General features: G+C 58.8%; 1 protein-coding gene and 2 long non-coding RNA genes across 4 annotated transcripts in view; 2 read left to right on the top strand and 1 right to left on the bottom strand.

Moving 5' to 3' along the window:
- Positions 1-8,904: 8,904 nt before the first annotated feature.
- On the bottom strand, positions 8,905-10,714 carry LOC122703457. The gene is made up of 2 exons (XR_006343492.1): positions 10,656-10,714; positions 8,905-10,512 (listed from the first exon to the last, which is right to left on the bottom strand). It is a non-coding gene; the product is annotated as an uncharacterized LOC122703457 (long non-coding RNA).
- A 5,816-nt stretch (positions 10,715-16,530) lies between these two features.
- Positions 16,531-54,443, top strand: OLFM1 (olfactomedin 1). Of its 2 annotated transcripts, none has more exons than XM_043916482.1 (6): positions 16,531-16,966; positions 30,647-30,796; positions 35,495-35,650; positions 38,041-38,260; positions 45,141-45,247; positions 52,734-54,443. In XM_043916482.1, exons 1-6 carry the CDS (start codon positions 16,901-16,903, stop codon positions 53,406-53,408), a joined length of 1,374 nt encoding a protein of 457 aa, XP_043772417.1. In that variant the 5' UTR covers positions 16,531-16,900; the 3' UTR covers positions 53,409-54,443. The 2 variants fall into 2 exon arrangements, with proteins under 2 accessions (XP_043772417.1, XP_043772416.1); XM_043916481.1 differs by lacking the exon at positions 16,531-16,966 and adding an exon at positions 28,483-28,783.
- A 10,779-nt stretch (positions 54,444-65,222) lies between these two features.
- LOC122703727 overlaps positions 65,223-68,944 on the top strand; it is a 14,923-nt gene continuing 11,201 nt past the window's right edge. Inside the window, exons 1-2 of the long non-coding RNA XR_006343580.1 lie at positions 65,223-65,233; positions 66,456-66,458. This is a non-coding gene — a long non-coding RNA (uncharacterized LOC122703727). The remainder of the gene's footprint in view (positions 65,234-66,455; positions 66,459-68,944) is intronic.

The following is a 68,944-nucleotide window of genomic DNA, read 5'->3' as shown; positions in this document are numbered from 1 at the left end:
GGGGGCTCCCCGGGTGACTCAGACACAGAGAACCTGCCTGCAATGCAGGAGACCCAGGTTCCACCCCTGGGTTGGGAAGATTCCCCGGAGGAGGGAATGGCTACCCCCTCCAGTATTCTTGCCTGGAGAATCCCATGGACGGAGGAGCCTGGTGGGCTACAGTCCATGGGGTCACGAGGGTCAGACACAACTGATCGACTTCACGTTCACTTTCGGGTGGGCGAGGGCACTCTGGGCAGAGGAAGCAGCGCAGCAAAGCCTGGGGCAGCCCAGCGCCTCTGAGTAGGGCGGGGAGGACGAAGGGCCACGTAGCCCCTGCGGGAATCCGGAGCTTTCCCTCAGCGACGGGAGGAGCAGGGGACGGGCTGGGCAGACAGGACCACTCTGACGCTGCACGCGGCCTGGATGGGACAGGGCCAGGAAGCAGCAGGCGCTGAATGAGTTAAGAGGGAAGCGGTCATATCTCTGCAGGCACGCGGGTGCACCTACCTGGCTTGAAAGACCCAGGGCCAGTGAAAATGCAGGCAGGGACCCTCAAAAGTCATGCAGGACCCCCAAACTGCAAGAACAGAACAGCAAGCCGAGTGCAAGGCCCCGGAGGCTACATGGGCCCCAACACCCGCCTCCCCCCGGCCCCTCGCGGAGCCATCCATCCACACGGCCACGTGGGCCGTGGAGCCACAGAGCCGTGGATCTCAACACTTCATGATGGCAGAGCCGCTGGATGTGCTGCCAGGCTGGATGCAGGAAGAGACACAGCGAGAACAAGGCGACGGTTTGACCCTGAACAGCTGGGGATGGAGCACTGCCCGCTGAGAGGGGCCAGGCCAGGAGGTGGAGCTGGACGGGCCATCCAGGGAGACAAGCCCGGGAGCGGTGACCGCGACCTCGTGGTGTTGAAGGCCTGGAGACGAGGCAAAGACACGGAGACATGCTCGGGCAGAGGGCAGGACGGGCGGGAAAGAGAAACAGAAGAGGCAGGGAGAACCCATCTGGAGAGTCCCGGGAGGCGGAGAAGGCGGGGCGTTCAGAGGGGCCAGCAGTTCAGTTCAGAGCAGTCGCTCAGTCGTGTCCGACTCTTTGCAGTCCCGTGGACTGCAGCACGCCAGGCCTCCCTGTCTGTCACCCACTCCCGGAGTTTACTCAAACCTACGTCCATTGAGTCAGTGATGCCATCCAACCATCTCATCATCTGTCGTCCCCTTCTCCTCCCACCCTCAATCTTTCCCAGCATCAGGGTCTTTTCCAATGAGTCAGTTCGTCTCATCAGGTGGCCTTGGGCAGTTCTAAATGCTGCCATGGGGGTGGGCCTGCTGGGTGCAGGGCGTGGGAGGCAGGGAGGGCGCTGGGGTTGGGCACTGTTTGGAATTGGTTGGGGGTAAAGGGGGCAGAGAAATGGAGTGGGGTCAGCAGGGCCCGGGGACTAGACAGTGTCCACTTTGGTTTCTCATGGTTGGAGCACGTGTGCACGGCAGAGACAGGCACGGCCGTGTGTGGTGGGGAGGGGGCGGCACCAGGATCAGGCCCGCAGGCACGGAGGCTGCCCAGGCGCCGGGCCGCGGGGAGGGCGGGCGAGAGGAGACGAAGGGCCTGGGGCTGTATGCTTCTGGCTGCCGCCTGCCCGCTGAGCTGAGAGCCAAGGATACAGGAGCCATTCAGCATCTGTCAGCTGTCATCCAGGGCAGCCACAACGAGCTGAATGCCCTGCGCTGTGTAAACACAGAGCTGCTTTTCGGACACTGTGTCCCTGGGCTTTCCCAGAGCTTCTGCTGGGCAGGGCTTTCGCCACCAGCATCCCAGGGTCAAGGTCGCCTGGACCCCGGGTGATGGGGTGGTGCGAGGGACCCACCCACCTGTGCTCTGGGCGGACCAAAGGACAAGCCGGAGTGGGAGGCAGGGGTGCGCCCTGCCCCCGAGAGCTGCCCCTGCCCCTGGCTTCAGAGGACGCCTCAGGGTCAGGGCAGAGGGAGAGGGCCCTGAGCTTCTCTGCCCCGAGTGGGTCCCTGGGCTCCCTGGCCAGGCGGGCTCCTCCACAGCCCTGGAGGCCAGCTCCCCTCGAAGCCTGCCTGCCCCCACTCCAGGCCCCCACGTGACCCAAAAGTTCCATGAAAGGCACAGCAGGGTCTGCCTGGGCCAGGAGCGCCTCTGGGCCCCGAGGGAGGTCACTCCGTCCTGCTGTCTGGACCCCTGGTCCCAGATCCCAGAGGCAGATCCACCCTGAGAGACAGACGCCAATGAGCCAGCCTGGGCCTGCTTCTCCGCCTTCGTGCTCCTCCCGAGGAACGGCCGTCTCATGTCTCCACGGCCCTGGACCCCGTGCTGAGCCCTGAGAAAAAGTTTCACCGGGAACTGGACTAAGTATGGAATGTTCTTGTTTCGCCTCTTGTCACATTACCCAATTTGCCTGGACGGGTAATTAATGGGGCCTGTTTTCTTCTGCTGCTTGCAGGGCTGGAGGCTGCCGGAGGAGAACAGTGCCCTGGGAAAGGTTGGGGAGAAAAGCCCGCTGACCTCGAGACGCAGGACGCCCATGTCTCCTCCAGCAGCCCCTGGCTGGTGGGGAGGGCCCCGTGCAGAGCGCCGTCTGTTTAAAGAACAAATCCTCCCTGTTCAGCAAATGCGGACTGATGGATCAGCCCCTGCTGAGAGAATCGAGCAGTTCCATCGATCGTTTTCCTCTGCGACAGAACAGTGTGTTACACAAACCCACCACCCGCCCTGAATAAGGCCTTGGACCCTGCGTGCTGGGGAGGCGTGCGTCTGAACTCCAGCAGCACCGTCTGCAGACGGGAGATCTGTGCCTCCCGCCCCCATCCCCACCTCTGTCTCCACCTCCATCTTAGCTCAGCTCGCCCTCCCCTTGTAAGGGTCCATGGGGGGATGCTGTGCTCATTCATTCATTTCCAAGAACAACATCAGTTCTGTCTCCGCATGTTGTCCATGACAGCCCAGAGGGAGGAAGACTCCTCTCCGGGCCCCGTGGTCCGTGGCGGGCACTGCCAGCCTGGAGGCGCGCCCCCACGCTGCCCCACCATCCACAACTTTATTGCTGGTGTGTGGGCCAGGGTCAGAGAACCGAGTGAATGCTGCCTGTGACCAGGGAGCCGGAAACCCTCCCCGGGGTGCAGCGGCCACGGAGCTGGGCAGGACACAGGCGAGATCTGCCGGGTGGGGGGGGCCCAGGCCCCAGAGGCCAGTGGCTTGTAGAGGATGGGGCCACCTTCCGTTTGTTCCAAGGCGGGAGACTCAGGGGCCGGGGGCTGGACATAAGGCTGACCCTTGACTCACAGAGGATGTGCAAAGAGCCAGGCTCTGTCGTCCGGAACCACAGCAGAGTCCAGAGCTGGAGGGACTCACCGGACTGTCAGCCAGGTGACCGCCCAGGGCCCTGGCTCCGCTGCCCACTGACCCCTGCTCAGCCTGTCCCGTGCCCCTCGCCTCGGGCCCTAAGCTTCACACGGTCCTGGCCCCCTGACACCTCTTCCCCAGCACCAGCTCCCGCTGTAACGCTGGACCGGTCAGTTATGCTGAGTCTGTCATCCCCAGGGTCCGCAGATCACCCAGGGGTGCAGTCATCAGGGCGGTGAGGAGGGAGGACCTGGGGGGCCAGACCACGATGGGAGAAACGAGCCTCCCGGCCCACGCGGTTCTCTCTCATCGGGGCACCATCTTCAGACTTCATCCTGGGAAGTGTGCTTGTCTTTGTTAGATACGAGTGGCAGATGGGAGACTAGATGGATTAATGTCTATAAAGCCCTAGAGAGGGCCTGGCACGTGATCATCAATATGTAAACCCTGCTTTATATCATAACAACGGCTATTATCGTTACTTAAGGACCGGGAACCTTAAACGGTTCCCAACACAATGAAGCCAACAGAATAGATGTTTACAAGATTAATGGTTTCAGCCATTCAGAGCCCTTAAAAGCAGAAGACAGGACAGTCTTTCATTAATAAGTATTTACATTCACTCTTCACCAGACACTCCCCGTGGCAGGCCGCATTTTCCCAGACGCAGCCGGTCCTCTGCATCGTCCCCCACGCTCTCTCCACACCGTGATGGCGGCCCTCCTCTCATCTCGCAGCCAAGCTCGAGTCTCCGCTCCCTGAACCTGGGCCGAGTTCATGCCGCCTCCACCAACAGAGGAAGTGACGCCCGGCCACAGAGTGGCCACGCACTTCCTCCCACACTGTCCTCACGCACGGCCTCCCTCGGCCCCAGCCGCCGTATTGGGAGGGAGCCGGACAGCCCCTGGACCGGCCACGTGCAGCGTCTCCGGCCAGCAGCCCCAGCTGTGGCCCCAGCTGACAGCCAGTGACAGGGCTGCCAGTGAGTCCAGCCCCCAGCACTCGCGTCATCTCCAGCCTCCAAGCCACCGAAGCTGCTGCCGTCCAGAGCAGAAGAGAGCTGTCCCTTCTGAGCCCTGTGCAAAGGGCAGACGTGCGGGCACAGTAAGTAGCTGGCACTGCTTACGCACTAGGTCTGGAGGGTTATGAAGCATGACAGGCAGTGAAGTGGTGGAGCAGAGTCTGGGCGGGGGGGGACTGCCACGACCAAACCCGAGGACAGACGCCGCTGGCTCAGACACCAGGTGGCAAGAAGCCAGGAAAGCTTGGAGACTTTTGGTCAAGATGAAAGGTACGTGGTGGCATGAGCAGACATCCAAAGGACCAGGAGGAGGCCGACAGCGAGAGTTTCAGGAAAGTCAGTGACTGCCCTCGGGGCTTCGAGCCTTGTTATGCTGGACAGAAAGCTTGGCACCTCTGCTGCCCGTGGTTTCGTGGAAAATCAGAATTAAACTTACTGAACTCAGCGAGTTACCTGAGGCGTCTCCAGACAGCATATTCAAAGCACTACCTGGCCCTTCTGGAGTCCTGCAATAAAATGCCAGAGGAGAAAGAGAAGACAAAGGCTGATCTGGTAGCTGTAAAGGGGACGGCTGCATCTGAACATAAAACAGCCTCTTCCCTTGGTTCCCAGGTTGGGAAATGATTCTAAAAGTAAGAACTGGCTTCCAGGGTTTCATTTCCAGGAGAGAGGCGCTCCTAATAAACCAGTCCTCTAGCAAAAAGCAACTAAAATGGTGGACAAAATGCAAAACAATTCTCTGAAAACTCTGAGGAAAGGACGTAAGCAGCCGGATACAGGTCGGGGGTGGGAATAAGAGCCGGGAGGCAGCGAGCGTGGCGGGTGGGTCCTAGGTCCCCGCAGCTGTGACCGCAGGGCTGGCCAAGCAGCTGGCACCCTGATGGGAAACTCTACTGTCCTCCTGGCAGGAGCCTCAGGAAGGAGCCCAGGCAAGAGAGACTGACCCGGAAAAGGAGACCCAAGAAAGGGGGCCCATATCCGAGACAAAGGCTCAACCTGGGACCCTGACTGGACTCTGGAACACACACCCACGGAGCAGACGAAGAGCGGGTGAACTGGAATTTAGGCTTAGTCATCCACAGGCATGACAGAGTTCACAGTTTGGGTCTAACCAAGTAAATTGCCTTAAAAATACCACCCCTTCAGAGCCACACAACAGAATCCAAAGTCTTAGAACAAAGCAATAATAATTTCCAAAGGCATTCAGTGATGAAAAATCAGGAAAATTTGATATATTTACAAGGAAAAGATCCAGAGACGGACCAAATGTGGCATCAGTGGGCAAGGGCAATCATTTTTAACTATGTCCGTGGGGGAAGGGAAATGCCATCACAGTAAACAGAGAGAAAACCGGGCAGAATACAGAAAATGTAAACAAATCCAAGTGGAAATTTTAGAACTGAAAAATAAAGCATCATACATTAAAAATTTTTCCAGATGGGCTTAATTAACAGCTTGGAGGTAGCAGATGAAAGAATCAGCAAATCTGAATATGGAATGATAGAAATCACCCAACACAAAGAGGAGAGAGAAAAACCACTAAGAAAATAAATGGCATCTTAGAAGGCATCCTTAAAGAAAACCTGCTCAGCCAAGATGTTTACATCTGATCAGAGTGGCTTCAACAGTGAAGAATAAAGATATGGTTTGTTACAAGACAATGAAGAGCACCCTTTTCCAGATGCTAAACTGCAAGGAATCCTGAAGGCAGTTCCCCAGGCAGATCGCAATGATACCATGTGGAAGTGTGAAGCTTTGGGGATGGATGCCACCCACCAGAAGTGGCAAGCATCAGGTCAGTCAGTGGAAAGCGACTGTTGCTGGCAGTCCCCCGGTGCTGTACGACCCTTTGAGATGCCATGGACTGCAGCACGCCAGGCCTCCCTGTCCCTCTCCATCTCCTGGGGCTTGCCCAAGTTCATGTCCACTGCATTGGTGATGCCGTCCAGCCATCTCATCCTCCGATGCCCTCTTCCCCTTCTGCCCTCAATCTTTCCCAGCATCAGAGACTTTTCCAATTAGTTGGCTGTTCACATCAGATGACCAAAATACTGGAGCTTCAGCATCAGTCCTTCCAAAGAGTATTAAGGGTTGATTTCCTTTAAGATTGACTGGTTTGATCTCCTTACTGTCTGAGGCGCTCTCAAGAGTCTTCTCCAACACAATTTGAAGGCATCAGTTCTTTAGTGCTCTGCCTTCTTTATGGTCCAACTCTCACAAGTGACTATTTTCCCCTTAATTTCTTTAAAATATATGTGACTGGTTAAAGGAAAAATAGACACTGTCTTTGGGGGTTATAGAGCATGTGAAGTAATACATTTTACATTTTACAACAACACCACAAAGGATGAGAGTGTGGATGAATCTGTAGTGTTGTAAAGTGGCACAGCGTTAGCCCACATAGACAGCGAAAAATTAGGGAGTTTATACCATAATCCCTAAACAATCACTAGAATAACAATGCAAAGAAGTACAGCTCAAAAGCCCAAAGGTTAATTGTAATGGAATTATTTTTAAAATAATCAAATAATCCAAAAGAAAGAAAGAAACAACAATAACAAACAAAGAAGAGGAAAAACAGAAAAATATAAAACAATACACATGAATATTAATAGAATAAGTACACTAAATAAAAGTATCATAGACCCACCCAACTCTATATTGTTGGTAAGAGAAGCACTTTAAAAAAGACAAAAACAAGTTGAAAGTAAATGGATGAAAACATATATCCCATGCATAGACTACAAGTAAGTTGCGGTAGCTTTATTAATATCAGGTAAAAATAGACACCAAGACAAGGAATGTTGGCACAAGGGAGAGATGGATATCTTTATCACAAAGATAAAAGGGCCAATTCATCAGGAAGATTCATCCACAGCAATCACGAATGTGTGTCCAGCTAATAATAACAGTGTCGAAATACATGAAACGAACACCTATAGAGCTGAAGGAAAAGTATAATTCCATGACTGTAGTAAAATGTTTTAATGCTCCTCTGCCAAAAACTGATAGAAGAGCTGGAGGGAAAAAAATCAATAAAAACTTGGAAGACCTGAACAACACTATCTATCACCACGACATAGCTGACAGGTATCAAACACTCTGCCCAACAAAGAAAAATGCATGTTTTTTCCCTAAGTGCACACGGTCTGCTTACCAAGACAGACAATATTCTGAGCCCCACAGCGAGTGAACGAAATGTCAAAGAATTGATGTCAGTCAGAGCATGTTTCCCCACCACTGTTGCCGTTTAGCTGCTAAGTCATGTCTGACCCTTCTGCGACCCCATGGACTGTATCCACCAGGCTCCTCTGTCCATGGGATTTCCCCGGCAAGAATACTGGAGTGGGTTTCCATTTCCTTCTCCAGGGAGTCTTTCCGACCCAGGGATCAAACCCACGTCTCCTGCATTGGCAGGCAGACTCTTTACCACTTCGTCACCGGGGAATCCCTTCCTGATCATTGTTGAATGGAATTAGAAATCAAGAAATAGTAAGATATCTAGGAAACTCCCAAGGATATGGATATCAACAACATCCAAGTAATCCATGCTCAGAGAAGAAATACAATGAGAAGTGGAAAATACTTCACACTGAACGATGATGAAAAGACAGCTTGTGACAGTTTACGGGCTACAGTTAAAGCAGTGCTTTGAGGAAAATGTATACCTTTAAAGGGCTTGTAACAGACGTGAATAAAGACTGCAGTCAGTGACCTAAGGGTCTACCTCAAACCAAAAGAAGAGCAAAATCAACCCAGATAAACAAAAGGGAGAAAAGGCAAAGACAAGGAAAGAAATCAAGGAAACAAGAAACCAACAAAAAATAGGGGCAGTTAATAACCAAAAGCTGATTCTCCAAGAAGATCAAACAACTGACAAAACTCTAGTAAGGCTAACCCCTTAAAATGAGAAAAAAAACACAGATCATCAATATCAGGGTTAAAAGAATAGGTGCTATTTCAGATCTTAAAAAGATAAGAAGAAGACAGTATGAGTAACTTTATGCTAATAAATTAAATAACATTAAAAATTAATGAAAGAATATCATGGGACTTCCCTGGTGGTCCACTGGCTAGCACTCCACACCCCCGGTTCTGGGGGCCCAGGTTTGATCCCTGTTGGGGAACTAGACCCCACGTGCCCCAGCTAAGAGTTCACACGCTTCGGTGGTACAACGGAGACCCACGTGCTGCCAGTGAGGCCAGGTGCAGCCAAATAAACAAATAGAATGAATGAATATTGCAAAACAAGGAATGTCATGAGGAAATTTATGCTGACAAATCCAACAACTTTGGTTAAAGGTCAAATTCCTCCAGAAATACTGCTTACCCAGATTTATACTAGATCAAGGGGAAAATTTGAATATTTCTATAGTTATGTTTTAAAATTAGTTTTTTTAAAATAAAAACAAACAAACCTTCCCACCAGGAAAATTCCAGGCCCTGAAGGTTTCACTGGTGAATTCTATCAAACTTTCAAAAAGATGTAACATCAAATTTACACTAATCCTTTCAGATAACACAAGAAGAGGGAAAACTTTTCAACTTGCTTTATGAGGCCAGCATAATTCTGAAATAAAAACAGACAACCGCATTGAAAAAAAAAAAAACAAAACTGTGAACCAATATTTCTCATGATTGTGGACAAGAAAGTCCTTAATAAAATATAAGCAACTCAGGAAATCTAGCAACATTTAACAAGGACAATGCATTACAATTAAGCAAGGTTTATCTCAAAATACAAGGATGGTTTAGCACTCAAAAATCAATCAACGTAATTTACCATATTAACAGAATAAAGAACAACACTCACAGGATCATTGTAATAGATACAGGAAAAAAGCATTTGACAAAATTAAAGATCCAATCATAACAACTCTCAGGGACCTCAGATAGAGCAACACAGGGTGAGTATGTGAAATCTAAGCTAATGTCATGCTCAATGGTGGGAAACGTCATCCCCGTAAGACTGGGAATGAGGCGAGGATTCCTGCTCTCACGGCCCCTCTGCACCACTTCCTGAGGGTCTAGTCATTGCAGATGGAAACAGAAGTCAGCGCGTGCAGACCTGAAAGGAAGCGTCCAGTCTCTCCTTGGGGGTGGGATAGTCGCTTGCGCTATCCGCACAGGAGCACGGACCAGCGGCCCTCACCCTGGGGCTCAGGGTCTGCGGCCCGTCCCCCACGCCTCCAAGCCCGTGCCCTCCGGGCAAGCCCCAAGAGGAAAGGTGATGCTGGTGCCGTGGATCTGTCACTCAGGAGACAGACGGCCCCTGGAAGCCCCTGATGGGCCCTTCGCTGGGGCCAGCACCTCGCAAGCCCCGAAAGCACCGCGGTTGTGTCTCAGTTCCCACCAGGGCTTCTGGCAGCCCTGCTTTCTTACGAGAAACAAAGGCTTTTGGGAGCGGTCCCAGAGGTCAAGCAGTTAGTTACCCGCTTGGTCTCCACGCATGGCCATGGCCCAGAGGTTCCCTTGGGGAGATCTTCCCTGAACGGCAGGTCGGGGACTGACTTTCAGACTGTCTCGTTTGCTTGTCGTTGCTGACAAAACGCTAACGGGAGCCCACGGAAGCGGATGTGCCTTATTTCATTTTGCCTTTTCTCTAAACTACGAGCTTCGCTGGCGTGTTTGCTTCCTTTGCCATCTTTGTTCTCGAATTGCACCCAGGGGAGCCAGACAATCAGGTGGAGCTGCAGATTTGAGAGTGTGTCTGAGTGTGTCTCTACAGACGTGGACGCGGGGCTGAGTGTGGCCCCACGTGGAGGGGGGAGCCGCCGGGGGGGGCCAACTCTGGATCCTGGGGTCCCGGGTTTGAGGCAGTGACCCCCCGTTTCCTGCCTCAGTCTCCCCACATGTGAAATGAGGCCACAGCAGGAGGCAGAACACAGCGTGTCGCCCCATCTGGCCCGCGCTCACTGCTGGGCGAGTGGGAGCTCTCGGGCCCCCTTGTGTCTCTGAAGGCTCCTGGACGCAAGGGTGGAGTTGGGAAGGAGGTCGCCGTGCTCAGAGGGGGTGCAGGGCGGTGCTGACCCGATCCCAGCAGAGCAGCATGGGGGACGAGAGGGTCGGGGGCTGAGCCGCGCAGGGCAGCTCTGCGGGCACCTGGGGCTGCGCCGGGCGTCTGCGGACTCGGTTTCCTCCCTCTGAAAAGGCGGAAGGAGCGCGGCTTAAACATCAGTTCAGCTCAGGTCAGTCGCTCAGTCGTGTCTGACTCTGTCACCCCATGGACTGCAGCACGCCAGGCCTCCCTGTCCATCACCAACTCCCAGAGTTTACCCAAACTCACATCCATCGAGTCAGTGATGCCATCCACCATCTCATCCTCTGTCGTCCCCTTCTCCTCCTGCCTTCAATGTTTCCCAGCATCAGGGCCTTTTCCAATGAGTCACTTCTTCACATCAGATGGCCAAAGTATTGGAGTTTCAGCTTCAGCATCAGTCCTTCCAATGAGCACCCAGGACTGATAAAGATACAGTGAAAACACACTTCAATGCACGCGGCCCCAGTGCGGTGAAGCACAGCGGCTTTAACAACGGCACCATCCCCCCCTTCTCTGACCAGGAGGAAAGCTGGGCGCGGGGTGGGCTATCAGGGTGGAAACTCCTCCACAGGAGCCAGCCAGGCCCCGGGCTGGGGAGCTGGGCAGGATGGTCAGGTGAGAAGCAGGGGCAACCCCACAGCGGCAGTGAGCGGCGCGCCCTGGCCTCGGGGAGGCGACCGCCCACATGGCTTCACACCGGCTCCCTCTGCCTGTCCTGGCAGCCCGGTCCCCTCTGATCCCTCTGCTCATAGAGCCCAGCAGACCCTGGGCAGCACCCCCAGCCTCCGACTCAGCGTGCCCGCGCCCCACACCCAGCATCTCCTCCCAGGCCTCTCACCCAGAGCCCCTGACTGCCCTACCCACTCTCTCCACATCTCCCCTGCCGGGAAAGCCCAGTTCCCACCCAGAGCCCCAAGCCAGCTTCCTAACCATGCTTGACTCCCCAGCCCCACACCCAGCGGTCAGCAGGTCCCGTCCATCCATGCCTCCATCCACGCCTTACGCGCCCCCTTCAGCCAAGCCCAGTGAGCGCGCGCGCGATCCTTCAGCCAGCCCAGGGCAAGTCCCACTTTGACCCCGACCCGCCTCCATTCTCCATAGGGAGGCAGAGCTCTCCAAATGCACCCAGACCCGGTCACCTCCCTTCCCCAAGCCTGGCCGCCCCGTCACGAGAACAGATTCTAAAAGCGCCACCGCGGCGGGCACGGTCCTGCCAGCTCCCGCCCCTGCGGTCCATCTCCAGTCCCCGCTCCCTCTGCCCAGGCCCAACGTCTCTCCCCTCCCCCAAAGTCACCACGGGATGCTGCCTCCCGCCCCACGGGCTCCTCAGGGGGCTTGCCTGGCCGCCTCCCTCCCAAAGGCCCTCCCCAGAGCCTCCTGGCCCTTACTTACCCCCACAGCACCCACCACAGGCAATATTTACCCAGCTTTCTATTTCCTTGTTTTCTGTCCCTGCCCTAGGCTGAACAATGACAGTCTAAAAGACATCCACGCCCTAACCATCCCTGCCAACGTTCCCTCATACGGAAAAGGTGTCTTTGGAACTGGGATCAAGGTAAGGATGTCGCTGTGGGGAGACCATTCTGGATTATCCAGGTGGCCCTCGATGCAACCTCAAGTGTCCCTGAAGGAGGGAGCCAGGAGAGATTCACAGCCACAGTGGGGAAGGGGAGGTGAAGGCGGAGCAGAGAGTTTGAGGACGTGGGCCTCGGAGATGACGCGGCTACAAGCCAAGGAGCTCAGTTGCCAGACCACCAGCAACTGGAAGCCAGGAAGGACCCTGAAGCCTCCGGAGGGAGGCCGGCATCACTCCCGGTGAGTTAGAATGAGCGGCAGGAAAGGGGGGCGGCTGCTGCTCCTGGGAACGGGCGACTCTGGGCTGGGATGCTCGGGGCCACGGAGCTGTGTCAGGGCCACTAAGAATAAGCCGCCGGGGAGCTGTCGGCCTGGGAGCCGGCTCCCAGTCCGGGGTTCAGGGAAGAGTCTGCGGGGTCACAGACGTGTGGTCACTGCCGTGGCCTGGAGGAAGCACCGGCAGAGACCCTCGGGAGGCAGGAAGACGGGGAGGACCGTGGGGAGTGGGCTGCGGGTCCGGAGGGAGGGCGGGCTCCAGGGAGGGGGCATCACCGCACTGGAGTGCCGCTGACGTCTCCACGTGAGATGAAGGCCCTCCTTCAGCAGCTGGGTTTGGCGGCCTGAGCTGGGGGCCAGAGAGACCAGGAGGAGAGCCGTGGACACGGGGAGCAAAGAGCCTGTTTCTGTGCGGGGGACCGGGAGGTGGGGCGATGCGGGAGGGAAGAAAGGGAAAGGGCACGCTTAATAAGCGGGAGCAGACAGCCACCCTTCCGGCCGTGGGAATGGCGGGGGGCAGGGCGGGGCTGGGGGCAGACCGACACCTCCAGGTGGGAGCCCCATGCTGCGCAGGCCGTGTGAGGAGGGGACCACGCCGGTGACGGCAGCTGGGAGGGTCCGAGCTGGGGAGGGGCTGAGGCAGGACCCCTGGGAGCGCCAGGCGTCCTTGGGGGGAGGCCATGAATTCACGGGAACCATCCGAGCGTCCCGGGAGCCGTTTGGGAGCAGGCAGGATGGGAACGGCTGGGGGCTGAGAACCGAGAGTGGCGCCAAGGATGGTTCCGGAAGCCCAGCTGGGCAGAGGGGAGGGGAGGTGGGAGTGGGGGGCGTAGCCGGGGCTGCAGCCCTCGGCTCCTGGATGGTCAGCGGCAGCGTGACCGTCGCCTCCCACAGGCCTGGGGCTTCCTGAGAGAAGCTGTATCAGCCCTCGGCACAGCTGGGTGCACCGCAGGGATGAGGACGGGGTCATCTGCGTGCTCCCCACTTCCACCCTGACACTTCCCCGCATCCAGGACCGGCCAACTCCCCTGCCCAGATGACTTCCCAAGATTAGAAGCCAGCCGCCCGGTCCGTGGCTGAGCCCATGACCGGTGAGTGCCTGCTAGTGCCTGCAGCCGGAGACCAGCTCCGTCTGGCCAGGCCTGTCACGCAGTGGGTCCCGGTCAATACCTGCCATCCGTGAGGGTCAGTTCAACAAGGACAGTGGGTACCCAGGGAGGCTGAGAAGGGAGGGTGAAGGTCTGGGGAGGGGGGGACTGGGTGCTGTGCCTGGAAGAAGGGGCAGCGGGCAGCCCACAGCTCTGAGCACGGAGGCTGGACAGCTCGCGTGGGCTGGGCCCCACTTGCTAGGAAATTTGCATGGAGGAGCGGGGAGAGGCAGTGCTGTCGCCTAGGCAACCGCTCTGTCACCTTCTAAGGAGCCTGGCGGAGGGAGCAGGAGGCCTGTCTTAAAGGAGCGCGAGGCCCATCGATTGATTTGGCGGCGTCCTGAGGAGTCTCGGCAGGAAGTCGGTTCCTCCCGAGCTCAGGCCCGAGTTCCATCAGGACGGACGGCAGGAGAGGGGGTGACCGGGACCCGCTGCACCAGCTGAAGGGGCTCAGGGCTGGCACAAAGGGGCAAGAGGCTGCTCCGGCTGCCGGACACACAGACGGAGCCCCAGCCTGATTCCACCTGGAGCCGCTGCTCTGGGGGCTTCGCGGTCTGCCGGGCGGAAAGTCGCTGGGTGAGAAGACTGGAATCTACACTGGTCAGCAGAGAGGTGTGGCCACGCCCCGGGCCGTGGCCACCTTGCACCCCAGCTTTGGCCAACCCCAAAGCAGTGGTCGGGAGCAGAGAACTGAGGAGGGGCTGCTGGGGGCACCGGGATGGGCGCTGACCAGAACAAGGCCCGACTATTAGGGGACTTGGTTGGCAGGAGTGAATAAGAACATGATAATCCCTGGTGACGCAAACTGAGCCCTGAGATGCAGAGACGCCTCCTTCCTCCAATCACAGGGTTCTTCCAGAGATCGCAGCTCATGCCGTGAAGACAAACGAGCTTTTAGTTAGCGACATTTGAGTTTGACTTCGTCTTCCCAGCCTCTGTCGGGTTCAAGGACAAGCTAGGATTTCCAGGTTGCAAAGCGCGTGGGGGTGACATCAGCTCTGCTCATCTGTCCTCGGCCTCCAGCCTGTGTGCCTGGCACTTCCTGGCCATTTCCTGCGGCTGCAGCTCCCTCACTGTTCGCAGCTGGCAGGCAGGGACCACCTCATTGATGCCCCCGAAGAACAGGTGGGCACGGAAGGGTGACCCCCACGGCCAGAAGTCAGATTTGGTTTTAGGGGACAAGACCCAACACTTCTTCCCGGGTCTTCCTCTGCACGCCCAGGAAACCATCTCCATCACCCCCACCTGGCCCCAACACCGCCTGTTGTGGGCAGCGGGCTTTTGTCTCTCCTGCTAGTTCTTCTTTGTATGTTAACTTCACAAGCAATAAAAATAATGAGTCTGTGTAACTTTTTAAAACAACTTTCTTAAGATAAAATTCACAAACCATACAATTCACCCACTTAGAGTATACAATCCAATGGTTTTGGTATATCACATTATCATTTTAACTGTAAAGATTGAATATAGTAAAATATATATTTCCACTCCAGTATTCTTGCTTAGAGAATTCCATGGACAGAGGAACCTGGTGGGCTACAGTCCATGGAGTCACAAAGAGTCAGACATAAGTGAAGCAACGTGGCACGCACGCATGCCTTGATTTGCAACATGACCTTGCAGACAAAGGTCCATGTAGTCAAAGCTGTGGTTTTTCCAGGAGTCAGATACGGATGTGAGAGTGGGACCATAGAGAGGGCTGAGCACTAAGGAGTGGATACTTTCAAACTGTGGTGCTGGAGAAGACTCTTAAAGAGTCCTGTGGACTGCAAGATCAAACCAGTCCATCCTAAAGGAGATCAACTCTGAATACTCATTGGAAGGACTGATGCTGAAGCTGAAGCTCCAATACTTTGGCCACCTGACGTGAAGAGTCAACTCATTGGAGAAGACCCTGATGCTGGGAAAGACTGAAGGCAGGAGGAGAAGGGGACGATGGAGGATGAGATGTGAGATAGCATCGCTGACTCAGTGGACGTGAGTCTGAGCCAACTCAAGAGAGAGTGAAGGACAGGGGAGCCTAGCGTGTTGCAGTGTGTGGGGTCGCAAAAAGATGGACACGACGGAGTGGCTGAAAGACATCAGCAGCCTTGCTCTGGGGCCTCCTGCTCTGGAGATCCCATGTGGGTTACGCCCCCCGGCTCCAGCTTCCCCACCTGTGATGGAAGAGGCCTGGACCACCCCACCCCTTACGCCTGCATTGTGATTATCAGCTGTTAGATGTTTCCTTCACAGAGTTTACTTTCCGAAGACTAAACACTGAGAAACAGATAAGAGGGAGGTTTCTTAACACCTATTACCAGCGTAGCTGCTCAGAAAACAGTGGTGCCTAAGGACTTCTCCCCTCAAATGGGGCATATAATGGAGACTGTGGGGTCTAAGGCTTGGATCTGGGCTGGGAATGCCCGCGAAAGGAGAGTGTGGGGCTCACACAGGGAGGGGCAAGGAGGAAAGCGCATCGCCTCACAGCTGGAGGGGCAAGTCCAGGCCTCTGGGTAAGACAGCGGGCCGGGCTCGGGGTCTGCCGGCCCACCGAACTCTCCTAGGCGCCTGGTTCAGCGAAGGCATCCCGGGTAGGCAGAGTTGGGTCTGTTTCCATCTGAACACACGTGCACACACCCAGTGCAGACGCACACGCCCATGTATGCACACGAACCAGGAACACAAGCACAGACCCTCACCCAAGAGGCCCACCTGGGGCAGAAGCCCCTGCAGGCGACATCTGCTCCCTCTCGGCTCTCTTGCTAGGCACCCCAGAGGACAGAAGGAGACCCGCCAGGAGCACCGGTGACCTGCCTTCCAGCTCTGGGTCCATCCCCCTCAGCTCTCCCCCATCACCCCTCCCGGCTCGCAGCCTCAGTTTATCTCACCCAAGCGTGGCCTCCAAGGACACCTCCGGGAGATGGCCAGCCTTTCCATCCTCGGTCTGCGCCCCTCCCTGCTCTGCGTTCACTCTTTGAGGGCAGGGGGGCCCGGATCCCAGAGGCCAGGGGCCTGGAGCCACGCCGCCCGGCCAGCCAGGATGGAGTTTTCCCTCCCAGTTAAATTTCCCCCGCCTGCTTGATGTCACATCCTGTCCCGGCTTCCCCGCCGCCGCCCTCCCCACCACCGCGCGTGAGCGTGGCGCGCGGGTCCCCCCTGCGCCTCCCCGCCCCCGCCCCTTCCCCGCAAACTTTTGGCACCCGGGCCGCCCAGCCGCGCGCCCGAGCTCTGCGGGCGCGGGGCCGTCAGGAGGAGGGGCCGAGGAGGGGCGGAGGGGCGGCCCGCCCCGCCCGGCGACCGCGGAGCCGCTCGACGCGCCGGAGATGCAGAGCGGAGGCTCCGCGCAGCAGACCCCGCGCGCCGCCTGCTCCGGGTGCTGAAGGCGCGGGGACACGGCCGGGCGCCGCCGCGGAGCCCGCAGACCGGGAGCGCGTCCGCGTCCACGCAGCCGCCGGCCGCCAAGCACCCAGGGCTCCCCGCACGCCAGGACGTCGGAGGCGGCCGCGAGACATGCAACCGGCCCGGAAGCTCCTCAGCCTCCTGTTCCTCATCCTGATGGGCACCGAACTCACCCAAGTACGTGCATCCAACGCCATTTTCCTCCCTGCGTGCGAGGCGCCCTCCCGGCCCGGGGCCGGGCAAAGTCGGGGAGCCGCTCCGCACAGCCCGGCGCCCCCCGGCCCGGGCGCGCGGCCGCGGGGTTGGGGAGGGGACCAGCTGCACCTGGGATGCAGGAAGGGGTGCAGGCTGACCCCAGACTGCTGCTCTGTCCCCCAGGACCGTCAGCCCCGAGCCCTTCCTCCTGGACGCCCTGGCTGCCCACTCCCTACTGAGAAGTTCAAAGGGCGGCGGAGGGGGCCGTTTGGCGCCCATTGTCATCCCGGAGGAAGACCGAGCAGGCGGTCGGAGCCGCCGGCGCGCTCGGAGGTGGATGTGACCCAACTCCCGCCCCTGCATCCCTGCCCCTGGCTACAGTTGCTGCCCTTGGGGCTCCGAGCTGGCGGTGGGCATGGTGCGGGGGAGACCAGACCCGGGAGGGGGCAGGCCGCGTGTCTGAGGCTGGGGTGCCTTGTGGTTTCCATGTGGAGGTTTGGGGGGGAGGCTGTGGCCACATGCGCGGCATGAAGCGAGTGGCGAGCGTGTGTGGGGACCGCTGGGCATTTTAAGTGGACTTGCCGCCCCTGAACAATGTATCAGTAGCGAGCCTGTCTCCGGCTGGTATTCTCCATTTTAAAATGCATTTGAGAGCCGGCGGGGCTGGCGCGCCGGGCTGGGGTGTCGCTTTGGCACCAGGGTGTTGGCAAGAGGCTGCCAGCTTCGGGAGCCAGGCCGCTCAGAGTGACATTAAAATGCCCTCTCCACGGCGCCTCTGTGCCACGGTCTGAGCCGGGAGATGCCCTCTGCAGCTGCGAGTCCGGGAGGTGGGGGGGGGGTGCTCCCAGGAGCTTGGCCCCAGGCGCCAGCTGCCCCCAGCCCTCCTCTCTTCCCCACTCCCTCTGCACCTCCCTCCCTCCCAGAATAAAAGGAAACAAAAGAGAGGAGAGAGGGTGAGAGGTGGATCACAGGAGAGAAGGCTCTGGAATAAGCGTCCCTTGTGTTCGCCGGGAAGCGCTTGCCGGCTGCCTGGCTCTGCGGGAAGTGCGTGCGGCCCCAGCCCCAGCCCAGGAGGGTCTGTCGTCCCACTGTGCTGGGAGACCCTGCTGGTGCCACGCAGGCAATCAGCCGGGCACCCTGGAGAGGGCCCACCCGTCTCCGGGAGAGTTTTCTTGGCTGCGGGGAAGGCCTGGCCGAGGGGCAGACTCGGGCTGTGTGAGTGGACACTGTATGAATGCACGTGCCCACGCTCACACACGCTCCCACTCCGCACACACGGGCACACACGGTAAAAAGGAGCCAGGAGGCATGGGCCTGATTCAGACATCTCGGGGAGGAGACGGCGGGTCTGGGTGCCCTGGACGTGACCACCCTCGGGCCCTCCAAGCCCTACTGACCTCCTCACCTCCAGGCTCCCTGAGTCTCCATTCCCAGCCCTCCTCCAGAGGTTCACTTCTCTGTCTTTTTAAAGATCCCCTGTTCTTGGAAGAAACTTTTGGTCTAGCTTGGGTTGGAAGCTTTGTCTGGGTGGTGCGAGCCCTCGCCCGTTCACGCTGTCGGCGCTGGACGTCCGAGTGTGGCCAGCCCCTGCACTCACAGCGGCAGCCACACCATCCCTTCAGGACCCTGGTCAGCTCCCCGAGGCCCCCTGGGCCGGGAATGGAAATGATGTTGTTTTCTTTGAAAGGTTCCTGTTCGCAAAGGGAACTGTAGGATCCCTCAAGGGAACGCCTCCCTCTACACAGCCGAGAGGCAGGGCCCTACCCTCCCGGCCTGCCTGAGTCTGTGCTCTGAGAATCTTCCATCGGAAGCCTAGTATCCCTAATGGTAGTGGGATTTTAGAGTCGAGCCAACTGGCAGAGATCGCTCTAACTGGTCCACGTCTGTGAAGCAGTCAGAGGGTGGCTGGCTTAGCCACCGGCTCCAGAGATCCCGGCTGCCCTGGTCCCACCCAGGGGGCTTCTCTGGGGTCAGGCCAGGCGCCTCTCCTTTGTCAGACCTCTAAGGCGGGGCCTGGGTTTGGGGGGTTACAGGTACAGGGCTGCTGTGAATCTGAGAGCTCCTGGGGCCACCCCTACCCAAGACCCTTGCTTTCTTGATCCCAAAGGGATCCGACTCTGGGAAGCCACACCACCTGGAGTGATGGTCCCTCCACGTGTGATGAGTGAATCACCTCTGGGCTTCGGGACAAGGAGGGCAGGGCAGGGGTGACAGGCCTGGGTGGGCTCCATCTCCCCCCACCCTCTTCCTCTCCCGCTTCAAGTAAGCTGACTCCACAGCCCCACCCTCTTCCTCTCCCGCTTCAAGTAAGCTGACTCCACAGCCCCACCCTCTGTCTCAGGGCCCTTCCAAAGAACGTGGACACAAGGTTCCAGGGCCGCTGTGTTTGTGGATTAGGGCCTGTCCGAATGGGAACAAGTCAGAACCGTGAGGGTGTCACCTGCGCTTCACGGGCGCCGCTTGAAGGATTCAGGCAGACGGGCGGGGGGCGGGGGGAGCGCACATGGCCGGGCCATCTGTTCTCCCAACAGCGGGCTTACGATGAGCCACTCAAACGCCAGCGAGTGATCGATGGCCTACTACGCGCCAGGCTCGTGGGCCCAGATGAACTGTCCCCAGACGGAAAGACGCTTGACTGGGTCCCATGCTGTAGTTTTTAGGAAGAGGCTGGCGTCTCCAGCTCCTGGAGAAGCACCATCAGAGCTTCCCAGCAGAAAGCAGAACTGGACCTGCGTCTCGGAGGAGGCGCCCTGCCCACCCCAGCCCAGCTCACCTTCCCTTGCAAGAAGCACGTGGCCCCCTGTGTGAGATGGCCCGAAAGGGGATGGCAGCTCTTGACAGTGACCCTGGGCCCAGCTGCCCCTCCGCTCCTGGCCCCACCAGGCACCCTGGTGACCTTGAGAAGGGCTCTGAGCTTCAGCCTGAGTGTGCACCCTTTTAAAAGGAAAAGCATGAAGCCTGGTCCCCCCTGCCAACCCCACTCCGGCCCTGCCCTCCTTTCCTGCCAACGCAGCTCTCAGATACCAGCTGGTCAGGCTCAACTCCAGCACACCTGGGTTGGCGATGCTGAGTCCAGGCCTGGCCGTCTGGCACGCAGGCCACGGTGCTTAGTGGGGGGACTGAGACGCTGCCGCGCCGGCTTGTTCGAGAGGCCCGAGGACTCTGGGATCGGAGTGGAGGGAGCCGAGGGTGCTTTGGGGAAGGGGCGCCATTTGCACCTGCCGAGCCGGGGCAGGAAGATGGGGAGGAACAGGTGGGCAGGCGGGGGCTGCACACGCAGGCCACAGCACGCAGGAGGGCCCAGAACCTCGGTGCTCAGCAAAGGGGCTTCGAGGGATTAGCTTTATCTCAGGGGTGAAGTGGACCCCTTTTCATTCGTCCCCAGGCCGGGCGTGGCCTTTTGGAATGACAGACCCCGACCCCAGCCCCTTGGGGTGGGGCTTCCAGCTGTGAGGGAGCACAGGGCCCCCGGGCCCTCGGGGCCCCAGGCTTTAGGGAGTGACTGGTGATGCTTGTCCGGAGCCTGGGGAGCTGCGTACAGATCTCAGCGTCCGAGAAGAGGTGTGAGTGGTCCCTGGGGGTGGGGTGGGGGATGGGTCCGTGAGCCGACAGGCAGGTGTCACAGCGGGGCCGGCCTGGAGCCGACCCCTCAGCACCCTCTCTCTTCAAACCTGTTCTCGTCCCCTCAGATTCAGCCAGAGCGGAGACCCCAACCCACCGCCCTGAACAAACCAAATAAGAATAAAGCGTCCATTCAGACAGAAGCATGGATTCTGTCACCTGCTTGAATCGGAGCGGGGGCTCGGTGATCCCACTGACGTCCTGTCCGTCCGCCCCGGGCCCTCGCCTCCGCCGGCTCTTTGGTCCACTGGTGCTGGGGTGTTAGTGGTCCAGGGAGTGGACCAGGGTGCTTTCCTCTCTGAAAGCAACGTGCCCCTCGTCCCACCGCCTCTAGCCTCCCCGGTTGAAAGAAAGGTGCTGTTCTGCCTTGGGTTGTATTTACTACCAGAGTTATCGGGCCCTGTAATCAGTATTAACACCTGGTGTAAAGTCATACAAAACTAATTACTGGCTAAACTGAATTAGATGCACGTGACTGCAGGCGGGGCAGTGGGGACAGGGGCTGGTCTCGGCTCTGGGGGCGCCCCTCAGACACTCTTCACCCCCAGAGCAGCAGCCTGAGGCCCCTCCCACGGCGGCTCGGGTAACGGGGGAGAAACTGCACCAGGAGGTGCAGGTCTTCACGTTCTCAGATGACTGCACATCAGAAACTTGGCCAGGCGCTTAGGCACTACGGAGGAAACCAACCATGAGGGTTAGTATTTCTGTGTGTCCCCGAGTGTCGGCCCCTCCCCACCACGGGAGCCTAATCTGGGTCAGATAGAAGCCACCCCAGCACCCTGGGCTCCTGTCCTCAGTCTCCAGACGAGGAGGCCGAGGCCAGGTGGTGGGTGGTAAGTCACCTGCCCAGTGGCCCAGCACGGAAGTGACAGACCCTGGATGCAGCCCAGGCCTGCCTGACACCCAAGTTCGTGTTCTTGTTGAGAGAGAAACACAAAGATAGCATCGCTGAGAGCCAGGAAGGAAGGGGCCGCCGGGGGCCGTCACGCCAGCTCGCGTGGCCTTTGGAAGAGGGTTTGGCTGGGGCTCTGACTGTGTGGCCCAGTGCTCAGCCCGCTCTGGACCTGGAGCTTTGTGAAGGGGGGCCCCTGGGGGTCAGCTGCTTCCTGCCCCTGATCTGGAGAGAGCCGGCAAGCCCTTCATCCCGGGACGGGGAGGGCGCCTTCGAGGGAGCACTGGTCATCACCTCGGCTCTCTCCTGCCCAGGGGGAGGCTTCACGCAGGCAGCTCTGCACCGCCCGAGTCTGCGAGCATCTGCCCAGGGACTGAGCTCCCGGAAGCAAGAAGTAGGACACAGCCCTTCTAGCCGACGTCCCCTCTGAATCTCCGAACCGCCCCCTACACCCCGTTACACCGTTTGTTACGTTTGGCACGATCTGTAATTTGGGGGGAAGACAGCACTTCCCCGGTGGCTCAGCTGGTAAAGAATCTGCCTGTAATGCGGGAGACCTGGGCTCAATCCCTGGGCTGGGAAGATCCCCTGGAGAAGGGAAAGGCTGCCCAGTCCAGTATTCTGGCCTGGAGAATTCCATGGACTGTGTGGTCCATGGGGTCACAAAGAGTCGGACACGAGTGAGCGACTTTCACTTTTCACTTTCACAGCACAGCCGCAGGACGCGGGCTCCTCCTTGCTAACAGGGCCCCCCTTCTCCTGCACCCAGTTAAACCCCAGGACAAATGCCTGGTGACAGTGGGCAATGGCAACGTCTAGAAGACGCGGCCTCCCCCGTCTCCTTGCCCAGGCCTTAGCAGGGGAGTCTTGGCCTGCATGTTCCTGACGTTCAGCCCACAGCGCTTAAAAGCAGACGCCAGTGAGGGGGGCTGAGTAAGAAGCATCTCGGCCGAGGAGGTCCGGGCAGAGGGGGGAGCTGCCAAAGCCCCAGGCTCTGTCTCGGGGGAGCTCTCACCTTGGAGATGCTCGTCTAGGGCGTTCGGTCCACGTAGCATAGTGAGCACACCCTCCGGGAGCTTAGACCTCCCAGCGCAGACGTCCCCAGGTGCACCCAGCCCTCACGGGGGCTCTGGGAAGGTCACCCCCACTGGCTTCACGTGACGCTTTGAGGGACTGAAGGTCAAAGAAAGAACAGAGGTGTGACCGTAAACATTACAGATGACCCAACTCTTCACTCCGCGTGCCGCTTACATTTCTGACAGCACAGCGGGACCCCGAGAAAGGGTTAGGGTTAGGGTTAGGATTGTAAACACTTCGGCTCTGAGATGGGCGGGCGTGGCCCCGCTCCACCCCACCCCGCCCCACCCCAGCAGCCCCTGAATCTCGCCTGCGACTCTGCACGGGTGGGGTCAGTGGCACGTGGCCCCTGGGGAGGGGGCGCTGGCTGAGTCCCCCCGTAGACAGCTCGAGGGACTTCTCAGGCCAACTCCACCCATCAGCAGAGGGGCTGCGATTTCTGAGGCCAAATCCGGGCTCCGCTGGCAGGGACTGTGGTCAGACTGAGATGCCGGTGAGGGGTGCAGAGCGGAGCGTGTGCTCCCGGGAGTGGCCACGCGTGGAAGCCTCTGGAATCCGCCTGCACGGAGTCCTCTGCTCCAAGCGGGTGTTACATTCCGGGGTGTTTCCTGCGTTCCCAGCCCAGACCCCAGGGTTGCCTCTCAGACGTCTTCATGACATCACCTAATTCACGCCAGGGTCAGTTACTTACTTGACAGAAGCCAGACCGCCCTCCACTAGGTGTGACGGGGCCCCTTGCCTGGGAAGGAGGACTCAGAGGCATCCACGGCCCCGGAGCCCAGCCCCGACCCCGGGCGCCCTCTGAGCACCCCCGTCCCTCTCGGGGCCTCTCCCGGGACCAGGCACCACTTCTGCTGGGGTGCCTCAGACAGGGTGGGGCCGTGGCTTCCCGTCCCCGTCTGGGCGGATGGTCTGAGGCGACGGGGCTGTAAGGAGTGTGGGACTTTCCCGAGCGGGAGCAGAGGCTGTGGGTGGCCAGCTCTGCGGGCAGATGGGGCGGCAGTCGGGGGGCGCCTCCCGGGACAGCCCCGCGGCGGCAGGGCGCTCGCCCTTGGGGAGGCGGCCGGCCCCCGTCTTGGGGTCTGAAGCTGTGTGTCCTGACGGTAGAGACGGAACGCAGGCTTGAGCAGGCAGCGGAGGAAGGACGGTCCGTGGTGGTCCCCCATGGGGGTCTCCCACGGCTGCTGGGAGGGTGGCCTCCTCCAGCAGCAGAAGGCCAGGTCCTCCCGCCCCCAGAGCTCCGAGGAAGGAAGGACGAAGGCAGGGAGGCTCTGCCACCCCGCTGTCCCCTCCCTTCCCTCCCCCTTTCTCTCATCTCTCTCCCCTTCTCTCTCTCTCCCCCTCCTCCACGCCCCCACCCCCAGCCACACGCAAATAGCTGACGGAAATACGGATGTTCTTAAGCAGCAGATAGGCCTGCACTCTGTCCTCTGGGGTCTGCCTTGGAGCGCGGGAGGCTGGCCCCGCCCCCGTAAGTGTCCACGAGCCCGGTGGGCCTGTTTCCTGTCCGTGGAAGGGAGGTGATCAGAGGCGCCTCCCTGACCCGCTCCCTCGCCCCGCGGTCGTTGGGGGGACTCTGTCTGCATCGGGACCCCACCTGCCGTCCGCCCCTCGTAAGGAGGACAGGCTCGAGGTGGGAGGGCACATCCAGGGTTATGTAATGCTGGTCCCCGCCTGCAGAGCCGGGAGGCCCGGGAATCCTTGTTTCCCATCTGCTGGTGCCTCTGCACGGAGCCCACCAAGGTCAAGGCTGGGACGGGCTGGCTTGAGGACAGATGACCCAGCCCGAGGCCCCGCAGGGATCGGGGAAGGGGAGGAGAGCTCCCCGCCCTCCCTCGGGCTTAGCTGACCGGAGCCCAGCCATGCTCTGGCAGGAATGGCGGGCGTCATGCCCGCGGAATGGCACAATTGGCAGGTATCTGTGGCCACGAAGACACGGTACTCCTGCACCTCGAGAGACCTCACGTGGCTCGGGCTACAGTCTGAATGACCGTGTCCCCCCCACCGCCCACCACATTGCGTATGTTGAGATCCTCACCCCCAGAGGTGATGGCACAAGGAGATGGGGACTTCAGGAGTTGCTCTGCCCTCCTGAATGGGATCGGCCCCTCCTGACAAGCTCCAGAGAGCCCCTCACCCCTCCCGCCACGCGAGGACGCAGGGAGGCGGGCCCACACTGGACCGTGACCATGCGGAGCCTTGATCTCAGACATCCGGCTCCAGAACTGTGAGCAGGAAATGTCCGCTGTTCACCAGGTTCACCAGCCACCCAGCTGGTGGTCTCAGATGGCCCCAAACACCGTGACATCTGAGGGGCGGAGGTGGACCGTGTCTTTGAGCCTGGTCTTGGGAGAGGGGCTCCTCACGTGACCTTGGGCAGGTCTTGTCATCTTTCTAAGCCCCAAACACCTCCTCTGTAAAGCCGGGCTGCCTTGGCACCATCCCGAGGGCATCTGTAAGGATTCTGCGAGTGACTCACTTAATGTAAGGGTGTCTGGGGTGCGGTATCCGTTCCGTTAGTCCAAAGATGGCTATTGAGGGCTGCGAATGTAAGTGAGCCCTGGCTCCAAGGAAAGCCGTGTGGGAACTGGGGTTTTGTTTCCTTGTAAAGAACACTCGGTGTTGGCCAGTGCCATGGAGCCTTTAATCCATATGCCTCTATCCTTCAACAAGCCACAGTGTGCTTTTGGAAATGCTGTGTAGTTTCTAAATCAAATTACACTTGCTGAGGCTTCTCACATGACCCTTTCCAAATGCATTAAAAGCAGTCGTCTCTCCTACTGAATCACAGATCCTGGACACTGGAGAGGACTTGGGTGGGGGATTAGATGGAAGTGACCTGCCTTGAACCTCCCAGTGGTTAGAGCCACACGCCGTCAGTTACAGAAGCACAGGTGTGGGTCAGAGCAGCGGGGTACGGGGTCCCAGCTGGGGGGGCCGGCTGTGTCCACCACACACCCCAGTGCTGTCCACACACTGCACCTGGGAGGGGAGGCGGGAACAGTGCGTCTATTCGATTCTCTATAGTGATGAGATGATGGCGAGGATTTAAGGGCGTCCGGTGGGTGTGAGTCAGCTTTCCTCCTGTCCCTCTCAATGCTCTGAGCTCCGGGGGACCAGCTTAGTTCCCTGGGAGTTGCAGGAATTCCAAGGTGCAGCCCGCATTTGACAAGCAGGTGTGAGTAACCCAAAGCTTTTTAAAGGCCTCCTGTCAGCCATGCCTTATGGGGATGCAGGCTCCCCTTCAGGACTGCAGGCTCAGGAGAAATATGATAAGGGGGTTTCAAGTCTCCAGGCTGGCCCTAATTGTCAGCCCTCTGGAGCATCTGGGAGAGCCCCTGCCGGGGGAGCTGGGAGCTGGCCCCTCAGCCCTGGGGGTGTCTAGTCCCAGCAGGTCTTGGGAGCAGGACTTGGCTCCACCGGTGCAAATGACCTGGATTTCATTTCCTCCGCTGAACAGCCCAGCCAGGCTGGCTCTCTTCTAATTTAGAGTTCCCATTGTAAATCCCCTGGGACACTACTGCCATGAAATCAGATCAGAAGTTCTTCAAGATCAGAAGAGGTTTTTTTTTTTTTTAATTCTCTGTGTCTGCACGTTTGGCGCTCACCTTCCTAGAACAGCCCTGGGTGCTGGGAGTTGTTTTCACATCCAGCAGTACTTCCTCCGTATTCATATGTCTGTACCAACGGCATCTCCTGTGGGTGGTCTTTAGCCAAAAGCAGCTCTTAGGAGAGGCGGCGGGGGTGTCTGGGGGCGTCAAATCCCAGCTTGGTCCCATGCCCACGCATCAGTTGCTCCACTGAGGGTCCCCTCGGAGCACCCTGCGTCTTCTGCAAAGCGAGCGTGACGAGGGTGGGTACCGGTACTGGCTGCCATGCCTGCCCCTGCGCTGACTCACTGAAGCCTCGCACACCCTGCTGTCATGCCCTTACAGATGGGGAGACTGAGGCACGGGAGGGCTAATTACCTTGGCTGAAGTCTCACAACCAGTCAGGGGCAGAGAACCCAGGCTGCCCACACCCAGGCTGTCCGGCCGCAGACTCTGAACACGGAGCGACCACTCTGAGCCGCCTGTCTTGGTCGGTTGGCTGGTTGTCGGGAGGTTTTTGTTCCTGCACGGTGCTGGGAGTCTGCTCCGCCGTGCTGGTGTTGTTTCTGAACTGGGAGATTACAGCCGGCGGCACCGCGTGTCCCGGCTCTGATCCGGGGCCTGCAGCTCACTGCACCCACATCGTGCACACAGGAGGTGATAAGAATCTGCTGCTTCCCGATGGCTAGCGTCAGGGTTTTGCAGACACCAGCCTCGGGTGGGATCTGCAGCGGTCCCAACAAAATCGGGGGTGCGTGTCCTTCTGCAGCGGGAAGCGGGTGTGCATGATTTGGGTCGGCACAGCTCGAAGCCCTAAATTGGTGTTTAACGTTCACTTAAGGAGAAAGGAGCCCAGCGTGGGGGACCGCCGACCCCTCACCGGGCGGGCAGCCCGAACGCCTGCAGAGCCTGCAGTACCCGCCGGCACTGGGAGATGGCGCCCTTCCCCAACTCTTGAAATTCTCTGCCTGCCACCCAAAGGCTGCCTCAGATCCCTGCTTTAACCAGAAAAACAAGCCTAAGGCGCCCCTTCGGCTCATGGGTCTCGCACCCGCGCTCAGGCCAGGGCCGTCCTGGCTGTTAGCGTCCTCTGTCCCTGGGAGCAGAGAATGGAGCCCAGGAAAGCAGTGTCCCTCCTCGGTGGCCCCAGAAAGCCAGCACCTTTCCGCCTCTGTCTGCGCTTCTGGCCTGCCCGGAAGGGAGATTGATTTCCACGCAGACAGAGAGTGTCGTGGGGTGCTGCCCTTAGCTGGGGGGCCTGGGGGAGCACCTTTCTTCTCCGTCAGAAGCCGCCTGCAAACTCTAAAGTCCTGTTAAGATGTGTGACCCCATCATGCCTGTGCTTCAGAGGGGATTTCACATGTCCTGGCTCAGATGCTGCCAAGGGCTGGGGAGTTGTGCCAGCCTGCCCGGCCCCCCTGCCCCTCTGCCGGGGCACCAGCTCCCCCCACCCCGCAACCCCAAGGAGGAACCAGTGAGGACACGCGCCCCTGGCCCCCAGGTCCTTGACTACCAGGTCCCCACCACCTGGACCACACTCACCCCAGGTGGGGCAGCTTTAGCAACCCCGCTCAGAGGCCTGAGCCCCTAACCCACGCCCAGCTCCTGCCCAGCTGCCACGTGCCCACACCCCTCACAGCCTGACCCGGGAGCCCGCACTGGGCGGTGCCGGGGCTGCCAGCAAAGGCCTGCGGGTCCCAGCTGCCCTGGACTCCCAGAGGGGCCTCTCTGCTTCCCCTGGCCCCCTCCGCCAGCGCTGGAGCTGGAGCCCCCCCACCACGAGCTGTGTTTGGAGCCAAGAGTTCGGCTGTCTGGGTTTCTGCTGGGCTCCTGGGGCTAAGAGAGACCTGGCTGGGTGGGTGGGTGGGCGGGTGGGGTCTCAGAGCGGTGCCGGGGCTTGGCTGGCCGGCGGTCTTGAGGGTGGGAGAGCGGCGGCCCGCCCAGCTCGTGCGCCGAGGCCGCCGTGTTCGAGGGCGGATTTTGATGACTTGGGGGGCGGTGGTCTGTCTTTCCTCGCGGTCGACGGGGCTCTGCAGACCTCGCTGCCAGCAGCCAGGGGGCGGCGGGGAGCCGGAGTGGAGAGGAAAAATCCACCCATTTCCTGGGCAGATTGCGTCGGCCGCCGCCCGGCCGTGTCCCCGCCTCCTGGCCGCGGCCCCCGCGCGCAGCCCGCGCGGCACTCAGAGCCGGAGCCGGAGCCCGAGCCGGCGGCCCTTCCCAGCGGCGGGCGGGCGGCAGCGGACGGCGGGCAGCGGAGGGGCGGCCACACTCCCGGGCGCCCGGGGCGGCGCGGCCATGGCCGGGGCGCGCGGGGCGGCGGCGGCGGCGGCGGGTGGGCGGCGGCGGGCGGAGGGGGCGCGGGGACACGGCCGGGCGCCCCTGCCCGCCGCGGTGCCCGCCGCCTGAAGGCTGCCCGGGGCGCGGAGCCGGCGCCGGCGCGGCGCGGGCGCAGGAGGCGTTCCCGGCGCGATGTCGGTGCCGCTGCTCAAGATCGGGGTTGTGCTCAGCACCATGGCCATGATCACCAACTGGATGTCCCAGACGCTGCCCTCGCTGGTGGGCCTCAACACCACCAAGCTCTCGGCGGCCAGCGGCGGGACGCTCGACCGCAGCACCGGCGTAAGTGCGCCCGCCGCCCGCCCTGCCGGGGCCTCCTTCCCGCTCCCTCCCGCTCCCCAGCCCCGGGCGAGAGGGCGCCGCGCTGGGAGCAGGGCGCAGGGGCAGGGCCACGCGCGGGATCCGCGCGGCTTCCGCGCGCCGCGGTGGCGACCCTGCTCCCCGCGCCCGCAGCCTCGGCCACTCCGCCGGTCGCGGGCCCCTCTGTGTGGCGCTTCCCGCCTCTGTCCGGTCCCCTCGCGGGGGCCTCCCGGGAGCCTGCCCGGGACTCAGAGGCTTGGAGTCCACATTCAACTAATACGTCCCTTGTTGACAAGGTTTGGAAACTGAGGCAGGGGTCTTGAGGACTTGTCCAAGGTCACTCAGCAAGTCAGAGGGAGACGCGGTGGCCCCCGTCCGGCGGGTCCAGTCTGGGCTCGGAGCTGAGCCCGGCCCACTTGGCAAAAGCCGGACTGGACCGGCCGGAGTGGGGCCCGGGCGGCCGGGCGGCCGGGCTAGGAGCTCCTGCCCTCGGAGTCCCGAGGCGCCTTTCCCCCTAGCCCAGGCGGAAGGCCCCCGGTCCCCGCGGCGGAGGGTGCAAAGGGGCCGGTCGGGCCGGGAGGCGCAGCCGCGGGACTCGCGCCTTGCCTTCCGCGCCCCCTCCCGCCCTGCCTCCCCAGGCGCTTCTCGTCCCTTCTCGGTGCCCTGGGGGAGGGGGCGAGCGGCGGGCTCGGGGAGTGGCGGGAGCGGGGCGGGCGGAGGAGGGGGCGCGCCCAGGCCGGCTCCCTCTCGGCGGAAAGGAGAGGTGAAGGACACGCGCTCCTCTCCCGCGCCGTTCCTTGGGCTGTGAAGGGCGCCGTGCTCCGAGGGGCTGTCCCGGTGACCCCTTCTGACCATCACCCGTTCACCTCACCTGCCCTCCCCAGGACTGCATGCAGCCCTTTTCCTACTGATGACTTTGTTCCTGCCTCGGGGTCCTGTGCCCCTGGGGCTGGAAATGAATGAAATGCAATATTTGTACCCTGGACTCCATCCACCCAACTTCGCCCCATCCCCACGCTAAAAATAGAAGGGAGGTGACCTGCGGCCACACGGCAGACTGCAGGCTCTGTGCTCGGGGGAGTTTTCAGCCGGCCGTATCCGCCCGGGCACCTGGCGGTCGGGACCACCTGAGCTGGGCTGCAAGGTGACACCATGTCCGTGTGTCAGCAGCCGTGTGCGGCTCAGGTGTTGTGACGGGGCTGGGGCACACCTCGGGGCGGAGGCTGGGTGTGACCCCGGCAGAGCCTGTCACCAGCAACTTGGCGACATCTGCCAAACGGCTCGTGGGCGGCAGCCTGCGTGGGCTGGAAGCCCAGCGTCCCCTCGGGGGCCTTTGCCAGGCGGGCCGCGGTTGCAGCCAGGGCCTGGGGTCATCCCAGCTCTGGGCTAACAGGCAGCTGGATCCTGGCTGTTCCTCCCCAGCTTCGGGAGCAGCGGAGCGCGACTGCGCCAGCCGCCCCTGCTCTGCTTACGGGAGGAGATCTTGTTTCTGAATTACGTGCGGCTGTGAGTCAACCAGCCGCTTGCTTCCCTGCTCGCTCCTTCACCCAGCTCCCAGCCTCTGCTCACCCCTCCCTTCCACCGAACCTGTCAGCTGGGTCAGACGCCAAAACTCTGAACACCCCCTAAGTTTCAAAATCCCTTGAATTAAAAAATATGTCTGAAAGAGCCTTGCCTGTTAGACTCCCTTCCAGCCCTGGGGATCCTGATGGGAGACCATCTGGGTTCCCCCCCCCAAGGTCAGCGGCTGTCTTTGGACCCCTTTTTCCTGCCCTTTCCCGGGGGCTGGATGTGATGGTCATGCTCCGTGGTCTCACTTTCTCTCCGCCCCCCCCCGCCCCCCAGGTGCTGCCCACCAACCCTGAGGAGAGCTGGCAGGTATATAGCTCTGCCCAGGACAGTGAGGGCAGGTGCATCTGCACGGTGGTCGCCCCCCAGCAGGCCATGTGCTCGCGGGACGCCCGCACGAGACAGCTGAGGCAGCTGCTGGAGAAGGTGAGTCTGCGGGGCGCGCGCGTGTGTGTGTGTGAGTCTGCGGGGGTGCATGGCTGTGTGTGTGTGAGTCTGCGGGGGTGCATGGCTGTGTGTGTGTCTGCATGTGAGTCTATGAGGGTGCATGGCTGTGTGTGTGTGAGTCAATGGGGGTGCGTGGCTGTGTGTGTGTGTGTGTGTGTGTGTGTGCCCCGTGCTGGCTGCAAGGCGTGGCAAGCCTGCAGGGTGCGTCCCAGCTCTGAGGCCTCGCTCTCCCCCGGCACGGCCTGCTGGGAATATTGGTGAATGGATGAAATGGATGGAGGGAGGGAGGGAGGGAGGAGACTCCCCCGGGCTGCCCCGAGTGGGGGCAGTACCTCCGCCCAGAGCCACAGGGGCGGAGCGAGGGGGCATCCGGGCCTCTCTCCCCTCTCCCACACTGCCGTCTAGGGCTCACGCCCACAGCCAGGGGTCCAGGGGGCCAGAGCTGTCCCCGAGCCACACCTGGAGCGCTCCCGTGCTCCCGGGATCATGGCCGAAGTGGGGGCTTTTCCCTGCCTCTGGGTGGTTGGACTGAGTGCTGGCCAGGCCAGGCATTCGCTCCTGTGGATGCCTTCCCGCAGATTAAGTCATCACCTCTGTGACTCACCTGGGAGCAGCACGTGCGGGCTAATCTGCTCTTTCAGTTGCTCCTTGCAAGAGCTGGGTGAAGCTGGTGAGATTTTCACCCCGTTTCAAGACATGGAATCTGGGTCTAGGGTGGCGGGCTGACTACCCCAAGGTAGACAGCCAGCGAGCAGGGGTGCCAGCTCTGAACCCAGCCAGCCCCCCTGCCCCCCACGGAGGCCCGTGCCCCGGATCACGGCCATCCCGCCTCCCGGGACAGTCCACAGGGGAGCCCTGGGGTCTCAGAACCTGAGCGCCGGGTGTCCCGGGAGCTCCTGGGGGCGGGGGAGAGGGCAGCCCTTCTGCTCCATCACCACCCTCCCCAGGGAGATGGCGTGTGGCACCTCGGGACCCCTCGCTCACCACACGCACGCAGCACACATATGCATGTGTGCACAACTGCACACAGATACACACAGACACCACACGCAAATGCACACAGATACTCATAAACACACTCATATACACACATACCCCACACATACACACAAGTACATAGACACACGGTCACATGCACACCCCACAAGGGCACACCCCTTCTTACACGCCATGCACAATCGCATGTAAACACACACACACGCACCACACACAAATTCACACACATGTGTACATACATCACACACACATCACATACGAGTGCTCACTTATACACACATGTATGCCACACGCCCCAGGAAAGCCGTGACCCCCATCAGCTGAGCAGCAGGAGCTGTGGAGGAGGGGGGCGGGGGGCCTCCCTGGGGCGGGCCCCCCTTGGGGGGACTGGAGGCCCTGCAGCCCGCCCAGTCTGTCCAGCTCAGCGCAGGCTCTCTCTGGAAATCAGGAGGGCAGGGTGGGGGCTTCCTGGAGCTTCGCCCTCTGAAAGGGGCTGGGAGGGGCCTCATCCCCGCCCCGAGGCAGGGGGCCGTGGAGCCTGGCTCCCCTCGAGGACCCCGTGTGCTCTGCTCCACCATCTTCAGCCACCCCAGTAAATCACTGTGAAAGAATTAAAGAAAGATGCATGTAACTGGTTCCACACACATTTATTACCAGCAAACTAGACCAGAGCCTAATTGGGCCTTTAATTATTCATGATTGTGGAGGAGAGGGTGGAGCTCGGAGGGGCCTCGGGGGCTGGCGGGCGGCCCTGGAGCCCTGGGAGGCCTGCTCAGCTCCAGAAAGCATGCGGAGCCCCCGGGAACCCTGGCCTCGGGCGCCTTCCTGCCCGTGTCCGCCTGGCACAACTGCTGAAAAATTTAGAGCCCGATTTTACACCCTGGCGGGCACTGTGCTCTAGGGCAGAAGCCGTCCTCGGTGTGTGGGGGGCCTCCCACCCCCTTTCCTTCTGAGCATCTGTTCTCTCGCTGGGGCTGGGGTCCCAGCTTGCCTGCTTCTCCAGCCTGGGGTCCTGTTAAAACCCACCCCAGGAGCTTCCGAAAGGCGAGCCTTGCTGCTGCTTTGCTGAGGCCCGCAGTCTCGGAGGAGCCTGGCCCCAGTGTCTCCTGAACGCAACCCCCCCTGCCCCCCACCCCCCGAATTAGAGCCTCAGGCTCTGTTCTCTGGGAAGAAGCTCAAGGCCCAGAATTTGAAAGGGTGGGCACTGGAGTCGGTCCAGGCCTTGCCTGGTGGCTGTCTGCTGTGCGACAGTCGCCAAGTCACCTAACTTCTCTGAGCCTTGGTCCCCTCAGTAAAGTGAGACTTGTGATAGCGCCGGCCTCCCGGGGTTTTGTAAAGATCAGATGCGATCCACAGCCCAGCGCCTGAAGCCTAGGAAACGTGCCATAGACACTAGTGACCGGGGTCCCCTCCAGGCCAGGGGTGTCTGCCGCTCGGGTGGCCGCCGCCCTGCCTGTCTCAGCACCTGTGGCCACCTTCGGCGGGGCGGGGGACGGTTGCCCTGTGCCCTTGGCAGCTGTGTGACCTTGAACTCCTCCGTCGGCTTCTGGGGACACACCCACAAGGAGGAGGGTGGACTCGCTCAGCGCAGGGCCTCCAGGCTGTGGGTCTGAGACCCAGGGGCCTGACTGCCGCCTGGGGCTTGATTATCTGCTCTGATTGGAGGGAAAGGGAGGCCTGGAAAGGACTGGAGGGGGGCGGGGGACTCCATAGGGCAAGTGAGTAGCTTGGCATCTTTAAAATGTGTTTCCTACATTTAAAATTTGATTTAAAACCATTTAAATTCATTAAAACAGGACTTCCCTGTAGCTCAGATGGTAAAGAGTCTGACTGTGATGCAGGAGACCCAGGTTCGATCCCTGGGTTGGGAAGTTCCTCTGGAGAAGGGAATGGCGATCCACTCCAGTGTTCTTGCCTGGGGAATTCCATGGACAGAAGAGCTTGCAGGCTATAGTCCGTGGGGTCGCAAAGAGTCAGACATGACTGAGCGACTTAACACACAGATTCATTAACAGCATCCTTCTGGCGTTTGAACAGCCGGGAGGGCTGTGTGTGGCCTCCTGAGAAGACCAGGCTGACGCCAGCGAGGGCCCAGCCGGTTCTGCCCAGCGGAGTCTAGTCAGCAGCCGCGTGGGTTCTGCTGTGGCTCCAGCAGTCCACCCAGGAGGGAGGGGGGCAGGGTCTTGACTGCAGCAGCTGCGTTTTTGTTCCTTCCTCCTGCTGTGGTTGTGCCTTAGGGGCTGGACCTGTGTGCTGGTAACACGTGTGAACGAGGCCCATCCCCCTCCCTCCTGGCGGTTGAGACAGGGACGTGTGTGGCTGCTGCGCCAACAAGGTGATGTTGTTTCCAGCTGGTGTTTGGCCACTTCTGGCTCGGTGCATCAAGGAAGCCTCCCTGGAGGAGGTGGCATTTGTGTGGGGCCTGGAAGGATAAAGGAAATTCAAATTGTCCCAGAAGTCTGCAGTTACTCAAAGAGACAGAATAAACCGTTGTGGAGGGATGGGGGACAGGAAGACCTGACGTAATAAAGTAAATATATTTCAGTTTCCCCTGAAGCATCTAAAGAGAACGGGTCAGAGGGAGTCATAGTCATCTACATGCTATATGTTATAAACCTGAAATTTTAAACCGAATTCATGTGGATTACTCTCAGGTAACAAACCATAGAATCCCAGGCATTTTTCAGCGCCAAGTTGAGCAGCATCAGTTTTCCGAACTGAGAAGCCTCTTGGTCTTTTATTTGGTGGGGGGACTGCACTATCATCTCTTCTGTTACTGACCAGGCAAAGCTGAGCCTCACACCCAAAGCAATTTTGTTCCCAAAAGGGAGGGTATCTGCAAATTCAGCAAAAAAAAAAATCAGAAATGAAGATTTGCGATTATGGAGTTATCTTCCCGCTAGTGATTGGATTCGATTCTGAGAAAATGGCCCACCTCTTTTCTCCTCCCCGCCACCCTCAATGCCTGGGCACAGAAGGGCAAGCCAGCTTCCTGAAAATAGAATGCGCTGCCAGGTAGCTGCCCTAAAACTGTTTTTCTTTTAAGCTCTCTGGAACCCTGTTGAATATTAAAGTTTCATCTTGAGGCTAGAATCAATTCAGATCTGCCTGTAAAGATGTGGAACAGCGATTCTTCACTTGCTGGGTGATTGATTCCTGACTCTATGTTCTGAATGTGCATGTTTGCAGAGCAGTCATCTGCCTATGATACCGTGGGGTGTGACGGATGGTGTGTGAGATGCGGAAGTAGGGAGCCCGTCCCCTGCCCCCCGAGCACTGTGCTTGTGCCCCCAGCCCTGAGGTTTAGGGGGAGAGGTCTGTACCCGGAGATAGAGGAGCCCAGCCATGCTGTTCATGTTTGTTGGCATTTGTGCCTGCCTGTCCCCCCCGAAGGAAAAAGCCACCCAAGGCCATGTGCCTGGAGCTTTGACCCACAGGGAGCCAGAGGTCCCTGCACCCTGGTTGTAAGAACACGTCCTGGAAGATGGCAGAGGAAATGTTGACCAGACCATTTGCTCTGTTGAGGGATTCTTGCTCATAACAACCCGATACTGGTGACAAACTAGTTAAGTCACGCACAGGCCGCCTCCGGCTCCAGCTGCTGTCTCTGTAGGAGGCAAATACAAGCTCCGGGCACCTGCGCACGCTCGTCCTTGAACCTGTTTGTTGCCTTTTTGACAGGTGCAGAACATGTCTCAGTCCATAGAGGTCCTGGACCGGAGGACCCAAAGGGACTTGCAGTACGTGGAGAAGATGGAGAACCAGATGAAAGGACTGGAGTCCAAGTTCAGACAGGTGGAGGAGAGCCACAAGCAGCACCTGGCCAGGCAGTTCAAGGTACGTGCTGCGGCCCCTGCACCTCCCCTCCCCCCTCCCCCTCCCTCCCTCTCCCTCCCCTCCCCCTTCTCCCCTCCCCCTCCCTCCCCTCCCCCTCCTCCCCTCCCCCTCCCTCCCCTCCCCCTCCTCCCTCTTCTGCCCCTCCCCCTCCCCTTTCTCTCCCCTCCCCATCTCTCCCCTCCCCATCTCTCCCCTCCCCATCTCTCCCCTCCCCATCTCTCCCCTCCCCTTCCCCCCTCCCCCTTCCCCCCTCCCTTTCCCCCCTCCCCCTTCTCCCCTCCCCCTTCTCCCCTCCCCCTTCTCCCCTCCCCCTTCTCCCCTCCCCCTTTCCCCCTCCCCCTTTCTCCCCTCCCTTTTCTCCCCTCCCCCTTCTCCCCCCCCCCTTTTCTCCCCTCCCCCTTCCTCCCCTCCCCCTTCCTCCCCTCCCCCTTCCTCCCCTCCCCCTTTTCTCCCTTCCCCATCTCTCCCCCCTTTTCTCCCCTCCCCCCTTTCCCCCCTCCCCCCTCTTCCCTCCCCTTCTCTGAGACTGTGATTCCAGCTCCTGCTCCCACTCTCCCTCCAGAATAGCAGTTTGAAGCCAGGGAGGATCCCAGCAAGGATTGCTCTTTTTCTTGCCAACGGCAGCCTTCCTTGGAAGTAGAGAGGCCACCTGCCCTTGCCCTGGTTTGGGGGAAATTCACCTTGAAAGGGGCAGAGTTGAGGTGCGGTTTTCACACCTATTAGCTTCCCAGGCCAGGACCCCAGGCCCCAGCTTCTCCAGCCAAGTCACAGATTAGCTGGGAAGGGACACGATTTGTCCTTCCCGACCCACAGCTGCTGCAGGTGAATCACATTAGCCAAGGATTAGCTTAATTGATTAGAGCCATTTCTGAGCAGGGATTGCTCAGGGCAGTTCTTCACATCTGACCTAATTTAGCGGCAACAGGGCTTGCTGTAGATTTGCAGGGAAGGCAGAGAGACACCAGCATCAACCTCCCGGTTAGTCTTTCTTTTCTCCACATAACTCCGCTATTAAAGTCAGAGTTGGTTTCACCTAAAATCATATATACATATGTACAAATGTGTATATATACACCTAGAGTTTACTCAGCTTCAGAATCATTACATTGACAAATGATATGCACCTTAATTAAGGCGTACACGCATGTTAATTAGAAACTGAGCCCAGATGTAAATGAACGGGTCAGATTACACAGCCCCGCTGGACTGCAAACTGCTGACGCTCTGGGTCTTCCGGCCTTTTTATGCTAATGTTTTCCTTTGATGCTCTCCCTGCGTGCAGCAAGAACTAATTCGCTTGTAAAAGCCATACATTATATAGACGAAATGGCAAGCTAATGAAGTTATAAATCTATATGATAAATAAAATAATAGCAGCTTGATCCTGTTGAGGAGAAATGAGCTGATCTCTCTTTCTGGACTCAGGTGGACCTGTCCTTGCTTCTGACATGTCACCATGAATTATCTCGGAAAGAGACTTTGACCTGCCTGACCCAAAAGAGCTTGTGTCTCTGCTCATAAGGCCAGCACTCTCTTCCCCGGGGTAGTCTCAGATTCCTCTAGGGATGTCTTCAGCATCCATGGGCTAGCTCCTCTTTGCAAGCATGCTCTCCTAGTTCCCAAATCTTGAATCCTATGGCTCTGGGGGGGGACGTCAGCCTACCCTTGCTTCTGAGCACACTTCAACTGCCTTGAACTCTTGCAGCAGCAATTGCTGTGAGGGTACCTAAAGGACTGTGAAAGCAGTTTGTCTGGACTGACTCTAGTCTTGAAGCGTGATTTTTTTTAAGTGATGGTTTAAATATTTGTCTGTTAATGGCTATCTGTTTCAGGCAGGCTAGTAAGCTAGTTCTTCAACAGTTTTCATTTTCTTGCTTGCAGGGCTAACTTAAAAGAGTTTTTTCAATGCTGCAGACTGAAGAAGCAGTCCACTCCCATGTAACCATGACAGAGGGCCAGAGAGCTTTTTTTGCACCCTGCATTTTTACAATTATTTCCCGTTACTTAGCACCATGCCCCTAAGGAACCTTGAACACAACCAGGATCTCTTTTGCATGTGACTGTAGATGCATTTCATGAATAGTTTGAACCCTTGTCAATGCATTTTTTGAAAAAACAAAAACAAACAAAAAAAGAGATACTTTGTGTATGTGACTTAAAGCATGTAACCTTAAGATGTTGCATTCTAAACTGACAATAAAGACCTTTCCCAAATATGTTGGTGTTCTGAAGACTGTTTAATATACTCTTCTGTGGACCAGAATAAATCAATCTATAAAGAAAGCGGGAGTGTGGACATTTTCCCTCACCTAGGGAGAAGCCAGGCCAAGGCAGGGTGTTAGAAGTTTCTGCACGCATCGCACTGAACCCAGCTTATTTTAACCTTGCAGGCGATAAAAGCGAAAATGGATGAACTTAGGCCTTTGATACCTGTGTTGGAGGAGTACAAGGCCGATGCCAAATTGGTATTGCAGTTTAAGGAGGAGGTCCAGAATCTGACGGCAGTGCTTAACGAGCTGCAAGAGGAAATTGGCGCCTATGACTACGATGAACTGCAGAGCAGAGTGTCCAATCTTGAAGAAAGGCTCCGTGCATGCATGCAAAAACTAGGTAGGCCCAGAACCCCGCGGGCGGGCACTGCATCGCCCACCCGCCGCTGGCTCACGCAGGCCCAGGGAGTGGTGCTGAACCGGACAGCGCCCGCCTGGCTTCCCGAGCGATGGCTGGATTAGGGCTCCTGGGTAGGGTTGCCTGGACAGGTAGCTGAGGAGTGTAGGCCGCGCCTGTCCTAGGGCCTTGGCCAACCCGTGCAGAGGCCAGCTCACAGACCCCACTGAGTTGCACATCTGGAAAATTGATGTTAGATGAAGAGTGTGTGTGTGTGTGTGCACGCGTGCGTGTGTGCTTGTGTCTGTGTGTGTTGGGTGGCTTTTTAGGACAGGAGTTTCATAGAGCTGGAAGCACATCTCATCCCCTCCAGCTTTCAGGAGAGGGCTGACAAAGCTCCCTGAGAAACCGAACCATGCAGAAAATTCCATCATGTCAAGGCGGAAGGCTCGCCATTCATAACAAGCAAGGGAGTCCCTCTAGCACCTGAGGGGCGGGGCTGGGAGCCGGTGGCCCCGGGCTCCTTCTGAGTCTTGTCTGTGGTGGATACCCATCACCTCATCAACTTTCTGGTAAATTTAGCAAATCTTAACATGTCCAAGTCGGAGTCCACTTTGAAAATGCACATTTTAAATCCCAATTCCATTTTTAGGTTTTCTTAGAAAAGATTGGCTGGCCCTTCTCACTCACTGTTTTCTAATGCAAAGGTTATTCATTTTCTTATTGTTTACTTTTTAGAGCAACTTAGGGTAATTCTGCTTTATGCACAAGTTTCTTTAGGTTTTAGCTGGTGTTTTCACTTGAGTCTCTTTTCATCCCCCACCCCCCGCACACTACAAATGCCTTATTTTAAACTTAAAACATTCCAAAAGAACAAGTACTTAAAAAAAAAATCCCCAGTGCTATTAGGTGGGAGACAGAGAACGTTCAAAGGGCAAGGAGACAGAGTCAGCCAACCTTTTGTTTGAACAGGTTCCCATGTCTGGGTTATTTTTAACGGTGTTCTAGGTGCCCTGGTAAAGTCCCCCAGGCCCAGCGAGGGCGGTGAGCGATGTTGGAGCCTTGGAAGGAATCTGTTGTGATGTGTACACTTGTCGGCATCACATGAGGGATTCTGTGCTACCATTTTTCACATGTGCTGCCTCGTGCCCACGTCCTGCTGTGTCCAGGGCTGGGTGACCTGGGACAGTTTCAGGATCGGTCTGGGCTGGACGGTCTCCACCCGCCCTCCCATATCAGCATCCAGGAGTCAGCAGGAGTGTTTGCAATGTTACTGGATGTCGGGCTTATCCGTGGTTACGGGCTGCATGGTGACTTCTGGCAGACACCGTCTTTGGTTTCTGCCTGTAAAGACGCGTGCTCCCGTCCCGCTCTCCAGACCCTCCAGATGCTCCCCTGAGGGCTCTCTCCTGTTACTCGTTGCAGACAGCACTGTTTTTATTCCCTGGTAGACAGACCATGTAGACCAGGGAGAAACCAAGATTAAACCTCCACATTTTCCAATTAACCGATCAAGCAGCAAGGTGGAAATTCAGAGAGAGAAGTTAGCGCTGATGAGACGCTAGGAGCCTTTGCAGGAGAACGCTGCCCAGCCCAGGCAGGCGGCCTTCCTCTCCAAACTCAGCCTATTTTTAGAAGCTCAGTGAATTCGTTTTCAGGCTAGAGATCTTGGGGCTTTCACGTGGCCGCCCTCGGGGAGTGAGGAGAGAGGACACGGGCCCCCGGAGCCCTGCTCTCCACCGCTGAGTGCAGCCGCTTCTGTGCGTAACTCCTTCTTCAGAAGGACCTTGACCCGGAGGGGGGCCTGCTGAGCTGGTGGCGGTGGGGGTGACGAGGGGTCTGCCCTTAACCACACTTGGCAGGCGATGCAGGAGGGTAGCAAACTGAGGACCCCGCCCAGCGGTGTCCTAAAGCAGCAAGGGCCGTGTGGCTCAACCAGGGCACTGACCGCTTCCGGTTTCAGCCACCTCTTCATCGTAAAACGAAAGCAGAGGGGTCCCTGCGCCCTGGGGGTCACTGCGTGAGTTCACATCGCGGACTGACCATGCCCGGCGCGGAGGAGGTGGTGGAGGCACAGATAGGCAGGTGAGGAGGTAGTAAGTGATAGACGTGGTTGGCAGGTAGACAGCTAGGCAGATGGCAGTCAGGGAGGTGGGTAGATGGACAGACCACAGGTCGCAGATTTAGCTGCTGCTTCCCCCACATCCTAGGTTCTCATTCAAGCTCGCTACTTAAATCCCAACTAATATTCTGTGGCTACTTCATTTAGTCTTTATTTTAGGTACAGCTAGGTACAAGCAGGTACCATCTTAGCAGGCTGTTTTCCTTGCTGGGAGGCAGCCGATGAGCATAGCACAAGGAAGCCAGCCGCCCTCACGATGCCGTCCTGGGCGGGCAGGACTCCTGGAGACAGCGTCTCGGGGGCCAGCAGTTCTTCCCCGGCCCCTGCCCTCCCCGCACCCCCCCCCCCACACCTCGCCCTTTGGTTCCGGGTCTCAATCTGCCCGCAGGCCCCTTGCTGTAGTGAAGAGCATCTCAGTGACCCTCCGGCTGTGAGACTGGGGACCAGGGTCTCCCTGCAGTTTCCCCAAAGTCCTCTTAATTAGGTCTCTCCTTTTCACATCGATGTTGCTGACAATTTCTGAGCCCAGAACACGCACAGGGGGAAAAAAAAAAACAAGGGCTGCTGGTTCCATTGGTTTTCTGTTTCCATTTTTAAATCCTTCTCTCAATGGGATTGTGTGTTTTTCCTAATGGCCCAGCCAGAACTTGAATCAGAAACTCTGATTTCGGGAACTGGACCCTGGCCTCAGCGTCTCTCAGGAGTCCTCTGGTTCCCGGGCAGGGGAGGCAGGACTGCCCGGCAGCCCCGCCCCCAAGCTTTCACTGCCGCCCCGCCCGGACAGCCTGCAGTCAGATGCCGCAGCAGCTAACCCAGCTGTAGCCAGAGACTCAGAGCCAGCGCGGAATGCCTCTCGTACTCATCCACGTGTCCCGTTAGCCCCAGAATTGTCCTGTCTCTAAGACAAGAGGTGCGTGTGTGTGCACGCAGTTGTGTCCACCTGTTTGTGACCCCTTGGACTGTAGCCTGCCAGGCTCCTCTGTCCATGGGATTCTCCAAGCGAGAAGACTGGAGTGGGCTGCCACGCCCTCATCCAGGGGATCTTCCTAACCCAGGGATCGAACCTGAGTTTCTTATGTCTCCTGCATTGGCAGGTGGGCTCTTTACCACTAGCGCCACCTGGGAAGCCCAAAATAAGAGAACTAGCTAATTTTAGGACTTCCCCCCCCAGTCAGACCATCCGTCCTGGGCCTCCAGCGCTCAAGGTCAAAGGTCAAGGAGACAGAGAGAGGGGCCCATTCCTCCTCCCCAGGGGCCTGGACAGAGCCAGGGACAGTGGATAAAAGAGTACACGTGGATTTACATTCAGCTTTGAGAGGGGAGTTCAGGGTGTCTCAGTCTGCAGGGGTCTGACTAGAATGGTGAGGATGGGGGGAACCCAAGTTCAAGTGCTGCTCACAGCAGTGAACTCAGTGGGGTCCATGCAGGCTGGTGTCCCCCCTCCAACCGGCTTCCTTCTGGGGGTGCTCAGGATTGCCCATGGTGAGAGGCCTCCCAGCACCCCGTCCCTGCTGGGTGCGGAAGGGAGACGGGTGGCCCCTCGGGGCTCGTGTGCAGGGAGGCGGCCCCACCCAGGTCGTCTGTCCACAGGGACCTGTCTGTCTGAGCGCCCAGCCTGGCCAGCTCTGCCCGCTCCACTCTTCCCAGTCTGGACGGGATAAAAGCTGGGACCAGGGGAGACGGATCCGATGGGCGGTCTGGGGACTTGGTCCGCTTGCTGCGTGGCCATCAGCCCCTCAGTCTGGCCTCTGGCCCGATTCCTGGGTGGGCACGGCGCCCTGGGCCTGCTCAGGCGCCCTCAGAGACTGCGCGCTTGTTCAGAAGTGACCTTCTAGGAAGAGCGGGCGCCCGAGGGTTTCAGCAGAGGGGCTGCTGTGACCAGGCCACCCCTCACACCGAGACCATCCTGGGCTCTCAGGGGCCCCAGCTGGGGGTGCTGTGCCCCCGTGCCGGCCTCCTGAGACGCGCCTGCTGCCCCTGACTGGCTTCCCGAGCCTGCCTCCTCCCCAGCCCCCCACCCCCGCCCAAAGCCCGAGCCCTCCTGACAGGTGAGGGACACTTCCGTGAGCTGAATGTGCCAAGACTCGGCCTCGCGGCTCTGCCGTGGGGCTTTTTTAGATCCTGTCAGTTCCCCAGGTCTTGGCAGAACCAGTCTGGACGGAGAACCAAAAATAACTCCCTGACTCAAGCAGGGCGGGCGGCCTGCAGTCCCGGAGGAGAGCAGAGTCAGCCCGTAGCCAGGAGCTGGGTGAGCGGGCCCCGGGCCGGCTCCCTCCGAGGGGCTGGGGGAGACCTTGGCCCAGGGTGGGGCGGGGCTGTCGCGGATGCCCCCACCGCCAGCTCCCCCGCAGGCCGGCTCCCCCACCGCCGGCTCCCCCTCTCCACAGCCACGAGGGGACTGAACGCGGCAGGATCGCCCAGGGCGGCCCCCGCCTGGACTCGGCCGCCGTCTCAGTGTGAGCCTGTGTCCGCGGCCTTCCCTGGCATGTGACTCGTGACGGGCATCCTCCCAGGAGCTCCCGCTGGTTCCTGTGCGCGCCCCACGCCCGCCTCTGAGGTGGGTGTCCTCCTGACAGATAAGGAGGGCGCACTCAGAAGCGGCCTGGCTTCATGGCCCCCCACCCATCCCTCTGCCGGGTCATGTGGCAAAGCAGGGGTGGAGGGGTGCTCTGGCAGGCGCACGGTTATCCTTCTCAGTTCCTGAGAGGCGATTCATTCATTCATTTTGGACAGCTCCAGGCTGAGCCTTGTGGGGGACGGGCATCCCAGGGTGTCCTGTTGGGACCCAGATGCCCAGGTCTATGCCCGGGGGTGTGCGGGCCCCACCTGGGTCGGGAGGCAGGGTGGGTACAGTCCAGAAGGAGGCGGGCCCTGCAGCTGCATCAGTGTAGGTGAGCACAGAAGTGTGTGTGTGGGGGGGGGTGTCTGGCTGTCCCTCTGGGGGCTCGGCCCAGGCATAGTCCCGGGGGCGCGGAGAACAGGGCCAGCGGCCAAGCTGCATTGGGAGTCCACCCGCCCTCCTCGCCCTCTGAGTGTGTTGTAAAGGATGGCTGTCCGTCCCCTTCCGGGGAGTGCGCCCCTTCGGGGGAGCGCATCCCAGGCCGGGTGTGGCTGGCGACGGTGGGGCAGAGCATTGGCAAGATGGACATCTTGCTGGGAGGTGTGCCATGATAAGTGCCAGCTGGCATCCCACCCAGGGCAGAACCATGACGCCCTGGGGTCGGTCATGGTGCCTTAAGACTTCTTCTTCCAGGGGCCAATGGGACCACCATCCCTGGCTCAGCAGTGGGGAGAACTCCAGACCTTCGGGGCTTCACCAGCGAGGGCCGGGGCCCTGAGGGGACAGTATTTAAAAAGGCAAATTCGGAACTCCTCCTGAAAGGGGAACAGGCAAAATAGATCCTGGGAAGGGATGGACGAGTAAAAATAGTTGAGTTCCTTTCTCAAATCTGGGCCAGAGGCAGCAGCCCAGGGAGCAGGGCCTCGTGACTTGATGGAATTTGGGGGTAAAGCCGCGTTTCTTCTGCTTGCAGTCGCCCCTGATCCCTGCCTACAGCCTCTGTGATGCCCGGATGCAAGCTGTCAGGATACAGAGACGGGGTGCTGGCGGGGGTGGGCAGGGGGGTCATCTCTCCAGTCTTGTTCAGTGATGCTTATGCATGTACTCACCCCGTTTTATGTTTGGGGAGAAAGTGGGAGGCACCCCAGACACTGCAGCAGTGGGTGTTGGCCTCTCCCTGGGGCCAGCTCCCAAGGCTGGGCCCACCTCGCCTGGTGGGACGACTCCCGGCTAAACCACAGTCCCCCGGGTTAAGTCACAGGCGATCTGAAAACGCTCAGGTGTTCTCTGAGCTTGGCAGACTGACCTGTGCATCTGCTATTACGGCGGCAGTGTAGCACAGTGGGCAGAGCCGGGGACACGCGCAGGCCGAGCGGGCCTGCAGGAAAGAGAGGCCATTGCAGATGGCATCAACCCCACGGGCAGCGCCTGCCACCGCCTGTGTCCAGGGGCCACTGGGCTTCAGTGGCTCAGGAACCTTCTGTCCTTGTGAGGCCGGCTGGGTTCACTTTCTCCTGCAGACTTCAGGGCCATGTGCGCCAACTTCAGGTTGGCGTCCAGGTGGCAGGAGGGGGATTTCTGCTGGACACCTGGGAGTGCAGGCTTTCAGCTCCGCCCTGCCCGAGCGGCAGGGTGGCCCCGAGGACGTCCCAGCTGGTCGGTCAGCCTCCAGCCTCCATCTGTGTGACAGGAGGGCGCCGAGGACACACCCGGGGCGCCCTCACCCTCACTCCAGCCCCCTGGCCCCTGGGCGCCTCCTCCAGGCTGTAGGAAGCCCGGGGAAGCTCACAGGCCCTCCAGCGGAAAGGAGCAGCCTTCTTCCGGTCTGTTTCTGACTGTCCGGCACCTTCCATTTGGCACCCGGGCTTGGGTAGACTTTCTCCAACAGCCTTAGGAGGTGCGGCTGCTACTGCCCCCGCTTCCCGGAGAGGACGGCTCCTGAGCAAGGCCGACCCCACCCACCCCAGAGATGTAGTTCTGGCATCACACCCCTGCCCGAGGCCTAGGGGTGCATCTCCCTCTCCCCGCCCACCCTGGCCTCAGTTGCTCTCTGCCTTAGGGAGGGGACGTCCTCTCTGCCCTTTGGGGCTGGGAGTGTCCTGGCAAGAGCAGGGCAGGCGCACCCGGTCGCAGCCGAGGGAGGGGTGGCGTGGGGGTTGGGCCGAGGCACTCACCCTCCCGCACTGGGCCTTCTCTTGCAGCGTGTGGCAAGCTGACCGGCATAAGTGACCCTGTGACCATCAAGACCTCCGGCTCCAGGTTTGGTTCCTGGATGACCGACCCCCTGGCCCCAGAAGGTGATAACAGGGTAAGTGTCGCCTCCGTCGGGCCTGGGTCTGGGGGTCTGTGGATTAGCGAAGTTTGGTGCCCCTTGGTAAGGGGGCGGGGGTTCCAGGGGCTTTGGGGAGCGGCTCGGGTCCCTTGCTGAGGTCCTGTGCTAACCCCAAGTCAAAGACTGCAAGGCGGGTCCTGTGTGAGGATGACCGTGGCAGGAACGGTGTGGGGCCGGGAGGCCTGCGACCCCCTCCCCAGGCATGGTTCTGCCCCTGGGAGCCAAGGGGGGCCCTCTGGGCTGAAACCTCCCACAGTCTCAGCCCTGCCTCCACTCTGCTGGAGAAGAGAGTGGTCAGGCCTTCTTGTTTTAATGACTTCTCATTTGTGTTTCATTTGCCATTCCTTTCATGGCTGATAGCAACTCATGTTCTCTTTTGATTTAGGAAAAAAGCCGTGCTCTTTTTTTCCTAGACTCTTTCCCCTGGGTAAAAACCTCATAAAAGGAAAGAGGCGAGCAAGCGCCACATCTGTCTTGATGGGGATGGGGAGGGGGCGGCAGCCGAGTTCTGTGGTTGGCGTCCCTTCCGTGTGTGGGGAGCAGAGGGCTGGCTGGGAGGGTGGCACCGGCCGGCTCAGCCCGGATGGCGACACTGACCACAGCCTGTGGGAGCCTTCCACCAAAGGGAGCTTCCGCACGCCCAGGGCTCCGGTTCTCGGGGCAAGGGAGGCGCTGTGGCTTTCCTGTCCTTTGGTGGTCCACCAGCGTGACCGCTGACACCCGGAGTGAACCATCCAGCAGCCCAGGGCCTCTCTTATCTAGCCCCTTGCCTGAAGGACGTTTAGAAAAGAAGCACTTAAAAAAAAAAACTCAAGTCTTCGCAGGCAGAGAAAGGAGGTTAGAAATGTGAGTTCCTCTGAGCCAGGTTTGGAGGATTTTTAAAGGAAAGGAGTCTTGAGACTTGGTCTTTGTACCCCCCGGGCCCCGCCCCTTCAGACTCTGTACCTCCCAGGCCCCGCCCCCTTCAGACTCTGTACCTCCCAGGCCCCGCCCCTTTAGACGCTATACCTCCCCGGCCCCGCCCCTTTAGACTCTGTACTTCCCCGGCCCCGCCCCTTTAGACGCTGTACCTCCCCGGCCCCGCCCCTTTAGACGCTGTACCTCCCCGGCCCCGCCCCTTTAGACGCTGTATCCCCCCCGGCCCCGCCCCTTTAGACGCTGTACCTCCCCAGCCCCGCCCCTTTAGACCCTGTACCTCCCCGGCCCCGCCCCTTTAGACTCTGTACCTCCCTAGCCCCGCCCCTTTAGACTCTGTACTTCCCCGGCCCCCTCCCCTTTAGACGCTGTACCTCCCCGGCCCCGCCCCTTTAGACGCTGTACCTCCCCGGCCCCGCCCCCTTTAGACGCTGTACCTCCCCGGCCCCGCCCCTTTAGACTCTGTACCTCCCCGGCCCCGCCCCTTTATAATCTGTACCTCCCCGGCCCCGCCCCACCCTTTAGACGGCGTGATGGCTTCTGTTTCAGTCGGGAATCTACACGGTGCCACGCCTGAGGGACCATTTCCGGCCTCCTAGCGGCTTGCGCATCTTCTTTATGCAACAACCTCTACCTTCCCCACCACCTCACCAGCAGCCCCTTCCCACACCTCATCCCCGGGGGCAAAGGCGCGGGGCTCTGGGGGGCGGGGCCGGCTACAGGCTGCAAACATGGGAAACGACCGAGTCGGGGATTCTGGGGGCGATGTTCATTTTCATTTTATTTTCTGAGTCGTGACAGGGAGCTGGTGCTTGGACGTTTTCTAACAGCTTAATTGGCCAATGAATTACCAGTTAATTACCAGTGAACGATTTAATTGGCCGAATGTTACCCTATTCTTCAATTTCATCTTCCCCTCCCCCGCCTCCCCGAAAATGCCACTTTGGTTCTGAATTTGGTTAGGAGTGTGCTCTTGTCACAGATATGGGTGAAAATATCAGTAATGCCGATGTGAAAACAAGGTGATGGTGGCAGACCCCGAGAGCCCCTGTGTGCCAGGGGCTGGCAGAGCACGTCGTGTGTACATGTTGGAATGCGAGAGGAAGCATTTGGTTTCCCAGACGCAGCGAGAGCTGTGCCCAGCCTTCAGCTGAGGTCCTGTGCCTGGCCTCGCTGAGCCCAGCCTTCAGCTGAGGTCCTGTGCCTGGCCTCGCTGAGCCCCGCAGCTGCTCTCCAGCCGGAGATCATTTGTCTCCCGTTTGCTGATGGGAAAACCAGGGCCAGACGCCTCCCTTGAGTTGCCCAAGGTCTTAGGAAAGGCTGGTTAGTGGTTTTATTAACCATTTATTAACCTCTGAGGTTCAGGCTGTCTCCCAACTCACCCTCCCCTCCATCCCCCTCTCCCCACCTCCTGCTGGGTCACACACACCCTGTGACCCAGCAGACCTGTTGGGATCCACGAGCCAGAACCAATGACCGTGGTGCTGCAGAGGACGAACCCCAGTCTGGAGGAATCCACCCCAGCTGACACCACGGATGTGCCTCTTAGTCCCCAGGTCAATGTCCGTTTTTTTTGTGTGTGTGGTGGTGTTGAGTCTCTCAGTCGCTCAGTCGTGTCCGACTCTTTCGACCCCATGGACTACAACATGCCAGGCTCCTCTGTCCTCCACTATCTCCCCGAGTTTGTTCAAACTCATGTCCATTGAGTCGGTGATGCCATCTAGCCATCTCATCCTCTGTCGTCCCCTTCTCCTCCTGCCTTCAATCTTTCCCAGCCTCAGGGTCTTTTCCCTTGAGTTGGCTCTTTTTGTAGTGAGCGCTTGTCAAAGTATCTTTTCTCAGGTACCAAGTATCCTGGCTCCTAGAAGCCCCCTTATCGTGAAGACATCAGTTTGCAAAGCCGTCAGTGTGGTGAGCGAGGCTTTTGGAAATTAGATATCTCTTTTCTGCTTGATGAGTTGGATTACCCTCCAGGAAGGGGGGCCCTGGTGATGGATGGAGGGCAAGCAGGAGGGTGGGAGGGCGGCCTTGGTGGAAGCCGACTCCTTGGGGAGGGGACCAGCTCCCTGTCAGGGAACCCTGGGGGCCCCTCCGGAACGCTGGGCGGTTGGCAGCCCTGGCTGAAGCCGTAAGCTCAGCTCAGCCGCCGGCTCACAGCGACACGTCCCCGGGTCTGGCCATTGATCTGGAGGGCACTGTTGTGTTGTGTTTTGATCTTTTCCTTCTCTGTCTGATTTTGATCACACACACATACACACACGCAAACACACACACAGGAGACCAATAACTCGCTCCAAAAAAATAAATCAATGTCAGCGTCAGTGCAGGAGGCCACAGGGGTGAGAGAAGAGGGATTGTGGCTAACAGTGGGGGTGGGGAATTGCCTTGGGAGCCCTGTCCAGGAGCCCTCGAGGGGGCTGCCTGCCCCCCGGCCTTTGTGCTGAGCTGTTAGAACCAGGTTAGCGGATTGACTGAGCGCCAGGCGGGTGCTGAGCGATGGTGGTCCTCCCTCCAGCCCGGAAGCAGCCTTTTTCTCAGCAGTGACCAGCCCACACACTTCTTTTTATTTTTTTCAGCTATGGTCACAGCCAGTAAGCTTCATGACCTTTTATTTTTTGTGGTTCTAAATGTAAAGAAAAATGCACACAGGTTAGTGTCCTCCTATAAGCTTTTCATGTGATCTCTTGCCTTCCATCTAAATACTACCTTTACGCATTTTAGCAATATATTTATCAATTAGTCAATTTATTCATCACAATCAATGAAACTGAAAGAAAACACACATCATTCTTGATCTCAAAATATTTAAAATTAAGATATGGAAACAAAACAATTACTTGAAAAGTTAATGTTATAGAAATAATTCAAAACAGTTTAAGATGCCAAAAGATATTGTGCTTGTCATTAATTAGCAAAACAATTATACACCAACCAGTCTGAAGGGAATCAAGCATCAAAACTAAAAGAGTTGTTGTTCAGTCACTAAGTCACGTCCGACTCTTTGTGACCCCATGGACTACAGCACGCCGGGCTTCCCTGTCCGTCACCGTCTCCTGGAGTTTGCTCAAATTCATGTCCAGTGAGTTGGTGATGCCATCCAGCCATCTTGTCCTCTGTCACCCCCTTCTCCTCCCGCCTTCAGTCTTTCCCAGCATCAGAGTCTTTTCCAGTGAGTCAGCTCTTTGTATCAGGTGGCTAAAGTATTGGAGCTTCTCTTTCAGCATCAGTCCTTCCAATGAATATTCAATATTGATTTCCTTTGGGATTGACTGGTTTGATCTCCTTGCAGAACCAAGGGACTCTCAAGAGTCTTCTCTAGCACCACAGTTCAAAAGCATCAATTTTTTGGCTTTCAGCTTTCTTTATGGCCCAACTCTCACATCCGTACATAACTATTGGAAAAACCATAGCTTTGACTAGACGGACCTTCCTGGGCAAAGTGATGTCTCTGCTTTTTTAATGTGTTGCCTAGGTTGGTCATAGCTTTCCTTCTGAGGAGTAAGCATCTTTTAAGTGGGCTGGTCACCACCTCCACTCTAGACGTGGCATCTATGCTCTAGCCGTGGTGTTCACCGGGGAAGAATCCGCAGGTTGCTTTGTTTTCTCTTTTCTGGTGAGAAGACCCTCATGGATGGGGGAGCTTCTGGGGGAGGGGGGCGCGCTGGCCTCAGGCCCACCGGGGGCTCCTCTCCCCACTCGCCCGGGACCTTCCTTCTGCCGGCAGTGCTGCGCTGGGTGCTCCTTGCTGGGGTTGCCCTGGCTTCTCACCCCCGTGTGCCCTCAGCTCTCCCCTCCTCAGCCCGGGCCCCACCGTCCTTCCCACAGGACAATGCGCACAGGGAGCCGCAGCTTGCGTGGAGCGTGGCCTGAGGTCACCAGCGCCCAGAGGACCAGAGGCTCTCAGCCCCCAGGGCTGCCCGAGCCGTCCTGCCAGGAGGCGGTGGTTCACCCTGCGGGCGGGAGTCTGGGAGGAAGTGGCCCAGCAAAGGCGGGCAGCGGGTGTGGGGGACTGACCTTTGACCCTGGGTGAGACCCTCCCCTCTGGGCCTCTCGAAACTGGGCACTTGGAAGGGGTGGTCTCGGGGACCCTGCCAAACGTTAGAATCACCTGGAGGCTGTAACCAGCCCGTGCCCGGCTCCACCCCCAAGGTCTGTGTGGCTGTTCTGGGTGTGAAAGCTCCCAGGGGCCCCATCCAGGTGGAGGACACTGGTTCCAGGCCTCAGCAGTTCTGGGCAGCATCCCGGAGGGGACAGGATGAGTGGGGACTCAGGATGGGCGGGGACGCAGGATGGGCAGAAAAGGACAAGGCATCTGAGGTGAGGCTGGAGTGAACACAGAGCGAGGCGCCTGCTGTCATCGGGGCCTTTGGGGGCGGTGATGAGCTTCTCTTTCTGCACAGAGGGGCTCATAGTGGCTTCAGCCCTCCAGGCCGAGAGCTGGTTGGCAAACGTCTAGCACCTGTACTAATTTTCCCTCCCACCCTCAACTGCATTTGCCAAGTGCTGGGCCCTGTGTCCAATGTGCCAACTGATCGAGGAAAGGGCAGTTTCAGTTCAGTTCAGTCCTCAGTCTTGTCCGACTCTTTGCGACCGCATGGACTGCAGCATGCCAGGCCTCCCAGTCCATCACCAGCTCCCGGAGTCTACTCAGACTCATGTGCATCGAGTCAGTGATGCCATCCCACCATCTCATCCTCTGTCGTCCCCTTCTCCTCCTGCCCTCAATCTTTCCCAACATCAGGGTCTTTTCTAATGAGTCAGTTCTTCGCATCAGGTGGCCAAAGTATTGGAGTTTCAGCTTCAGCATCAGTCCTTCCAATGAACACTCAGGACTGATCTCCTTTAGGAAGGACTGGTTGGATCTCTTTGCAGTTCAAGGGACTCTCAAGAGTCTTCTCCAACACCACAGTTCAAAAGCATCAATTCTTAACACTCAGCTTTCTTTATAGCTTAAAAATCCTTAAAACTTGGATGCTGACTTCACCCAGCTCTGCCCACAGGATGGAGGTCCAGGGATGCTTGAACCCAACCAGGTCCCCCACTACTCATGGGGGCAGCAGAGAAGGGAGCATATTCAAAGAGGTGTGATGGGGGGGTCGGGAGAAGGGGCAGAGGGGGCTGTCACTTGAGCTCAGTCTTGAGAGAAGCAGTGAGCTCCCTATCCGAGAGGTAACCAAGAGGAGGCACGGTGTGAGAGGCGCGCCCACCCATCACCTGTGTACCTCTGGCGCCCTCTCTGACACCCCACCCAGCCCCGCACGTGCCCCCTCTCATCCACAGCCCTCAGCACTGAGGGCTGCTCTGACAGAGGCCAAGGACAATGAACAGCCCCAGATGAGACCCAGTTCTTTGTTTATTTGAATCTTGTTAAAAACAGAGAGCACATCTGTCTCTAAGCATTGAATGGGCGTCTCAGGAGCAAGGGTGCATTTTTTTGTTGTTTTTTTAAATTTTTAACGCATGTGTAAAACCTCGTCTGAAAGCTCCCACATCCTTAATCTCTCCTGCAGCCAGCGGAGCCCTTGACGGATAAAGCAGCTGTCTTATTGCCAGACAGATGCACCGGGAATGGCGTTAGCCTGGCAGATTTTCCTCTGACTAACTGCATTGCTTTCTAATTTGCTCCCAGATTGGTTGAAAATGACTAAAGCGTTTTGTACGAAGTCTAGACAGTTTTCGAGTCAACTGGCGTTTAAGCAGTGATGGGGGAGCTCTTCCTCGTAACCCCTGACTTGGGCCTCGTCGGGTTTGCTGTCATGGCTGGTTTGTGCTCAGAGCCCGGGGAAGCCCGGATTCCTCAGGGAGAGGCACTTGCCCGGGACTGGGCGTGACTATATGCGAAGCATCCCTTCTGCCAAATTAATGACGTCCCCCCGCCGGGCCGGTGAGTCAGCCTGGCCTGCTGTGAGGGCCGGCACGGAAGGACAGGCCTGACGCACGTGCCCCCAGGGAGCCACCGTCGCCCTTCCTGGTGACCTTGAGAGTGGTCAGCCTCACCGACTGGCTGCTGCTGCCAGCACGCATCCTCGTGCGGGCCCGGGCGGCCGTGCCCTCGGCCCAGCGTCCTGTGGAGGGCGGCGTCCCGCGCTGATGGAGGCCAGCCTTCCCTGATGAGACGAAACAGCTGCCGTGCGCCCTCGCCCGGGAGAGCAGGGAGCAGGCAGGTGGCCTGCTGACCCACAGCCACGGGGCACCCAGATGGACACTCTCGAGGGTCTGTAGAGGGTTCTGCCGCCACCCACTTGGCGGGAACAGCAGAGGGTGCCTGCCGGCCATGCCCACAGCCAGGCTGTGGGTCCCACATCCATGCACACGGTGTCCTTTCTCCAGACTGGACGCTCCCTTCCTGATGGGGAGATGGCCCCTGGGAAAGGACCCCGTGGGTGTGGAGGAGGTATGTGACGTTGTTTAGGCTGCTCTCTCCGGGTCCTTCCAACTCCCGCCCTGGGCACCGAGTCACCAGACCCCCCAGTCCGGGAGGGGGTGCCTTCCCAGGGCGGGGGGTACCCCTCCTTCAGCACCACTGACGGATCTGCTGTCCCCGCAGGTCTGGTACATGGACGGCTACCACAACAACCGCTTCGTCCGCGAGTACAAATCCATGCTGGACTTCATGACCACGGACAATTTCACGTCCCACCGCCTCCCGCACCCCTGGTCCGGTACGGGGCAGGTGGTCTACAATGGTTCCATCTACTTCAACAAGTTCCAGAGCCACATCGTCATCCGGTTCGACCTGAAGACGGAGACTATCCTCAAGACGCGCAGCCTGGACTACGCGGGCTACAACAACATGTACCACTACGCCTGGGGCGGCCACTCGGACATCGACCTCATGGTGGACGAGAACGGGCTGTGGGCCGTCTACGCCACCAACCAGAACGCCGGCAACATCGTCATCAGCAGGCTGGACCCGGTGTCCCTGCAGGTGCTGCAGACCTGGAACACCAGCTACCCCAAGCGCAGCGCCGGCGAGGCCTTCATCATCTGCGGCACGCTCTACGTCACCAACGGCTACTCGGGCGGCACCAAGGTCCACTACGCCTACCAGACCAACGCCTCCACCTACGAGTACATCGACATCCCCTTCCAGAACAAGTACTCGCACATCTCCATGCTGGACTACAACCCCAAGGACCGCGCCCTGTACGCCTGGAACAATGGCCACCAGATCCTCTACAATGTCACCCTCTTCCACGTCATCCGGTCTGACGAGCTGTAGTCCCCGCCCCCGGTCCCCAGGGGCCCAGGCTCCACATCCTCACCCGCCTGGAAACTCCTGTGGGACAGCTGCCAAGGTAACGTGGGTGAGACGAACAAGGCTCGTTTTGAAAACTCATCAGCAACGTGGACTCCGGCGTCTCGGGGGCGAGGGGCGGGGTGGGGAGGCGTTGCCCCCAGGTTTCTCCAGCTCCAGCCGGAGGGCGCCCGACGTGGGAAGAAGCCCCCGTATTGACGGCTGGAACCACAGCCCCAGGGCTCCCCGGTTCCCCTGCCCCGGTCCCCCTTTCTGGTCAATATACTCAAGACACAGGGCGATGACTGTTGGCCGGCTCTCACCGAGAACAACCTACTGTTAGGGCCGCATGGACTGGTCCGCAGACCGTGGTCAGCTCGATGGACGTGAGTGTTGTGTCTCACTGAAGCGCCCCCACCGCCGCCCGGGCTGTGCTCGGCGACAGAGGGGCGACGTAGGCTCGTGTAGCTGCATCTCATCACCACCGCCGTCCTCAACCATGTGTAGTGTCTTAGACGAACTGTGCTGAGCCTCCGAGAAGCCCGTGGACCCACATGTAGTCCCCCAGAGCGGCGGCCGACGTGCGTGGACAGGCGCAGGCCCCGGCGTCGGACCCTCGTCCCCCTAGCTCCATTGTGCGGTGTCTGTCTGTGGCTCCCTTGAGGTGGTGAAGTATCTCTTTAGTTGATGCCATGAATGTCGTAAATGCAATGCCGTAGTTTGGATTAATAAGTGGATGGTTTTTTGTTTCTCAAAAGAAAAAAAAATAAACACACACACACATCAGTGTTCGCCCTAGTAGAGATGATCAAGGTTGATAATCATTAAAGGAAATACCCTCTTCTCGTTAAATTATCTTAAATAGTGTAACCACGGAGAAGGGCTCCTCTCGGGAAACTCTGGTTTCCAAAGGGAAAGAAATGCTCCTGTGGGCAGCGGTATGCGGAAAGTACATTTTTTAAGTAAAAAAGAGGGAAACTTTGTACTATCCGATTAAGGAACAATAAAAATATTACGAGATGTTTTCGCTTCATTTGTCATTTTGGAAGGTTTTGAAAATGACGAAGCCTTCCGGATCCTTGAGGCCGGGTTCCAGTACGTGTCCTTCGCAGGGGAGGAGGTCAGGGTGTGGTCGGGACACAAGGCCCACCGGGTCCCTAGGCATCCGGTCCCACAAAGGTCGGAACTCGAGAATCGCCATGGAGGTCCCCACCCCTAGGGTGAGTCTCAGTCCAAAGACAACCCCACTGGGAGTCCACCTGCTCCATCCAGACAGGCTCCTCCAAGTCGCCACTAGAAGGAGCTTGGGATGGGCACCCACTTCCGATGTGGCATTTGCAAAGACCCTGCTGAGAAGTGGGCGAAGGTGAACCCAGGCCCTCTCTGGCCAGTTGGCTCGCTAGGAGCAGGATGGGGGGTCCAGGAGACAAGCGGCCAGCCCCACCTGGATTCCCCTGAGACAGAGACCCTCACATGTCACGGGAGCCCAGACCACGTGGCCAGGCCTATAGATGCCAAGCCGGGCCCCGTTTCTGAGGGGACCCTGAGGTCTGCCCAGGACAGGGCCGTTCTGAAGTGCCCCGGGGATTCGCATGGCCAGAGGAGGCACGTGCTGCCTGCGTGCCCAGCCGCCTCAGGCGTGTCCGACTCTCTGCGACCCCACGGACTATAGCTCTTCTGTCCCTGGGATGCTCCAGGCAAGAACACTGGAGGGGGTTGCCATGCCCTCCTCCAGGGGATCTTCCCAACCCAGGGATCAAACCCAGGTCTCACGTCTCCTGCACTGGCAGGCGGGTTCTTGACAGTAGCGCCGCCTGGGAACCCCAGAGGAGACACGGGTCAAAGTAACTCCCCTCTCACAAGAGAGAGTTCAGGGCTGGCCTTACCACTGGAGGTCACGGCAGGGGGTGGCCGTCCCTCCCGGCCCTGCCCTCTGCTCTGCTCGAGGCCGCTGGCCTCCTTGGCAGGGTGGACGGCAGGCCAGTGATGTGGGCCTGGGGAGAAGCCAGTGCCCCCCTCAAGCTGGGCCCAGCTGGCACCGCACCCGAACCAGAGAGGGGAGGAGCTGACATGCCCTCGGAGTCGGCGTGAGGACGTCCAAGAACGTCCAGCTCAGTCCCCGGGGCCCCTCAGAGTCTGGAGCCACCAGGGTGAGACAGGGAGCCAGCTGGGCGAGGAGACCGCGGGGGTGTGGGGCCAGCTCCTGCCGGTCACAGTGATGCCCTTGGGCTCTGGCCCGTGGTTGGGAGACGGTGGGATGAGATGGAGGGCAGAGGCCTGCTGCTCGACCCCTGAGCCTGCTGGTGAGGGACACACCAAGGAGGAAAGGCATGACCGCAGGCCAAGGCTCACCGGCTGGCGGGATCTCCTGGGGTTTCCCTGGATCGCGGTCAGCGCCCCCTTGAGAAATCGGGTGGGCCCTGGACCACGGGGAGGGGAGAGACGGACTCAGAGGACCCAGGAAAAGTGCAGGGTTGGGTGGGGGTGCTGGCCAGCAGGGCAGCCTGGGGGAGGGGTGGAGCCTTGAACGGTCGGGAGCCGCTTCACCCCCACCTGCCCCGGGACCAGATCTCCACGCACACTGGGCCCTCGGCTCCCGAACACGCGCTGCACTGTGGGCGGACAGGCCTCCTCATGCCTGGCTCAGGCTCCCTCCGACCCCAACAGCCTTCAGCCTCCCCCTCTGCACCCCCCGTGAGACCCACGCAGCAGGTCTCCTCCAGGTACACCCCAACACCCTCGCCTGTGCCCCCCACATCTGTCCTCCCCTCCCCAACTCAGGGTTCCGCCTTCCAGAAGCTTCTCACTCCCCATCCCCCAGACAGGCATTGCTTCTCCCGTGCTCCTTTAAGTCCTGCCTCCGTCCTGTGGTCTGGCTGCCTGTCCTCCCAGCATCTGGGCGTCCCTCACACCCAACGCACTCTGTCAGCTTTGCTGTTGCTGTTTAGTTGCGAAGTCGCACCTGACTCCCCACAGCCCCAGGAACCACAGCACGCCAGGCCTCCCTGTCCATCACCAACTCCCAGAGTCCACCCAAACTCATGTCCATTGAGTCGGTGATGCCATCCAGCCATCCCATCCTCTGTCACCCCCTTCTCCTCCTGCCTTCAATCTTTCCCAGCATCAGGGTCTTTTCAAATGAGTCAGCTCTTCGAATCAGGTGGCCAAAGTACTGGAGTTTCAGCTTCAACATCAGTCCTTCCAATGAGTATTCAGGACTGATTTCCTTTAGGATGGACTAGTTGGATCGCCTTGCAGTCCAAGGAACTCTCAAGACTCTTCTCCAACCCCACAGTTCAAAAACATCAATTCTTGGGCGCTCAGCCTTCTTTATGGTCTAACTCTCACATCCATACGTGACTATTGGAAAAACCATAGCTTTGACTAGACGGACCCTTGCTAGCAAAGTAATGTCTCTGCATTTTTTAATATGCTGTCTACTTTTGTCATATTTTTTCTTCCAAGGAGCAAGCGTCTTTTAATTTTGTGCCTGCAGTCTGTCTGCATTGATTTTGGAGCCCAAGAAAATGAAACCTGATGTTTGTGAGATTGGGGTGTTTTTTTATTCATCAAGCCCAAGACAAAATAATCCAAAAAATTCCTTCTTGCTTTCTTGTTGTCGTGACTGGGTTTCCTTCACCAGATGCCCTGACCCCTGACGAGGTTGGGTGGGTAGAAAATGCCTAAGCTTAATTAGAGCCTCATTAGCTGGAAGTCCTCCACCACCGGAGGACGAGCTGCAATTAAAACATTTAGAAGTGGGAGGCCCTTCTCCATTCATCCTTGCAAGTTACCTCTGGGGGAGCCATACAGAGTCCTCTGCCTGGGGTTGGCTCGTCACAGAAAAATCCCAACTTCAGTGAGACAGTCTAAGAGGCCACCGACTTTATTCCTCAGCGGGAGTCTGCGCGGGGACAATCAGGCCAGGATTGTTAGGTGATTACAACTGCAATTACCAGCCGATCTCATCCTAATTTCTCCTTAATGACGCAGGAGACAACAAATGCACAAATACCTGCTCTGAGTCACCAGGAGACAGAATAACGACCTGATGGCTTCAGAACGGATTTGCTGTCCCCCTCTGAGTGTTTGCCAGGGAAAATATTCCTCCAGGATATTAAATACGCAAGAAAAATGGTTTCATCCAAAGAGCAAATAAAACAACTGGCTTGCCACTAAATCTCCCGGGTTCCAATAACTGAATATATTGGCTGATGGCAGAACATCTGTAGATGAATTTTCTTTATTAAAAGTTTGGCCCGGAATCAAAACCCAGAAGTTCTTCAGGGGGGACCAGAGGCCAGAGCGTGAGACACCTGGTCCTGGGTGCAGCTGGAGGGGCCTAGAATATTCCTGGTTTCCACAGAGTTCTTCCTGAAGGAGGCCTGTGATGGCCGACCCCACACAGCTGCCCATGGAATTCACCTCTGGCTCCCGGAGTTATGATGCCCGTGCAGTTTCCAGGGGGCGAGCAATGAGGGTGGCCAAGCTCTCGCAAGAGACCAGGAAGGAGGCATCTCGTGGTTTTGGGGGGAAGCTCTGGGTCTCCAGACAGAGGCCAAGCTCCACCTGGGAGAAGGGAAAAGAAGGTGACGGTGCTTCAGGTAGCTGAACATGCCGGGGTAGGGGGTAGTGTTTGTCTTTAATTGGAACATCTAACCTAATCCTATTTTCGGATTGTAAGTGGTAAATGTTGGGCCCAGACACTGCTTAGAAGCCGATGCTGACACTGGCTGCCCCGCATATCTTTGACCTCTGTCCACTAAGAAAGACACATAATGTGAGAGTGGCAAGTTAAGGTTTATTGGGGGCAAAATGGGGCCTGCAGCCCGGGAGACAGGAGCTCAGAGAGCCCTGAGAGACTGCTCCACAGAGGCCGTGGGGGAGGCCAAAGGATAAGGGTCCAGTGACAAGGAGAGGTCAACGCAGTCAAGCGCTTATTTTACAGAAGCTTTTCTGTTCGTCACGAGGAGCTGGTGTCACCAGGAAGGGATTTAGTGCTTCTCTAGGTATGAGGAAATGTGAGGGTCGGCATCATGAAATCAGTTCCTGAAAATATCCAGCCACCCACAGACCTGTTCCCGCAGTGTCGCTGGGGCACAGAGCGCCCCGCCGCCCTGACTCCCTCCAGGGAGGTGTCGCAGGTCAGCAGCCGCAGCGGCACAGGCGGACGGTGAATGCCTGTCGTCCAGGCGCTGACGATGCTCCTGGCACGTGCCAGTCACGTGCAGCTGACCCCTCACGCCAGGTGTAGGAGAGACGCCAGGCTCCCTGTCCTCAGATACAAAGTCGCCCAGGACTGAGCTTCCGACCCACGGAAGGGCACCCACCGTCACAGCACCGCTCAGGCCAGCACGGGATGCGTCAGAAGACCTGGGGGTCCCTGGAGAAGGTGGGCGGTGGTTGGGTCACCGCTGGGCCAGGCCCACGGGCAGCGAGCGGTTTCTCCGGCCTCAAGGGAAATGGACCGCGGCAGGCCCGAGAGGCTGGGATGGGAGGCAGGGGGCTGGGGTCCAGTCCTCGTCCAAACGCCTGTGTGGGAGTAGCCTGGGACCACAGGAGACATCCCCCTGAGAGCAGCGCGGTCTGGGGGCTGCCGGCCCGGGAAGAGCGAGGCCAAGTCCCCGGTCCAGGAGCTCGAATCGGAGTGATCCGTCTGATGCCCTGCGTCAGCCGGCCCAGGCCGAGCAGCACCTTCCAGGTGTTGAGGAGGCGGTCTGCTCACCGGCAGGGAAGCTGTCCCTTCGTCGGTGGCCCAGGTCTGCGGTCCTGAGGAGCGGCTCTCGTGGGAACCATCACCGTTTGATTTCCTGTGGCTGTGTTGTTCCTAAAAGGGTCTCCTGTAAGCAGGGTTTGGCTTTAAAAAATCTACTGTTGGAGATTATGTTCACAGGCTGTAAGAATGAGATATAGAGTCCTTTGACCCCAACAGCGCAGCGAGGCACGCGTTGGTGCGCAGGCCCCGCTTGTGTCTGACTCTTCATCTCTCTGTCGGCACACATGTCTCCTTGGAGGTGACAACGGGGACGTGGACTCCCCGTCTTCACTGACGTGTGTGTCCCGTCCTGCAGATGCCGCGAGCTGTGTGTCTGCAACACCCCACGGCGGGTGTGTGGGCTGTTTCTCAGAGTCTATTCTTAAGAACCATTCCCTGCAAATGACCTTGTGTAAAATCACATCGCATATCATGCGTGACATGTGTCTTTGGAATAAAGGATCTGAGGGCAAGCGCTTCTGTTCTTCTGCCCGATGTTGGTGAATTCCCTTCCCCGGAGGTCGCATCACTCTGCCTTCCTCCCAGCAAAGCTCGAGAGTGCAGGTTTCCCCGTGGGGTGCTCGGGAAGCCGTTCAGAGACTTTCAGCCTGGGAGGTCAGACGTGGTGTCTCTGAGCGCTTTGAGTTTTCACTTCTCTTATGAAGAGTCAGGGTGGCATCGCTCACTTGTGTCAAGGCCACTGGCAATATTTACCTGGGGGTCCAGGGGCCAAGACTCCACGCTGTCAGTGCAGGGGCCCGGGTTCAGTCCCTGGCCGGGGAACTAGATCCCACGCGCCATAACTAAGACCCGGCACAGCCAAATAAATATTTTTTAAAAATTTATCTGGGAACTCTCAGTTCATATCTTTTGCCCACTGTTTTTCTACTCGGCTGCTGAGAATTTTCTCTACACAAATGTTGGGAGCTCTCTGTATGTGTGGGAAGCCAGCCTTTCTGTTTCAGGGGGTTGCAAATATCATGTGGTTTGTCAACCTTGATTTGGGTTATGGTGGGGTTTTTGTAAGTGTAGTTGGAATTATCACTCTTCCTTCTGAAGCCTTTGTCTCTGAGTCACCATAAGGCCATCATAACGAATGGACTCGCTTTCCTCTGCTGCGGGTACCTTCGGGGTTTATGTGAAGGCAGGTCCAGTTTTGCAAAAATGAAGTCAAAGTGTTCAATCGCTCAGTTGTGTCTGACTCTTTGCAACCCCACAGACCGTAGCCCACCAGGCTTCTCTGTCCATGGGATTCACCACACAAGAATCCTGGAGTGGGCAGCCATTATCTTCTCCAGGAGTTCTTCCCGACGCAGGGATCTGATCTGGGTCTCTTGCATTGCAGGCCGGTTCTTTACCATCTGAGCCACCAGGGAAGACCCCCCAGGCCCACGGTCCGTTGTCGTTGTTTGGTCGCTAAGTTCTGTCCTACTCTTTGAGACCCCGTGGACAGCAGCGTGCCGGGCTCCTCTGTCCTCCACTGTCTCACAATTTGCTCAAACTCATGTCCATCGAATCGGTGATGCCATCCAAGCATCTCATCCATTGCCACCCCTTCTCTCCCGCCTTCAATCTTTCCCAGCATCAGGGTCTTTTCCAAGGAGTGGGCTCTTTGCATCAGGTGGCCCAAGCATTGGAGCTTCAGCATCAGTCCTTCCAATGAATGTTCTGGGTTTATTTCCTGTAGGAGGGACTGCTTTGATTTCCTTGCAGTCAAAGCGACTCTCGAGAGTCTTCTCCAGCACCACAGTTCAAAAGCATCAGTTCTTCAGCACTCCGCCTTCTTTATGATCCAACTCTCACATCCGTACTTTCGCCCTTTTCCAAAAGCCTTCCCGACTGTCCCAACACAAGTTATTAAATGGCCCAGCTTCCCCCCCACCCCCAGCTGAGCCCTAGGCTGAAGACCCCGTGTACTTAGGCCTCATTTCTTGGCTTTTCTCTTTCTGAGTCCGTGTTTGATGCTGTCACTGGAAATTTGGCCATTTACATAAATTTCCATAAATTTGCCTATAGGTGAATATTCATGGGCTCTATGACGTGGACACTTATTCCCTTGCCTTTTAAAGTGCTCTTCCGAAGGTTTGTGTACAAGGACGTCTAATCTCCATGTTTGTGAAGGCTCGCCCCAGGGACAACTATCCAATCTGAGTGGGATTTTTTGCCTTCACTGATTTTGTCAGATCAGCAAAGATTAAAGTGGTTCAGGGATGCTGCATCTCTGTGAAGCTCTTCTTTGTTGTTCTAAACAGAACGTCTCTATCTGGAGACGCTGCCGGGACTTGGACACAAGGTACGGTCTGGCCTCCGGAGGGTCCCTGGGAAAGCCCTGGCCCCACGCGGCGCCTCTGCTCAGCAGTCTGGCTGCCCACCCCGGGGGGCTGATCGGAGGTGGAAACTGGGGCGCTGGGTCCCGCTCTCTTCTCTCCCCACCCTCGCTGGCCGTAGGCACACACGGCCTGTCCTCCAGCTGGTGAGTCACTAGACGCTTATTCATCACACAGCAGGCAGCAGAAGGTGCCAGAATGGAGCCCGTGAGGATCCGGGCTCGCCCCGCAGTCCAGCTCCAGGGGCCAGTGAGTCAGCGCAGCAGGTACCCAGCAAAGCAGTGGAGGGAGGCGGGGCCCCGGCCGAGGAAGGCAGAGGCTGGCATCATCTCTGCTCCTCCTCGCTAGGGGAGGCTGGGGCGGGGTGCAGGGGCCTGTCCGTGGTATGCCCTCCATCCCACTGCCTCCCACCTGAACACACCTGCACACACCAGCTAATTCCAAGCAGTCTCAGATAAGCTGCAGGTCAGCAGGCTGGCCTGCGAAGCCTCTTCGGCGGCTCCTTCAAGGTTTCAACTCCACTTTGGTGATTCAGATGGTAAAGAATCCACCCGCAATGCAAGAGACCTGAGTTCAATTCCTGGGTCGGGAAGACCCGCTAGAGAAGGGCATGGCAACCCACTCTAGTATTCTTGCCTGGAGAATCCCCTGGACAGAGGAGCCTGGAGGGCTACAGTCCGTGGGGTCGCAAAGAGTCAGACACGACTGAGCGACTAACACTTTCACTGCCATTTTCACTTCACTGCTTCCACAGGAGACAGCACCCAACCTGCCCTGGTCCAGGCCTCCCAGCGGGAGGGAGGGCACAGCCGGGCGGTGACGTCACAGGACCTGGGCTGCGGCCCGGGTCAGGGGGGCTGTGGAGGGAGCACCTCCCGGCTCCGGAGCCGGCGGCCCCGCGTCTGTGACCCTCCGCTGGGGCTGGCGGAAGCACCAGGCTTCACTTGGGAAGACCAGGGGCTCCCGCCTTGAGGCAAAGAGCCTGCAGCCCTCTCAACCCCGCCCCCCTCCGCAGGAAACCTACATCCTCATCAGATGGCCCCTCAGCCCTATGCTCCTCCTGGAAGGCATCGAGCTCACGCAGGCCAGTGGACGACTGGACAGGTGAGCGCGGCTGCTCAGTGGCTGACCTGCGAGGGCATCGGGCTCCGGGCTCCTGCCAATGGAGAGCTGTATCTGGCGAGGTCAGGGGGATCACACACATTCTCTGCTCATGGGCCCGAGTCCCAGGATTGCTGGGGGGGCGCATGCTGCCCCCTTACCCCGAGCTGGTTCTTATTTCCCAGTCCAGCCCCGGGGAGAGAGGGCCATGACAGCAGAGACAGCTCCAGCCGTGACTCCAAAAAAAACAGTGATTTCCTTCCCGATCTGTCCCTTCCCGGTGTGGGCCGGAAAATAAGGCCACCAAGATGATGTTGCTGGGAGCGTTCTTCGCTGTTTCATTTTTGCTTACTGAGCCTCAGGCTATTCCTGGAGGACCTCCCTGCCCCCCCAGCCTCCCCCACCCCCAGCACCTTCTCCATCAGCAGCCCTCGAGGACCTCCGGAACAGCATGGTCTTTGCCAGCAGCAGCCCCAGCCCACCACCGGGCTGCCCCAGGACCAGGGCTCCCACCACTGCCTCCTGCAAACAGCCAGACAGGCTCTCCTCTCGGGGCTCGTCTCACCTGCATGGGTGCCGGGGTCTTGACTATGTTGGCGGTGGCAGGTCCTGACAGAGAAGACGTCAGGACACTCAGAGGAGCTGACGTTTCCTCAGGAAGAGCCAAGAAAGGAGATGCTCCTTTCAAGCCTTCCTGCAGCTCAACGGCTCCAGGCCAGGCCTGCAAATCGAGGAGCTTCAGACGTGATGCCCAGAGGAGAAGCTGCTTGGATGCTAGCTTGTGGTCCATTAGCACCGGCTAGTCTCAGAAGACTGGTGTGAGCGCCCTGGTGACGATCCTGTAATTCAGTTGCCGCCCGAGCCCCGTGCAAACGCCCTTGAGGAAGGCATTCTGGGTCCAGCAGAGGTGAGACGGAGACAGCTCCGGAAGGTGTCAGCAGGCTCTGAATCCCGGACACTGGGTCCACCCATGGCAATGCAATAACAGGCAGACTCAAGTAGACTCTTCCAGCCCTTGGTGGTTCTACAGATGCAGGCTTGAGGTCACCTGAAAGGCGACTTGCTGGGAGAGAACCGTCCTGCTCTTAGGCCCCAGCTCCTCCTGTTCTCCTCCCCGGCACAGGCTCTCTCGGGAGCCATCTGCACAAAGGAACCAAACGGCCACAGAAACCACACCAAGGGAGAAGCCGGGGGCAGCGAACAGGCAGTAGATGCTGGAGGTCGTGCGGTCTGGTCAAATCCCAGCTCCAGCGCGGAGGCGGCCACACCCCTGACCCCACAGGACCCACCCTTGGGTCACCCTGAGGGACATCTGAGCCGCCAGGCCTGGGAAGGCACACAGGGCCCTGGGCGTGGACGCTGGGGCCGGGGCTGGGACCACGTAGTGGGGCTGCCAGGACCAGGGGGCTGGCGCTGGGGCAGCTGGCCCGGCTGCCTCTCCTCGGAACCCAGGGTGCAGGGTTCTGGGCCGGCCCGTGAGCCCATGACCTGAGCTGGGCATCGCCGCAGTCCCCGTGGCCCAGGTTGGGCGGCTCAGGTGGGAGCAGCCAGGGCAGCTCCAGCAGGCGGCGTGGTGTGCCGCCCCCCACCCCCACCCCCACCCCGTGCTCGTGGAGCAGCCATCCGGACCGCAGGCGATGGACAGAGGACAGTTTCCAGCGTACCCTGCAGCGGTCTGCAGGCAGCCATCTCCTAGGCACGCGGCTGAAGCCTCACGCCCTCCCGCTGACTGTCCACTCCACCTGGAACATTGGCCCTGATGTTCACCCAGCTAAGGGCTTCTCCACCTGCCGGTCAGCCCGCTGCTGGAGTGCATCCATCCGACGCCGGCTGTGGTGTCTGTGTGTCCTGCCTCCACGGATGAGAGCCTGGGGGTGCCCCCCTGCAGGCATCCTCAGGGCCGAGCTCCCAGCCTGCACACAGTAGGTGCTGAATGACGGATCTCTGTGCTCCGAGTACACATGAGTATCCAGGAGAGGACAGCACTGCTCACCTTGGGAACGGGCTTCCCAAATGCAAGTCAAGATCCGGGCGGAGTCGTTCCTCCACCCCAATGGAGCTGATCCTTCCCAACCTCCAGGGGGTGTGCACTGAACGAGGAGAGGGGTGCACCCCCTGGGGGCGCACCCACCTGGTTGAGCAGGGGCTCGGGCACCAGGGGACATCCGTCTGGCGATGATTTTTCAAGACTCTCAGACAGGCGTCTCTGCACATCCGCTTTCTGCTTCTCGGATCTCCAAGCTGGGCTCCAACACGAAGAGCAAGAGACAGACCCAGGACGCCCTGAGTTACGCCAGGGGCTGTGGTGGCGTGTCATGTCCCCTCCAGTCCTGCTCAGTCAGTAAACGCTCAGACGCCCAGGGACCTCGAGAGGAGGCGGGGGCTCCATCCCACTCTCCACCTCCCCTCACCCACTCGCCCGCTGCAGCCATCCAGCAGTCAGAGCCAGAAGCAGTTTGTAACAGGGTGTGAATTATTCGGAGCCACCGAGGGAAACGAAGAACCAACCGAGGCAACGTGTACAGATAGAGAAGCAGAAAATAGATCCCGATTTGGAAGGATTCTGAAGGTTGATCCTGAGACCAAGTTAATGGTAACTTGTCGTTTAGTCGCTCAGTCATGTCCAAGTTTCTTTCGACCCTGTGGACTGTAGCCCACCAGGCTCCTCTGTCCACAGAATTCTCCAGGCAAGAATACTGGAATGGGTCGCCATTTCCTTCTCCAGGGGATCTTCCTGACCCAGGGATCAAACCCACGTCTCCAGCATTGACAGGCAGATTCTCTACCGCTGCATCACCAGAGAAGCCCTAGGAGTGAGCCGGGGGAACACTATTTGATTAGAAGCAACTGGTTGTCTGGAAAACACGTCTCATAAGCTGTTTCCTCAGGTTCAGCCTGTGCTGCTCTGCAGGCCCCCGTTTGATCACACGCTCCAGGAGGACAAAGGCCCTTCGGACACTCTCACCTCCCAGGCTCCGAGCCTCGCGTCAGGGCCGCACGTCACAGGTGCCCAGGAGATCACCTGGGAGTGGGTCAAATGGGATTTCCAGCTGGCTGTCCTGAGCCCCTCACACACGTACCCCCCAGGCCCCAGACTGTGTCTCCGACCCCTCCCCCGCACCCCCATGCGGCCCAGTCCTGACCTCACCCACGTGCCTCCGGACGAATCGTCCGGGCAGCGGGATGGAGCCCTTGGAAAACGCGACCCCGTCACTGCACAGCCACCCCGACCCACCGCCTGTTCCAGCTGAGCTGCTACGGCTGCTGTCTGCCCCGAGACGGGGCACCGCCTGCGGGAACTGAGGGCAGAGCTGTGGTTCGGGCACTGAAGGCCCGGGCAGCAGGAGACACGGCTGTGCCCAGGACCCGGAGCAGAGGGCCCGGTCGCCCCAGCCCGGGCAGGCTCGCCGGGCCCAGGCGAGGCCGTGGCTCTCCCAGCCTCACTCCTTTTCTGAGCTACAAGATGCTAGGCTCTTCCGTTCTGACCTCCTGGGGTTCCATCCGTGGGCACCTGCTTCGTGCGCCCAGAGCTGTGGACAGCCGGCCCTGATTCAAGTCTTCACTGCAGGATCGTGGGGACCAGGAAGGGTTCCAGTGGGGGAAAGGGTCACATGGGGTGTACGGAAGGGAACCAAGACCCAGGGCTAGGATGGGGAGAGGAGAGAGGGGTGTGGACCTGAAGGAGGCAGCTGAGAGCCACGGCTGACAGGCCACAGGCCCAGGGAGTCAGGCAGGGGCTGGGCTGGCCGCCTCGGGTCTCAGGACCCTCCTCCCTTCTGAGTGTGGAAGGACTGGACTGCTTCAGCCTTCAGAGGCGGAGCCACCGAGGGGGCGGGGCGTGGGTGTCAGCTGGTGTCAGGAGAGCTTTCCCAGTGCTGAGCTTCCCAGCGCTGGCGGCAGGCAAGCCGAGGCGGGGTGTCAGAGAGACATGTGTAAAGGCGGTGACCTCTGCCTCCCTCCCAGCCCCCGAGGGTATAAATCTGAGACACTGGCAGCCTTACCACTGGGTTTATTAAGGGGAAACCTGAAGGCTGTAGTGCCCGTCTGGGTGGCGCTGGTCCTCCTCCGAGAGGCGCAGCCGCACCCTGGGACCATCTGCTTGTGTACAGGGCCAGATCGTTTTTCTACAACATCAGCGTCGCGGCTCCAGGGGGCCCCGCCCGGCTCCCCACGGCCAGAGCACACCCCCCCGAGATGACCTTTCAGCCTGGTCTCAAAGTCAGCGGAATAGGATTCTATCGACTGAGATGCTGGGCTTGTCGATTTGCAACGCAGGAAGAAGTACGCACTTTCCTGTCGCTCCCCTCAGTCATAAAATGGATTGCGCGTATAAAAGGGTGACATAAAACACTGGCCACGGCAAGCTCCGCGAACCACTGACTTTATAAATCAGGGAGATGAGCTACTCTGGAGCCTGGTCTCCTTTCGGGATGTAAATGGTTGAGCTCTAAATTGGCAGGGAAATCGGCCCAGATGTCCCGAAGGCTGCCAGAGAACAGAGCCTGGGGAAGGGAGTTGGGTTTTCCAAAAGGCACATGCCTACATGGGGTTTTTAAAAGGCAGAGGAGAGAGCCCCCTGTGGCTGAGCCCCAGGGACTGGGAAGCACTGGCCTTTCCAGCTTCAAGGAAGCCCCCCACCTCCTGGACGATTATTTCCAGGACCGGGACCCCTCGTGTGAAGCAACCGCGCCTCTAACCCGAGGACAGACCAACGTGTATTTGTGTTCAGTCTTGTCTTACTCTGCGCAACCCCGTGAACTGTAGCCCACCCGGCTCCTCTGTCCACGGGATTTCCCAGGCAAGAAGCCTGGAGTCAGTTGCCCTTCCCTCCTCCAGGGCATCATCCCGACCGATGGACTGAATTGATCTTTCTGACACTTTATGAGGAAGGGCAGTGGCCTATGGGCCCAGGTTTCCCCCGCCTTCTCTCCCTTCCTTGCCACAGGGAGCCAGGATCACCTCCCTCCGTTCGAGAGCCTCTGGGTCTTCTCAGGAGGGGAAGGAGTGCCCACACCCTCGGTCAGTCGGAGGCCCCAGCCCCAGTGCAGGGGATGCTGGGAGATGTAGTTTCCTGGGTTCTGGGGAAGCAGGAAACGGGGGTGACAGGGACCAGTCCTTGCCACAGCGGCTGAAATAAAGTCGGATCCGGGACCACACTTGGAAGAGGCTGCTCTGGCTTCAGAAAGCCTCTGGGCCCCTGTCTGCACCACCACAGTGGAGAGGCCCACCTAGGCTGGCAGGGCTGTGAGGGTCGGACCCCAACCCCGGCCAGAGCCAAGCTCAGCCACCATGTGCATGCGTGTGTGCGCGCGTGCATGTGTGTGTGTGCATGTGTGTTCATGTGTGTGTGTGTGTTCATGAGTGTGCGCTCGTGTGTTCATGTGTACACATGTGTGTGCGCGTGCACATGTGTGTTCATGCATGCACACAATGTGTGTTTGTGTGTGCACATGTGTTCATGTGTGTGTTCATGTGTGCACGTGTGTTAATTGTGTGTGTTCATGTGTGTGCGCGCGTGTGTGTGTCTCACTAGGGCAGTCCGTCTTCAAGCATGCCACAAACCCCCACGGATGGCTTTAGCAGACCACCCGCCTCCACACTTCATCCCCAAAGGAGGGGCTGGGAGTGACTGGCTCCAACGCAGCACTCACACTCCGGGTAAGCAGTCAAAGGTGGCCCCTCCAGAGAGGACTCGGGCTTTCTTAAGGACACCAGGCAGCGGGTCTGCCAGGCCTGCAGTGGGTGCTGGGCTGTCGGCCGGCAGAACGCGATGTCCTCGGACCCCAGCTGTGGCCCTCCCTCAGCCAGCACCCTCCACCCCTGAGCCAGATGCCTCCACGTCCCTCCGGGTGCAGGCGAGCGCACTGACGTGCTCTAGGTTCCCATCCGAGGGTGCCCCCTGCCAAGGGGCTGGACCTCCCTGGGTAGCGGGCAGCCCCAGGCATGGTGAGCAGGGACTGGGCCACACCAGGTCCTCAAGGAGGCGGGTCCAGGGCCGACGGGGCAAGGCTGTGAAGCAGGCAGCCTGAGACCACCGCCCTGGTCTCCACCGCAGAAAATGGAAGTTCAGTGGCTCCTGAAATCCTGATGAAAGGTGCTCCAGTGGGAGCCAGGACCAGGGGCACCCCCCGCCCGGCCTGGAGGACAAGCTGGGGAGGAGCTCGCCCCACGGCCCCGTAGCAGGAACACAGGCCAGCGGACTCTGGCTGTTCCTCCAGGACCCAGACCAGGGAAAGGAGGAACCAGCTGGAGAGGGCCCAGAGCACAGGCCTGGAAGGCAGCAGGAAGCCGGGCCCTGCTGGGAGGCTGCGGCCCCCTGGGAAGAGCTGGAGAGCCGA

This window comes from Cervus elaphus, chromosome 11, assembly GCF_910594005.1.
Source record: "Cervus elaphus chromosome 11, mCerEla1.1, whole genome shotgun sequence".
NCBI lineage: Eukaryota > Metazoa > Chordata > Mammalia > Artiodactyla > Cervidae > Cervus > Cervus elaphus.
The sequence above is the reverse complement of the archived record's forward strand: the minus strand, read 5'-3'. Positions and strand labels throughout refer to the sequence as shown.

Excerpts from the sequence above, each read along its gene's own strand:
- OLFM1 (XM_043916481.1), top strand. The coding sequence starts at position 28,634 with ATGTCGGTGCCGCTGCTCAAGATCGGGGTTGTGCTCAGCACCATGGCC. Across the intron at positions 28,784-30,646 it reads CGCTCGACCGCAGCACCGGC|GTGCTGCCCACCAACCCTGA; the intron begins GTAAGTGCGCCC and ends CCCGCCCCCCAG. Across the intron at positions 30,797-35,494 it reads TGAGGCAGCTGCTGGAGAAG|GTGCAGAACATGTCTCAGTC; the intron begins GTGAGTCTGCGG and ends CCTTTTTGACAG.